Consider the following 72089-nt stretch of genomic DNA (forward strand, 5'->3'; position numbering starts at 1 on the left):
CTCTAAAACGCTAGTTTTACCAATGAATAAAGCTCGCGAGAACTCTAACCGCTAGTAAAACTAAAATAAAATTGTTTGCTATTAAGCTTTATCAAAGATTCTACTCTCAATCCTATTGAGATATAGTGGAGTAGATGATTCGTTCCACTCCTAGTTCTATAGCATGAGATATTTCATAACCTAATCAGTCTTATCTAAGTCTATAAGAGTGAGAGATTTACGACTTATACTACGATGCAAATACGCATAACAAGATACTAACTATAATTGATTCAAACTACGGAAATACTACGTTGATTCTATAATAAGGAATTAGGGGGGATTGATTCCACCTTAATTCAACTTAATTTACTAACGACGAATCGTCGTAATCCGAATTGAACTGCTTCGCAGAATAATTGGTTCATCCTAATCCCTAATTATACATGGCATTTCTACCAATTCATAACTAGCATGTGAACGATCAAACCCATTCTCATGGTGAACTAATCGTTTCTAGAGTGGAAAGGAATTTGCGACTACTCTACATTAATCGAGAATCAAGCTTTCATCAAGGCTTCTCAACCCCCTCTAATGGAGTTTTAGCCGAGAATCATTACGCTATCCTTTCCATATGAAATTGAATACGACATAATAGAAAGATTCTAACTTTATGAAATTTAACTAAACAATAATCCAACCCAAAATCAATAACTATGAAATGAATAACAAACAATAAATGAAATTAGATCTAACAAATTTAACTGACAAAATCGAATTTGATCAATAATAAACTATTTTATTTATATAATCAAGCAATAACAATATTCAATACTCTAATTAAAACAAGAAGAACAACTAAGAGTAAATTTAACTTCGATATTGATGCTAAGGGTAAAACTTCGAAATGGCTACTCTAATTAAAAATAGATCTAGAAGCTATTCTAATGGCTACTTTTTTTTCCTAAGCTACTCTATATATTCCGTGTTAAGTCTTCTTTGTTAATATGGAGGAAATCAGATCCAAAATCGTGCATGGGCTTGGATCCATGTTTTGGGCCAAAAAATCGGGCCCAAAACCCAATTTCTTCAGTCCAAAAAGGGCTCTTCAGCTGGATTCGGCTTCAAAAGACTTTTAGTCCACTTTTGATCTTCTGATTGGGCCAAATCTTGGACCATTGGAAAGCTCTTTCCGAGCCGGTCATTTTGACATAAGGTAGGCCCAATTCCATGGTCTGAGTCCAAAGATACGATCTTCGAAAGTTCTACTGACTTTGTGCACTGTTTCTGCCCGCGTGGACTTTGACTTTCAACTTTTGACCGGGCATTACAAAGGCTTTTTCTCCTTGAATCTCGGCCTTTAATTATAGAACTTCTTAGCAACCAACCCTTGCTCTTTTATCTCGCCAAAGTGGCACAGTTCTGCACAGAATTGACTTTACTGCCTGAAATACATAAAAACACGTAATCAACATTAACTCTTATTTATTACTCCCATAATTGGTCTAAAAGTATGATTGTTAAGGGGTTAAAACTACAGTTTTGGGCTCTTATCACTTAGTTAGGGGTGGTCATCGTGTCGAGCAAGCCGAGTATTGGCATGCTTAGATTTGGCTCGTGAGTTTTCGAGTCGAGTTCAAGCCGATCTCAAACTCAAGGTCGAGCTCCATTTTGTGCTCAAACTCGACTAGTTTTGAATTACAATTAGCTCGAGCTCGACTTGGCTCGACTCATTTTACAAAACGAGCTTGAGTGAAGCTTGAGATCGAGACTCGTAGCTCGTGAGCTTGCAATCTTTGCATCTGGAAACAGTGGCATATCCACATATATACTTAAAATTGTTTAATAAACCCCATTTTTGTATGATTTAAGTACAAAAGTTCCAAAAAAAACATTACATTTCAGTTTTCACAATGTAGGAAGTGCACCCTAATTCCCAAAAACACCCCTCCCTCCTTTAAATACCTTTCTTCTTCCCTTCTTGGAAGCAACTGAGAGCGAGAGAAAGAAAAGAGAGAGCAGCTAAGGCAGCTACTCGAAAACTCCGCAACCCCTTAACGGGTTCGGTTCGGAACTTTACTTCAAACCCATGTCTGAATCTCAACCTGCTCAACCACCTTTATACAAATAGCATTCTTTATCATCCGACATGTATCGAGATGAAGCATGGTTAAGAAGAAGACAAAACAACAAAAATAGAAGAAGCAAAAGTGTTACAGATGATTATCTAGATGAACTTAAAACATGTATGGAGTTGGGTTTCGGATTTGATTCACCAGATTTAGATCGGAAGTTATCTGATACTTTTCCAGCTTTGGAGTTTTACTTTGCTATTAACACACAGTATAATAACAGAGTGTCTAAAATCCCATCTCCATGCCGTTTTTACCTTGTGGGTTCATAAACATTACATTTCAATTTACCTTGTGGTTTAATATGTTTATGGGCCTGGGTATTTTTCTGGATAATATATGATATATAGAAAAAAAAAATAATAAAATAACAAGTAGCTCGCGAGCTACTCGACTCGAAACGAGCCTAAAACTAAGCTCATATTCGACTCATATTTTTTCATGAGCGCGAGCACGAGCGATCTCAAAAACGAGTCAAGCACCGAGTTGCTCACGAGCACTGAGTCTCATGACCAGCCCTACGCTTAGTACTTCTCCATGTAGGAAAACAAAGTTTTAGTTTCGCTGCGTATCTTTTTACGTTTGTTATTTCTGCTGGATAAGGGTAAACGTCGTCTAATGAACCCTTCTAGGAATCCTTAGGACAAGAAAACAAATTTTTTTGTTCCAGTCCAAGATAGACTCTACCTACAACCACCTACTCCTTAACAACCTTCTTCATTGGTTATGTAATTCGGTAACTCTTACTAACTTCCAACTCTTTCAGATAAAGCTTTTTTTTCTTTGTGTATATACTTTGTAAAGACAGATTACTCTTGGTTTTAAATGGGAGATATTACTGCCATTTGACATGGCATTTCTTTAACTATTAACCTACTAAGAGAACCTTAGCATTCACCTCCCTCACTTCTAAATATTTCCGGGTAACTATGTATGTAAGCTCATAGTCTTAGAATTAATTTTTTGCATTTAGTTTACATCGGTTTATACTCATGTTCCTAGACGGTATTTTTTTGAATATTCTCTTCCTAAATACATGGCCCTCCCACACCCATGTATGAAAATTAAACTCAAGTGCTTTGCTTGTGTGTCTTTTACTTTTGCAAGGAAGAAAAGATAGGGCCTAGAACACCCCAGTGGGTGCCTAGAGTGAGACTAGAATCCAGATTTATTTTCTCTCAATAGCCAGCCCTCGAGATTGTGGGGACCCTAGGCCAACTCTTATATCGGGGCCTTGTAAAACCCAAAAGTCCAAGAGGAAAAATCATTATGCAGATTTTGTTTTAGAACATTAATTAATTTTATATCTCTTCTACCATCGAACATGGTAACCTTATGTTTTCATAGCTCCGGTGAAAGTTCAACTCCCTCTGTATGCATTTTGCCATACAAATAACAAAGTGAAAACAAAACTGAGCCTAGTATGTAATGTAGGTAACCTTGAGTGGGGGCCTTTTCATTGGTCTATTATTATGGGGCCCTAGGCAGCTATATTATCTTACCCTCCTCGTGAGCCTCACGAGTGTTAAATTACATGCAACTCTCTGGAGTTTGCTTTTTATCCATACATTTAGGCCTTAACTTTAATTAGTTTTAGGAACGACTAGGTGTAATTGTAATCCAAAAATAGAAAATTGATAAAATAAACTAAGTTATTAACTAAACTATTAACCGAACTATTAATATGATTTCGATTTAAAAAATTGACAAAATAAACTAACAATTGTTTGCTTTTCATAAAAGATAAATTAAGAAGAAACCAAAAAATAAAATAAAGAAAAGAAAAGGCTTGTACACTTCAATTGTGTAAAGGGTGAATACTTGTAGTGCTCACCTGGCTTCGCCACTGCTCACCCTCACTTAAATTTCTAACTCCTCCACTGCACTCAAAATATAAAAATGAACATAAAAGAACACTGGGAATTACAGGGTCTTGAGGCCAAAGCCGTCTCCAACCAGAAAATGAACACAACAATCTGTAACAAATTAATTTGGGGTGTTTAAAATCCTATAAAAGTGAGAAACAAAAGAAATCAGTGAACAATGGGGTTGTAATACCTACTTGAACTGGTAGAGGGTCGCGCAAGAAATATTAGGAGACGGAAGTTTGAAGAGGCCTGAAACAAAGTTGTATGAGAAGGGGAGCCAAAAAGACGCAATGAGCAATTAAGTAAAGACGGTTGGTGTTTTCAAAGAATTGAATTCGGTTGAATTTATTTGAACCGACCCCAAATTTTAAATTAAATAAGGCGGTTGAAATACCGATGAAATATCAGTCGAAATAACTGATATCCGAGATACTTGTGATTTCCCAGTGTTTTAGGTGGCTTTAAGGACACGATTCAATTCAATTTTTTCATATGAGCGCCAACAATGAAAAAGACCGCCGAAAAACTTGCAGCAAATTTGGGTCATATATCAAACGGACTCCTACCATCAACCCACAAAATATTGGTCCTTATCAACGATTTATCCCATTCAGTTGGGATTAATATGTTATATATAGGGGTGGCAGTTCTGTACATGACCCGCTAACCCGACATGAAATTAGCGGGTTTGGGTTAGGAAAAAAGGTTTTTGGGTCATTTAAGGGTTGATCCGCCGAACCCGTCAAATAAATGGGTTGTGTTACGGTCACATATGTTAAGCCGTTGGTAGACCCGATTAGTTTTCGGGGCTAATGGGTCAGGACATCAACCCGTGACTAGGGCTGGAAATGGAGCGGGTTTCGGATATCCATATCCATTAAAAACACAAAAAATACACTATTTTAATGATTTTCATATATAAATGTACGATATAAATTAATTTTTAGGAATCAAATTATGAATCTTGTTAAAATGGTTCGAATCTCGGGTCGGATTCTAGTCACAAACGTAGAAACCATATCCGTTAAAATGGATTCAGATATGGTCGGATTCGGGTTGAATCCCGTACCATTTCCAGCCCTACCCGTGACATGTATAACTTGCTTTAAGATATGGCTAGGAAGGCATAGATCCAGTACCTTGCCATGCAATACACCCTCAACTTGTGTGTAAGAGTGGCCCAGATTCACTAGCTTTTTCTCTCTCCTGACGCACACTAGCTTTGTCATTTTTTAAAATCTCACTATCCCAACAACCTAAAATATACGACTAAAAGGAAAAGGATTAGTTGTCATATTGATTCATTTGATAAAGATATGTTTCATTATTCAGTTTTCATTAATATGTAATTAAATTATTGATGGTTTTTGAAAATTAATACATGTTTTATTATATATATATATATATATATATATATATATATATATATATATATATATATATATATTTTTTATAAATATCCGACCTCTATAAATATAATTGTGAAATACTAAATATTTTGCATACAGGTTGTGTGTGAACCCCCCGACTTCAGATTGGATCTAATCAAGTTCATTCGGAAAAATTAAGACATGTACTAGAATGAGTACTAGAATGACAATATTGATTTTTTGAAGTTGTGATTGATATCTATAAGAAGACTTTAAAGTTCGGTGGTATTGCTGGGTTTTACCATGCCTTCAACATTATTGTTTATACGGGTTTGTACTTTGGAATGTATGATTCTTTGATTGCTCTCTAACATGTGACACGAATATGACCGACCTGAAACCGACCAACCTGATCTATTGCCACCTAATAGGGGCCAGAACTTATTTTTTCTTTATTGTCCAAATTGATTTAGGCGACATTAAACAAAACAAATTTCAATGTGTCACTTAAAATCTAAATATCTAAGGCTAAAATTATTTAAATTACTTAATTAAATACGTGTATTTTATTCATGGACATCAATAATAAAATAAGGTGCCTAATGAAAATTTGAAATTATGTGTATTTTTCAACAAAGGAAATTTTGGGATGACTATAGCATAGTACAAAATATAGTACAAAATATGAGGATATGAGTATTTATCAATACCGATTTCTAGATATGTATGCGTGGATATATCCCCTCTTTGGGGATATTTGACATTGTTTCACCAATAGTACAAAATATCAGGATATATCGTGATATTTCACGATAAATATCCAAACAAAAGATATATAAATATCACGATATGTTTAGAGATATATAAGAGTGAAAATATCCATGATATTTCGGCGATATTTGCTATATTTGGCGATATTTTGTGTAGGTTATTTAATATTTAATATTATATTTCAAATAAATATAAATTATTAAATATCATGATATATCAAAGAATATCCATAAGATGGCATCTAAGGATGCATCAAGGTGTATGAGTCTTGCTTGAGAATGAGGGCCCGGGCGGTACTTCTTTGTTGCAATACACAAGTACTGCCATATGAAATGGCTGATTGCTATCTGGCGAGTACACACACTGCCTAACTTCGTTTTATTAACGAGATTGATTTTGAATTTGGATAGGTAGCATAAAATAAGCGTGAAAAACAACTTGAGGCTTGCTCCTTACGTGCCATATCTTGGATTCAAATATGAAATATCGGCTGATATTTAAATATATCTGATATTTTGAAATATTTGTAGAGATATTTATGCGATATTTATACTAGATTAACAATTATATTTATCTTTAGAGGTTAATATTTATTGATCATAACTTCCATGTATTTTCTCCATTGCTATGGTTCTTGCATGCCAAGCCTGCCAATACTTAATCCTTACCTGAAACTTATGCATCATTTCTTCTTTGATATTATTAGGAGTAAAACTCCTATGATGTAGCCTCATTTCTAACTCAATTCGACTTGCTATCCACTGGGCATTTGCCATTGGATTCAAATCTTCTCGGCCAGCACCAACACATGTATGTATATCATTCATGCTTCTACACTTCATTGTACGACCATTTGTCATCACCCTGACATAACACCTCCATTTACAATCCTGTGACTTGCATTTCCACTCCATCTTATCACTGTCATTTCTTGTCTGCTTCAATATGAACTTATTACTAATGGCATAAAGTCTAATGTAATCCCTTAATTCATACCTGTCTTTCCAAGTCTGACCAACCTCCAAAATCAATGGTTTTGCACCACTAGTAACACCTTCATCGGTTGGTATGTTGAATGTCTCATTTTACAACATCACTAACTCTACCAGCATTGCTTACATCTTCATCAAGCTCATGCTCATGCTCTCCAACAACATAGGCATCAAATTCAGTATCACTATCACCTTCAGAAGGGATGTATTCCTCATATGTTGATTCACAACTGCGGTATGCCTCTTCTGCATCAATCTGATTCACATCAACTTGTGGTCTTTCTGGCCTTATTGGTCTTTCTGGCCTTGTCAGTTTATCAAACAGATCTAGTAAGTATATATCATAACCTATTTCTTGTACAGTAATATGTTAAATAATATGTAGGGGCCCCTAATATGTAACATACCATTGTGTGTTGTCACATTATCAGCTCGAGCAACATTCTGTTCCACTCCAAAGTTCAAAAAGTCAAAGTTTAAAGTGTCATCAAACTCACCATGGCCTGTTTTATCTGCTAAAATCAATAAAACATTTTTCAAAAATATGAAGAGATCTCAAGAAAAAAGATAATAAAGAACAAAACGTACCTGCAACTTGAGAACAAGATCTTTGGGAGTGAGAACTTCTCCTACTATTCATCTTCCTTTGGGTAGCGCTTTGAGACTTTTCTGCATCACCTACACCAAGCCCATCAGCAACACCAAGCACATCACCAACACCAAGCCCATCACCAACAGTATTAGACCCAAGATCTTTGGAAGTATTGGACCCAAACCCAAGCCCATCACCAACAGTATTATATTCCAACAATTTTTTACCCTTAAAAGAGCCACTTGTCAAGTCCATCATCCTATCAACTTCTTCAACTGTTGGCCATTCATCAAGATCAAAATCTTGTCATTTCTTGCATGGTATGCCATCAACATATATGACATCATCATCACTTTCTTCTGCTTCATAGTCTGTGGGTGGATACTCACTTGAATTATCCTCATCATCAGTACTGCTCAGTAATTCCACTTCAATAACTTTGACATACAAATGGCTATACCCTCTCTTATCTCTACTTGCATGACCCCCACATATAAAACAAATCAGCATCAGACACAATTTGTCTTCTGTTTTCTCCATCAGCCCAACTAATCTCAAGTATAGGGTTTGGGGGACAATCAATTTTACATGTGATCCAAGCAACCAATTCGACCATATTTGCTACATCACCATCAATCATGTCTATATCAACTGTGTTCCCACCCACATACACATTATGCCTAACACCATCCCTAGTTGCTTATCTCCATTCTCCATTAAAATGTATCCTTAAAACCCTATACCCTCTAATAGACATTCTTCTAAAATGGGAAACACAGTATCACAAATCAAACACAGTATTACAAATCAAACATTTTTCTGATCATACAATCATCATTACAAAGGGAACATGAATATAAACTTCCAAATATTACAAAATAAACACCCCAAACTACAAAACAACCCGACGAACATAAATGTGCAGTTTTTTTTAAATTTCATACGAAAAAGTAAATAGTGAGAGTGAACTTACTAGTGAAATAAGTGAAGTGAGAACAAAAGAGAAAGACGGAGAAGTGACCACAATCAAACGAGAAGAAGATCAACAGTGTTAGAGAGAGAGAATGATCGGATAAAATTAGGGCACATTTAGGGGGTTTTACACAAATTGTGTTTATGCTTTATGTTTTCTAATGTGGGGGGCTCTCTTTCAAATATTCCCGCTATATAATAGGGGTAAAGTGGGCAATATGGAAAATATCAACTGACGGTACTCACAAAACAAACGGAGTGGGGGGCAATCAGTAATGATTTTTTTTAAATGGGGGGTTATCGCCAAATGGGGGTACATCCGTGGGGGTTAAGTCAAAAAACCCCTTATTTAAATTACTTAATTAAATACGTGTATTTTATTTATGGACATCAATAATAAAATGAGGTGCCTAATGAAATTTTGAAATTATGTGTATTTTTCAACAAGGAAATTTTGGGATGACTATAGCATAGTACAAAATATAGTACAAAATATGAGGATATGAGTATTTATCGATACCCAATTTCTCGATATGTATCGTGGATATATCCCCCTCTTTGGGGATATTTGACATTGTTTCACCAATAGTACAATATATCGTGATATTTCACGATAAATATCCATATGTCAACAAAAAGATATATAAATATCACGATATGCTTAGAGATATATATAAGACTGCAAATATCCATGATATTTTGGCGATATTTATTGATGTTTTGGGATATTTGGCGATATTTTGTGTAGATTTTCGCATTTAGAGGACGTCAAGGGTGCATCACAATGTACGTGTGCGCAGGACATCTAGCCGTTCACAGTACTTTTGCCTTGCAATACACACAAACCCCCTGCATATATGAGTGACCCAGAGGCCTGCATATGGTTACACCCTACGCACACTAGATTTTCGCATTTAATATTTACTATTATATTTCAAATAAATATAAATTATTAAATATCATGATATATCAAAGAATATCCATAAGAGGGCATCTAGGGTGCATCAGGGTGTATGAGTGCGCAGGAATGAGGCCATTACTTCTTTGTTGCAATACACCAGTACTTTTGCCTATATGAGTGGCCCAGATGCTATACGCTGAGTACACCCGGCGCACACTAGCTTTTCGGTTTTATTAACCAGATTGATTTCGAATTCGGATAGGTAGCATAAAATAAGCGTGAAAAACAGCAGGGGCATCGTGCGTGCCAGAATGCTAGTTCAAGTGTAAATATCAATGATATTTACAATATATGCGATATTTTATGTAGTTAACAATTGTATTTAATATTTGAGGTTAATATTTATGAGAAATATTTATCATTATATTTCAAATAAATATAAATTATATATCAAGATATATCAAGAAATATCCACAATATCCATGATATTTGTCTATATTTTGGATATATCCACGATATTTGCATGTGAAACCATAGTACAAAATATCAAGATATGGCAAAGTATCGATCCCTAATTTATGGATATGTATCGTAGATATATCTTTCTCTTTGGGGATATTTGACATTGTCTCATATGCAAATATCGTGGATACATCTAAAATATCGATAAATATCATAGATATTAAGGATACCGAACAGCTTGTGTGGACAGGGTGTACTCAGCGTATAGCATCTAGGCCACTCATATAGGCAAAAGTACTGGTGTATTGCAACAAAGGAAGTACTGTCCAAGGGCCCTCATTCCTGTGCACTCATACACCCTGATGCACCCTAGATGCCCTCTTAATAAAAAACCCCGATTCCAAAAATTGAAATTTGAATCGATCATTAAAAATTAAATTAAATTTCCGACCCGAATTGTTGTTCTAGATGTAAGGAGGTCCCACTAACCATAGTTAGCAATTCGGCGAATTATTCATTTAATTCGGAAAACATTTAAAAATGGCGTATTTATCAATGATACGGAATAATTCGTTAATTAGGCAAGAAATCATTAATTCGCGAATTATTCATATTTTCACTATAAGTTTAGTATGTTGTCAAATTTTATCGTATTTTTTAAATTTTAGCTTCGTATTATACTCAAATTACTTACGAACGGGAACTTTTGTCGTTTCCGTTTTTTTTAATCTGAATTGAAAAAACAAATTCTTGTTGAAACTCAAATTTTATTTTAATATTTTTCGTATCGAATTTTTGCCGTATTATGAATTGCTAACTATGCCACAAACCCACTAATTTATACTAAATATGTTAAAATTTGTCAGGTTACAAAAATTAAAATAAGAGGCCTCTTAAAATAAAACCGAAATAAAATAGGAATAAATAATTTTTGAAAATTTGTCTGGAATTTCTAAAAAAATCGTCAAAATTTCGGGTGGAATTGTCAAAATTTTGGATGGCATGGGTTGTAATAATAGTATTTGGCGAGGGGAAAATCGGAAAAAAAAAAGAAAAAAACGGCGTATGAGAAAAAACTATAGGTGGGGGCGCATTCTTTAAAGGAGAGAGATATATCCTGGAGCATATCGTGATTTTTATGTAATATGTATCCTTTTATGATATCTCGATACATATCGCGATATATCGCAATAGTTTGTACTATGGACTATAGTATGTCACAAGAAATGATATACCCGAACAATAGTGTAATAGGATATGCCTTTCGTACCATTTCTCCTGATCTTTTTTGGATGAGTATAGAAGTGGATAGAAATGAGAACCCAAACAACGTCGATAGGCAGGTGCCATCATCATGGTTCAATTCTTGAGTTTTACTCTGTTACCCACTTAGTATAAGAGGGTCAAATTAATTATGGCTAAAGCTAGTTAGCTAGGTAGGATGCGGTGGCTCTATTGCCCAAAACCAAGGGTTAGAGACGTGAGCTAAGAGTGCCACATGTAAGAAGCATTTAAGTTGAGTCAAGTCAGTGAACAACTCCATGCGTACCTGCAAGTTTGCAACCAGATTGAATGGCTTTCTCTCATGTTTTATGAAACTTAATGTGACATAACCCATAGTCAAAGTCAATTCCAATCAAACTAATACTTGTTGAACAATCAAACCACACAATAATGAGTTGATCTGAATTACAAACACTAGTTTTGAGCATTGGCATATGTGGCTATCTATCACATTAGTTTGTACTAATCAATTTTATCATAAAAAGAAATAAAAAATGCTTAATACTGTTTTACCCCTAAAATATAACAATTATTATAATGATGTAAACACAATTACTTCGTAATTTAATAAGCAAAATAGGGACAGAATCATCCAAATAATTTCTATTGATGGAGACAACTCAAGCAAAAAGTTGGCCCACGCCAACAGGAAATGAAGCTTTCTCTTTATGGTATATTACATTTTAGCCCCTAAAATATAATAGTTATTTCAGTTGCATTTAGTTGACTCTATTGAAATTTAGGATAAAAACCGAGGACAAAACCGTCTGAACTGGTGCGAACGGATTTGCCACGCTCAAATGGCTCATTTCCCTACACCTCATTACAACGTAGAATAGAATTACAAGCCAAATCCTGGGCAGTTTAAGCGCCTATTAATCGCCGCTTAATAGGCGCCTAAGCGCTATGCCCCCCTCGACTGATCCGATCAACAAAAAATTTAGAGGTCTGAGCGGCTGGGAAGTTTAAGCGCCTATTAATCGCCGCTTAATCGGGGCATAAGCGCTATGCGCCCCTCGACCTATCCGATCAAGAAAACATTTAGAGGTCTGAGCGGCTGGGCAGTTTAAGCGCCTCTTAATCGCCGTATAAGTCCTATGCGCCCCTCAACCAATCCGATCAAGAAAAAATTTAGAGGTCTGAGCGGGTACAATAAAACTGGCGATTTCTTTGCTGAATCGGCGATTAATCGGAAAATCGGTATAAAAAAAGCACTGATTAATAGGTTTATAGGTTTTTTTTTTGTTAAATTTAAGCCAACAAAAAACTAAATTCCCAAAAAGGAAAAGCTCACGAATCTATATATTGAATAGGTCGGTATATTGAAAACGTTTCACTTCACCGAGGAAATAATCAAAACCGTAAAAAGTGAAAAACAACCAAAGAAAACTCGTCATGATCCAGCTATCACTCCACCACTCAAGCTTGTAGTTTTTTTACTTTATTTTGTTTTAGGTTGTTATATGACTTATATGTGACATATGTATTATAGGTTAGCTAAGTCGATTAATTGCAATTAATCCCCGATTAATTCCGATTAATCGTTATAAGCTTTTGGAGCTACTAGCTCCCGATTAGTGTTTAAACTGCATAGTGAAGCCATAAACATTTCCGACATTTAGTGAAATTACATCAATTCCGACATTTCGAATTCATCGACAAATATCATGGATATTTCTTGATATATAATTTAGAGTAATTTATATCCGATTTATATTTATTTGAAATATAATGATAAGAGGATAAATATTCCTCATAAATATTAACCTCAAATATTAAATACAATTGTTAACTACACAAAATATCTCCAAATATCGCATATATTGTAAATATCATTTAAATATCGTCGATATTTACAGTTGAATATATTCTGGAGCATATCGTCTATATCGTGATATTTATTATGTAATATGTATTCTTTTCTAATATCTCGATATATACCACAATATATCGCTATTGTTTGTACTATGGACTATAGTATGTCAAAAGAAATGACATACCCGAACAATATTGTAACGAGGTATTGTAATCGGTAGACTAAAATAGGGTATGCCTTAACAGCTTAACTTACCATTTTTCCTGATCTTTTTTGGATGACTATAGAAATGGATACAAATGAGGACCCAACCAGCTCAAACAATGTCGATAGGTAGGCCACGGTCATGGTTCATTTCTTGATTTTAACACTCTTACACAAATAAGACTTTTACCCACTTATTAGTACGTCAGCCAAATAAGACTTTTTGGTGAAATTAATCATGAGGATTAATCATGGATAAAGCTAGAGTTAGCTAGGTAGGATGCGGTGGCTCTATTGCCCAAAATCAAGGGTTAGAGACGTGAGGTAAGAGTGCCACATGTAAGAAGCAAGTTAGTTGAGTCAACTCAGTGAACAACTCCATGCGTACCTACAAGTCTGCAACCGGATTGAATTTTCTCATGTTTTATGAACCGATCTTTTATGAAACTTAATGTAACATAAGAGAGTAGTCAAAGTCAATTCCAATGAAACTAATACCTGTTGAACTAGTGAACCACACAATAATGAGTTGATCTGATTTACCAACATTACAAGCCAAATCCTGGGAAGTTTAAACGCCTATTAATCTGCGCATAATCACTGCATAATCGCTATGCGCCCCTCGACTATTAATACAACAAAAAATTTAGAGGCCTGAGCGGCTGGGCGGTTTAAGCGCCTATTAATCAGCCCATAAGCGCTATGCGCCCCTCGACCGATCCGATCAAGAAAAAATTTAGAGGTCTGAGCGGGTGCCATAAAACGGGCAATTTCTTCTGCTTAATCGGCGATTCGGTATAAAAAAAGCGCCGATTACTAGGTTTATAGGTTTTTTATGAAAAAATTTAAGCCAACAAAAATCCCCAGAAAAGAAAAGCCCACGAATCTATATACTGAAAACATTTCATTTCACCGAGGAAATAATCAAAACCGTAAAAAGTGAAAAACAACCAAAGAAAACTCTTAGGCCAGCTATCCCTCCACCAGACCACCACTCAGGCATGTATGTTTTTTTTTGTTTATTTTGTTTTAGGTTGTTATATCACTTATATGTGACATATGTATTATAGGTTAGCTAAGGCGATTAATCACAATTAACCCCCGATTAATTCCGATTAATCGTTATAAGCTTTTGGAGCGACTTGCTCCCGATTAGTACTTAAACTGCATAGTGAAGCCATAAATATTTCCGACATTTAGTGAAATTACATCAATTCCGATATTTCGAATTCAAATGACATATTTCGTGAAATTCTGATGTTGATATCCTTGTGGAAAATACACATATTTTATACCGACCTCTATTTTATAAGAGTCGGATTTTATAAATGTACAATTAAGTAATTTAAAGAGTTAAAAACCGACATTGGGTCTTAAAACATGGCAACCCTTAAAAGCTTAAAACATTTATGAGGAACATTTATAAGTGACAAGTTTGAATTTGTATAACACCGCCTAAATATGAGGAAATATTATGGACATAAATCACTGAATTGAAAAGAAAATAAAATATCCGAATAAATGGTGTGGGGCCAAATAATTAACACCAATCAATATAACAAAGAAGGGTGGTGTTAGACTTCCAACACCACCCCCTAACCTTTGGATCTAGCTTATGAGGTGGCGAATCTTAGGGCTTATGAGGTGTGGGTTGTTTAATAGTGTGGAACAAGAATGTTGCATCATTCTTGAAGTCAACAAATGTGGCTGGACTTTTAGTGGACTTCGGTTGGGTTTTTTTGTCGGGCTTCTTATGGACTTTGATTGGAGTTTTTTTAGGCGGGCTTCGGTTTGGAGTTCTTTTAGTATGAGGAGGGGGTGGGGGTGGATGCGCGTCGGGGGGCGCCAAAGGTGCGCGTATTTGTGATCTAACCAGTGTTCGTGATTCCGAACGAAACCTCAGAATTCTGCCCAATATTTCAGTTTTTCAAAAAACCAGAATTTGGAATATAGAGTCGAAATTTTGATTATTCCGAAAGAGGGCATCTAGGGTGCATCAGTATGTATGTGTGCGCAGGAATGAGAGTCGTTGATAGTACTTCTTTGTTGCAATACACCAGTACTTGTGTGCCTATATAAGTGGCCCAGATGCCTGCGTGTGGGTACACCCTACGCACACTAGCTTTTCGGATTTCGAAATTAGTCGAAATTCCGAATATAAAGGGGTCGAAATTTGATGAATTTCAGTTTTTGGATTTGTCGAAATTCTGAGAATTCCGAACTATGTATCTAACCAAACATAATTGTGTGTAGCCCAAAGGGCCCCATCCGACGGCTACAAATCTTCCTCACAAAATATGACATGGCTAATCCAAGTGATTTAGGGATTTGTGCAATTTTGTATATTCCAAATTAGTATCCATGTGATCTATCTAAAAACACTCAAAAGTCAACAATTGTGGGTGGGCTTAAAAACTAATTGGGCTAGCCTATAAACTATTGGGCCTCCAAATTTAACATGGTACTGTATATAGGGCTGGCTTAATTGATGCTATTGGGTTTATGGATAATGACCAATTGGACTGGTAGAGGAGATAGCACCGAAGGCGCGTCGAGTTCATGCTAGATAGGGTCGTAAACGCGTCGAGTTCATTAATGCCATACGACACGGGTATACCCTAGTAATGAACAAAAGATAAAAATAAGAAGAGGGCCAAATAAGAAATAAATTTGTTTAGTACTAATTCATAATTAACACCAATAATTAATACTTTAATTCGTAATAACACCATAGTAATTGAATCATAGTAATAGTAATTAACCACTATGCGATGGTCATAATAGATGGTCATCGAGGCCTACATCATGATCCTCATCAAAGCCTACTTCACAGCAAGGCCCAAAATATCGAATTAAGTAAATATTTCGATGTACCCAAAAACAGAAAAATATCGGATATATCAGAAATATCGGAGATATGTATTTTTTTGTTGACCAATCAAAATTTTGTTTATGTCGATATAAAGGAAATATCATCGATTATATCGGAAATATCATCAATATATCGGTCAAAGTCAACAATATTTGGTCAAAGTCAACAATATCGGTCAAAGTCAAAAATTTATAGCGGATATATCGGTTGATATATATCGTTATATCGGAAATTGCAATATATATCGGAAAAAAAGAGGGATTCAATATTCGGTTGAGATATATCGAATATATCCATTTCGGTGTACCAAAAAAATAATATATATCAGATACATCGGCGATATTTTGGGCCATGCTTCCCTCACTTCACTAACCCAATTAGTCAATATGCTACACCTGGTTCCACACGATTTTAGTGGCACCTTGCTCATAAAAGCACCACATGGGAATATCTCCCTCTATCTCTTATTCTAATAGGGTGTATTTGAGATCAAACAACATAAACCCTATTTTGTAAGTACCTCTTATTACCATTCTATCAAAACCCCACACCCATCAACTTTCTCCTTCACGCCCTTGCCACTAACAATTAATGCACATCGTATCAGCCGCATACTTGTGTCTCTGATATGCCTTGTTTTGTAAATGAGTACTCTCACAGTAGACTTGGGGACTCAAAACAAACAAGGACGCCATCAACAATACGTCACTATCTGCTCTTATTCAGCCCACGTATATAATGCCTCCCCATAACCACTTCTCTCCAGCACTCTAATCTATTTCTCAAAATTACCACTCTCAAGCTCTCTTTACAAACTAAGAGAGACAAAGTCTGGTTTTTAAGAGAGAAACTCTAACACTTTCAAGGTCTTCATAGTTCTGAAGTTTTGAAGCAAACATGGTTCTTCTAAGGAAAAGTAAGGACACTAAACTTGCGCTGACTAAACTTGGTTTGGCGGTATATATTTTCAAATGCCAACACTAAGTGAAAATGATTAGTGTTGTGAGGACCATAATGTTAATGTGAATCAACGCCCCTAAACTTAGTGCTCACTTTACATGGTTCGTGTTCTTGGTTCTTCAGATCTATTAATATAGCATATGTTATAGCATACTAATATAAGAAAAGGAAAAAATCTGCCTGAGTTGCATATTCTTAACTTGGTTCAGATATGGATATGCCATATTTTGTTGTATATGAGGAATCCGAGACCTCAAATGATATACTTGTTACTTAGTTCAAATTAAATCACTAATAGTTACGTAGTCTGTGGATTTTCTTTGATTATTGCCATGTTTTCCACATATTAAATTGTGAAAGATTGGTTCTTGGACAAATGAAACATGTTTTCAAACTAGAAGACTTGTTGGTGTGTTTGTGTTTAGCTTACTTCTTTGATACTTGTGTTGAGCACATATATTTTGATATTCATATATTATGATTTTACCTCTCTTAGCTTGGTAGCTGTTTTATATGGACTTATTTTCTATTGTAGGTGCACAACACCAGCGACCACCCAGAGTACCTAGAAATAACTATAATATTTATGAACGGGTCAATTTGGTGCAATCAGAGTTGGAGATTCTTAAACTTGATGTGTAAGATCTGAAAAGGGCTTTCGAATTGGCACTAGCGAAACTCAAGGACAGTGTTACAACACTTCGTAGCCTATTTTATGAATGGAAGGAACCCATACTGAAAGATATACATGAAGGCATTAAGATAATTGATGCGGAGAGCTACGGAGAAGATGTCTTTAAGACACCTCCCCTTGTGAGAAGATGCAATATTTTCCCTTCACCGGACACTCCTTTTGCAAAAAGGAGGATAATAACATAGGTAATTGTGTGAGTTTGCTACTATTTCTCTACTTACATTAAGGTCTTTACTTTCATATTCATGACTTTTGAACGATTTTATAGTCTGATCTATTGATGGTTTGTTGGTTGGGATGTTAACAGAGTGTCAAATTGAAATGTATACCACATAACGTGTCACATTCAAAACTGATTTCATAGTACTGAACACACCTCAATATGTTACATAGAGTATCATATTTCAAAATATATCACATAATATAACACCCCGGTTTTTATTTGCTTTTTCCTATAATAATATTAATAGAAATAATAATAATAATGTAAATAGAAAACAGAAATAGGATATCCAGTTGTTAGAAAAAAAAAAAGCCCGTAAGTAAGTAGATAGGTTTAAAACCCTGGTTTTTCGGAGAGGGTTGAAAAACGAGAAAATAGGGGTTTCTCACGTAGAGTTTTTTTGGAGAAAAACAAAAAAACTAGAGTTTTAGAAAAAAGGTGAGAGTTTTACTGAGAGAAAAAAAAAGGGGGGTTTTGAACGAGAAAGATAATCGGTTCGCGTGGGATGTAGGACGACGGGTTTCGATTTCGAGCCGCTATTCGGTACATTCGATTTTAACGGTGAGTAGTCATACTATATTATATTTTTATTGGTTTCGATTTAAACACACCAGTAATGCCGTTCTTTCTCAAATTCTATTTTTGTCAACTCTGTTAATGGTTAAACACCATTTTGAACCCCTGATCAATTAGGACGACTTTTGGCCTTTAAACCGGTTCGGACACCGGTGGCTAATGGCGCCGCCATCGCCAAAGACCAAACCGTTCCTTGTTCTTTTTTGTATGGTTTTTGTTTGTTTTGTGGAAATTGATAACTTTGAATGTCATGAATAATGTTTGGACTGGGCGTGGTGAAGTGGAGGTGGTTGTTTCGGATGAGGGGAATGTCTTTGTGAAGCTTGAGCGGCCATTAATGGCGTTCAAGCGAGAACATAACCGTTTTGTGTATGTTGTTGCTTAACTGTTGTCGGGTTTGATTGTTTTGTTGTGAGGTTATGTTGTTGGGTTGAAGGGGATTGTTGATGGTGGATTGGGTGTTGGAAATTTGACAATTGAAGCTTGAAATCAACCTTTAATGGCGTCGGTCGATTTTTCTCAGTATAACAGAATCAAGTATTGTTGATATGGGTAGAGAGGGTTTTTCTCCCTGAACCAAACCGCTGGGTTTGTTTTACTGATGGGTGGCCGGTGGTGGCTACATCGGTGGTGGAGGGGCTGTAGAAGTTGAATGAGGGAAGGAAGATGAACAGTGTTTCACGATTTGGGCTTGGGCCAAATCGTGATGGGCTTATGTTTTAACTGTTGGATTTTTAGTTTTTGGGCTTAAGTTAGACTATGGGCCTTAGGATTTGGGCTTTTGGGTTTTTGGAGTTTAGGCCGGGTTGACCAGAGTTGACTGTTGACTTTGACCAGGGTTGACTTTGACCAGTTGACCCAAAAATTTGATTTTTTCCTAACATTATGATTCGGTCTAATAGGATAAGTCTAGGATTATTAATGTGTTTGATTTTTTGCTAAGACCTTTATAAATATACTTGTGTACGTGTACTTACTGCTTTGTGATTTTTTCAGTCTTTTGAGATACACAACGTTATGACATTTATATTCATGAAATTAATAACGCGTAAACCAAAATTTATTGAATCAAGATATTCCTACGTTCTCTACGAAATAATCTATTCAATAAAATACAATAATCGTAAACAAAACTTACCGCACCCTTTTAGAACTCTCCACGCCTCAAGTTTTAGAATTGAGTTTATGAGTGATGAAGTCATATGTAGGTGGGCATTTATTGAATGTGCCATAAATGGCCCATTAGTGTTATATAAGGGTATTCATTGAATGTGCCATGAATGAGGGTATATTCATTGAATGTGCCATGAATGACCAGATTGTAGTTGGATCGCCCTAAAGAGGAACTAAGGTATTCGCGCCAAGGGTTAGTTGTATTCCTTGAATGTACGGGAATGTAGGATTGGGTATTCCTTGAGTGTGGCAGGGAATGACCCGGGGCATTCATTGAATGTGCCATGAATGGCCGTTAGTGATATGATAGGTATTCATTGAATGTGTCATGAATGACACGAGTTTTGTGCCCAAAGAGGTTGTGAAATATGTGTATGAAAGCCCGAGAGATGGCTATGATATTGTGATATTCGATTGGGAGAGAGGCACACAGAATGTGTGATTTGGCAAATGTGTGGAGTGCAAATCGTGGAGTAGGTACTAAAGGGTGGGTGTATAAGAAAAGTAATCGAGTAATTGACAAGAGAAATTGATTTGTTTATACGAGCGTGCTTGGGTTTACCTTTGAATACATATAGAATATCTACATCCATTATATATACAAGTTCTAACTTTCTTTTGCTAGGGAGGGTAGGACTTAATAATATTTTGTCTTGGGGGCCGGTCCTACCCTTATCTGTGGCGGATATCGGTAAGTGTAATTTAATTATTTAGATATTAAAAGGAGTTATTAGAATGAGTTAATAAAATGGAGGTTAATAAAATGGAAGTTTTGCTTGGGAAGAAACTATGCCGTTTGAGATGACGGAACTACCTGTCTTCCAAGCTGAGAATGGTTAGGTTATGATAGATTTAAAGTGTTAGTGGGATAAGTAAGAATTTGAAATGTTTATATGTGTTTAGTCTACTCATACCAGCAAATTTAATTTGCTGACCCATGTTTGCTTTGTTTTTGGCAACGTGGGTATGTTCTTGGGAACATAGGTGGAAGGCAGTGGAACCGCGGCGTGTGATTGGGATTCGTGCCTGGAGCGGTCCGTTAGTTTTCTTTTAGGTTTGATTTCTTTGTTGGAAGAATGTAATAACGTAGTTTACTTTTTTCATGGCATGAGGACATGGTAGTGATGAACTTTATTTGGAGAGTTGTTTGATGTTTTGTTTGGAAGGATGTTATCTTAATAAAGAGATTTCGGATAATTATTGGGATTATTTTATTTTAAGTTGTTTCTTTTATGACATGGCTATTAGGGTTTGTATGTGTAGTATTCTCCGTCATAGTCTGGGTTTTTAAACAAGTGAACCTAGTGATGTTTGAGATAATTATATTTCAAATATTCACTTTGTTATTGTTTAGAAATTGAGTACGTGACATTTTAATATCGAGCCCTAGGTTAGCTTAGTGTTGGAAAGTCTAAGTGATCCTCGGATGTGGAATATGGGTTATAGTGTTGAGAGTTTGGATATATGTGAATATTAATGGGAGTTTTGTTTTGAACTGTAGATCATGGTTGAGACACGAAATGGTAATACCATGGACTGCGGTGAACACTCCAATCTGAGATGTCGAGTACAGTTGAATCGGTTGTTGTTTGAAGGCTATGAGAATAACCATCCGATTCAGGGAGATCCTTTTGCTAAAGCTAATAAGGAGTTTGGTACTCTTGGTGGGCGCGATTTCTTGGTGTTGGGAACGCGATTTCAGCCGGAGTCTTGGATTCAAAGTTGTGAAAATGTCTTTGGTATATCAGCTTATCGAGGTTGTAGCGAGGAGTTGGCAGCTCACCAACTTGATGACGTTGCTAGGTTTTGGTGGCGAGCTCTCACCCCTAGTCCTTTGGAACTTTGAACTTGGGAAGACTTCAAGGTTAGATTTGAGAGTAAGTTCATTCCCCGAGGCAAAGAAAAAGCGGTTGGCTCAACAGTTCTCGAGTTGACTCAAGGCGGGAAGTCTGTGGATGGGTATGTGACCAAGTTTAATGAGTTATCGAGGTTTGCTCCCCTATCTTGTGGATCTTGACAAGAAGAAAAACCAAAAGTTCATACGTGGGTTAGAGAGTCACTTGTCCGGCAAGTTGATTCCCTTTGATGGGGACACTTTTGATCGCGTGTGTGTTGGACTTGGCCTTGAGATATGAGGAGCGAATGCAGTCCCTAAGAGAGTCGAGGGGAAGAGGAAGTTTGGTGAGATACCGGTTGTTGGTCCTAGGTCTTTTTGAGAAGCGACGGCCGAATCGGTTTAGGCCTTATGATGTACCTCGAGAGGGTTCCGTTTGAGACCACCATCCTAGGGGTTTGGGGAGGATTTCATCGGCCAGGGTGTATTCCGACCCGGGGAGGATTTCATCGCCAGGGGTGGTTATAGGCCACGGGGCGATGGAGGCTATAGACCTCGAGGGGAATCGATGGCAGAGGCGGGGTCCCCCCGGTGGTCGAGCTCCGCTCTTCCGTATCGACGCCGGCATTACTTTTACCGCGGCAAAGACTCTTAGAGCCATAGTTCTGTTGAAAAGGCTTTTCTTTGGGAGTGTAGCGGTGGGGCATTTATCTCGTTATTATGCCCTACCAAGCGAGGAAATCAGCAGAACAGAGCACCGGCCGATCACTACGTGCTAGAGCCTATATGCAGCTATGCGGGACACAGGAATGTTGAAGGTACCTTTAGTTCATCTCGGTTTACATTCAGAGTTTTGTTTGATTCGGGTGCTTCACATTCCTTTATATCTCGTCAGTATGTTGAGAAAGAAAGTTTTAAAACTACCCTTTTACCTAAGCCTTTGTGTGTTGAGACACCGTTAGGAGGTTCTGTTACCTTGTATGACGAGTGCAAAGGTTTTAAGTTATGTTTCTTAGAACGTGTCTTTATGGTAGACCTGATCGTTTTGGGGATTGAGGGTTTCCATTTCATACTTGGTATGGACTGGTTGACACGTTATCATGTTACCTTGGATTGTGCGAGGAGGGAGGTTATAGTGAATACACCTGGCATGCCGAGGTTGATTCACACCTGTGCTAGTAAGGAGGACTCAGTGATGTCTAGCTTCCTGTGCTCTATAGAGATACCCACGAGGGATATCAGCGATGTGGAAGTAGTGAGAGACTTCGAGGATGTTTTTCAGGAGATTCCAGGGTTGCCACCCAAGAGGGAGGTGGAGTTTCGTATAGACTTGTTACCGGGGACTGCACCAGTTTCAAAGTCGGCTTACAGGTTGGCACCTAAGCTATTGGACGAAATGAAAGTGGAAGTCGAGGAATTACTCAAGAAGGGGTAAGAGTTTAATGTTTAGTGATTTTGTTTTTGGCTTAACCATATCTTTTGAGTATATGGGTTTGAATCTTTTAAGGTGTGTATGACCAGGTTCATACGACCGAGCAACTCACCATGGGGTACCGCTATTTTGTTTTCAAGAAGGATGGTACTTTGAGGATGTGTATTGACTTCAGGGATTTAAATCAGGTGACTATAAAAAATAAGTATCCGCTTCCTAGGATTGATGACTTATTGGATCAGTTGAAAGGGGCTAAGATATTTTCGAAGTTTGATTTAAGGACTAGTTATTATCAGATGGGAGTTGAAGAGAAGAGTATTCCTTTGACTGCATTTAGGACTCGGTATGGGTTGTATGAGTTTTTACGTGATGCCTTTTGGGTTGTGAATGCACTGCATTCTTTATAGACTGATGAATCGTATATTCAGGCCCTATTTGGATAAATTTGTGATTGTTTTCATTGATGACATTTTAGTGTATTCACAAAACACAGAAGAACATAAGATGCATTTGAAGACAGTGATGCAGACGTTCCGGGAACATAAGTTGTATGCTAAGTTTAGCAAGTGCCATTTTGGGAAGAAGAAATTTGTTTCTTGGAACATGTGGTATCTAGTGAAGGGATCTTTGTAGACCACGAAAAGGTTGTTTGCAGAGTGAAAGAATGGAAACAACCAACCACTGTCACAGAGATTAGAAGTTTCTTGGGGTTAGCTGGATATTATCGAAGATTTATTGAGAAGTTCTCACTTATTGCAGCTCCGCTCACCAAGTTAACTAGGAAAGATGTGAAGTTTATGTGGACTAATGATTGAGAAAGCTTTCCTAGAATTGAAAGCAGAGGTTGACTCTGACTCAATTTTAGTAATTCCGACTAGAGGCGGAAAGTTAGTGGTTTTTACAGATGCTAGTGGAACTGGTTTGGGTTGTGTGTTAATGCAAGACCAGAAGGTGGTGTCGTATGCTTCACGACAGTTGAAGATACACGAGAGACGTTATCCTACTCATGATCTGGAGTTAGCGGCAGTGGTTTTTGCTTTGAAGGTGTCGAGACATTATTTATATGGTGAGAAGTTCGAGCTTTACACAGATCACAAGAGTTTGAAGTATCTATATTCACAGAAGGAGTTGAATATGAGACAGTAGAGATGGATGGAGTTCATAAGTAGTTATGACTTGAGATTTGATATCACCCGAGGGCAAAGGGCAATGTAGTGGCGGATGCACTTAGTCGATTGCCTGGTGTTTTGACCACTCTTATGGTGCAAGAGTGGAAGAGTTTAGAGACCATAGCAGCTTATGATGTTCGGACTACACCAGATACAGATGAGGGGTATATATGCAGTTTGGAGGTTAGGCCGGTGATATTCAGTAGAGTGATTGCCATGCAGCATAGAGACCGATTTCTTTTGAGTCGGTTGGATGATCTGGTTATGGATATTTTAGATGATTGTCCGTCTGATTGGGCAGTAGATTCTGATGGAGGGTTGAGATTCCATGAGAGATTATGTGTACCAGATGATGCAGAGTTAAAGAAGGAAATATTATATGAAGCTCATCGTTCTCGGTTTACAATTCATCTTGGAGGAACGAAGATGTACCAAGACTTGAAGAGGACCTTTTGGTGGGAAGGAATGAAAAGAGATGTCGGAGAATATATTTCTCAGTGTTTAACTTGTCGGTGAGTTAAAGGCAGAGCATCGAGGCCTTACGGATTATTGCGACCATTAGAGATACCCGATGTGGAAATGGGAGCACATTTCTATGGATTTCATTGATGGTTTGCCTAAGTCTCGGAGAGGTAATGAATCTATTTGGGTTATTGTTGATCGTCTAACGAAATCTGCTCATTTCATTCCTATTGATGTACGTAGAAATACAGATAAGTTAGTTTCCTTGTACATTCGGGAAGTGGTCAGGTTACATGGGATTCCAGTGAGTATTGTTTCAGATCGAGATCCTTTGTTCACTTCGAAGTTTTGGAAGAGTTTTTCGCGTGCTATGGGCACTAGTTTGGCGATGAGTACCGCTTTTATCATCCTCGACGGATGGGAATGCAGAGAGGGTGAATCAGATATTAGAAGATATGTTACGCTCTTGTGTAATGGATTTTGGTGGAGGATGGGAGGAGCATTTACCTTTGGTGGAGTTTGCATATAATAACAGTTTCCAGTCGAGCATCGGTATGGCACCCTTTGAGGCTTTGTATGGCGTCCATGTCGATCCACACCGCTTGTTGGGCAGATGTGACCGAAAGTATTGCTTGGGCCCGAGATAGTGAGAGAGACATCTGAGCAGATTAAAGTCATTAAAGAAAGGATTAAGGCAAAGACGCAGTAAGGAGAAAAGTTATGCAGATTTGAAGAGGAAGCGGGTAGAGTTTTTCAGAGGCGATTTTGTGTTTTGAAGGTTTCCCCTATGAGAGGAGTTATGAGGTTTGGCATGAAAGGGAAGTTGAGTCCGCGATATATTGGACCATACGAGATAGTAGCCTCCATTGGTAGTTTGGCGTATCGTCTTGCCTTGCCGCCTAACTTAGCAATGATTCATGATGTCTTCCACGTGTCTATGCTACGGAAATGTGTGAAAGATCCTACTGAGGTTGTCCAGCCAGCAGAGCTAGAGTTGAACGATGATGTAACTTTTACAGTGAGACCTATCATGATAGTAGATAGGGATGTGAAACACCTTAGGAGGAGGATTGTAAATTTGGTGAAAGTGCAGTGGAGTGAAAGGGAAAATGACGTGACCTGGGAACTTGAGGATAAGATAAGGCAGATGCACCCTGAGCTCTTCTCTGACACTCTACCTTGAATCTCGGGACGAGATCCTTTTAAGGTGTGTATATTATAACACCCCGATTTTTATTTGCTTTTTCCTATAATAATATTAATAGAAATAATAATAATAATGTAAATAGAAAACAGAAATAGGATATCCAGTTGTTAGAAGAAAAAAAGCCCGTAAGTAAGTAGATAGGTTTAAAACCCTGGTTTTTCGGAGAGGGTTGAAAAACGAGAAAATAGGGGTTTCTCACGTAGAGTTTTTTTGGAGAAAAACAAAAAAACTAGAGTTTTAGAAAAAAGGTGAGAGTTTTACTGAGAAAAAAAAAAAGGGGGGTTTTGAACGAGAAAGATAATCGGTTCGCGTGACAGTAGACGACGGGGTTTCGATTTCGGGGAGATGTTCGGGCTGTTCGATTTTAACAGTGAGTAGTCATACTATATTATATTTTTATTGGTTTCGATTTAAACACACCAGTAATGCCGTTCTTTCTCAAATTCTATTTTTGTCAACTCTGTTAATGGTTAAACACCATTTTGAACCCCTGATCAATTAGGACGACTTTTGGCCTTTAAAACCGAAGTCACGGACACGGTGGCTAATAATGGCGCCGCCATCGCCAGCACCAAACCGTTCCTTGTTCTTTTGTATGGTTTTGTTTGTTTTGTGGAAATTGATAACTTTGAATGTCATGAATAATGTTTGGGGGCGTGGTGAAGTGGAGGTGGTTGTTTTGGATGAGGGAATGTCTTTGTGAAGCTTGAACGACCATTAATGGCGCGTGCCGCGAGAACATAACCGTTTTGTGTATGTTCTTTGCTTTTAACTGTTGTCGGGTTTGATTGTTTTGTTGTGAGGTTATGTTGTTGGGTTGAAGGGATTGTTGATGGTGGATTGGGTGTTGGAAATTTGACAATTGAAGCTTGAAATCAACCTTTAATGGCGTCGGTCGATTTTTCTCAGTATAACAGAATCAAGTATTGTTGATATGGGTAGAGAGGGTTTTTCTCCCTGAACCAAACGGCTGGGTTTGTTTTTTTCACGGATGGGTGGCGGTGGTGGGGTCAGTAGAAGTTGAATGAGGGAAGGAAGATGAAGCGGTGTTTCCACGATTTGGGCTTGGGCCAAATCGTGATGGGCTTATGTTTTAACCTGTTGGATTTTTAGTTTTGGGCTTAAGTTAGACTATGGGCCTTAGGATTTGGGCTTTTGGGTTTTTGGAGTTTAGGCCGGGTTGACCAGAGTTGACTGTTGACTTTGACCAGGGTTGACTTTGACCAGTTGACCCGAAAATTTGATTTTTTCCTAACATTATGATTCGGTCTAATAGGATAAGTCTAGGACTATTAATGTGTTTGATTTTTTGCTAAGACCTTTATAAATATACTTGTGTACGTGTATTTACTGCTTTGTGATTTTTTCAGTCTTTTGAGATACACAACGTTATGACATTTATATTCATGAAATTAATAACGCGTAAACCAAAATTTATTGAATCAAGATATTCCTACGTTCTCTGAAATAATCTATTCAATAAAATACAATAATGCGTAAACAAAACTTACCGCACCCTTTTAGAACTCTCCACGCCTCAAGTTTTAGAATTGAGTTTATGACTGATGAAGTCATATGTAGGTGGGCATTTATTGAATGTGCCATAAATGGCCCGTTAGTGTTATATAAGGGTATTCATTGAATGTGCCATGAATGACCCGGGTATTCATTGAATGTGCCATGAATGACCAGATTGTAGTTGACTGCCCTAAAGAGGAACTAAGGTATTCGCCTTGCGGGTTAGTTGTATTCCTTGAATGTACGGGAATGTAGGATTGGGTATTCCTTGAGTGTGGCAGGAATGACCCAGGGCATTCATTGAATGTGCCATGAATGGCCCGTTAGTGATATGATAGGTATTCATTGAATGTGTCATGAATGACCTGAGTTTTGTGCCCAAAGAGGTTGTGAAATATGTGTATGAAAGCCCAGAGATGGCTATGATATTGTGATATTCGGTGGGAGAGAGGCACACAGGAATGTGTGATTTGGCAAATGTGTGGAGTGCAAATCGTGGAGTAGGTACTAAAGGGTGGGTGTATAAGAAAAGTAATCGAGTAATTGACAAGAGAAATTGATTTGTTTATACGAGCGTGCTTGGGTTTACCTTTGAATACATATAGAATATCTACATCTGTTATATATACAAGTTCTAACTTTCTTTTGCAGGAGGGTAGGACTTAATAATATTTTGTGCAGGGACGCGGTCCTACCCTTATACAGCGGCGGATATCGGTAAGTGTAATTTAATTATTTAGATATTAAAAGGGAGTTATTAGAATGAGTTAATAAAATGGAGGTTAATAAAATGGAAGTTTTTCATGGGAAGAAACTATGCCGTTTGAGATGACGGAACTACCTGTCTTCCAAGCTGAGAATGGTTAGGTTGTGATAGATTTAAAGTGTTAGTGGGATAAGTAAGAATTTGAAATGTTTATATGTGTTTAGTCTACTCATACCAGCAAATTCAATTTGCTGACCCATGTTTGCTTTGTTTTTGGCAACGTGGGTGTGTTCTTGGGAACATAGGTGGAAGGCAGTGGAACCGCGGCGTGTGATTGGGATTCGTGCCTGGAGCGGTCCGTTAGTTTTCTTTTAGGTTTGATTTCTTTGTTGGAAGAATGTAATAACGTAGTTTACTTTTTCATGGCATGAGGACATGGTAGTGATGAACTTTATTTGGAGAGTTGTTTGATGTTTTGTTTGGAAGGATGTTATCTTAATAAAGAGATTTCGGATAATTATTGGGATTATTTTATTTTAAGTTGTTTCTTTTATGACATGGCTATTAGGGTTTGTATGTGTAGTATTCTCCGTCATAGTCTGGGTTTTTAAACAAGTGAACCTAGTGATGTTTGAGATAATTATATTTCAAATATTCACTTTGTTATTGTTTAGAAATTCGGGCTGTGACACATAAAGTGGATATGCAAGACTGATTTCATAGTAGTGAACACACCTCAATATGTAACATAGATTGTCATATTAAAAATTAGACCACATATAGTGTCCTATTCAGAACTGATTTCACACTCGTGAACACAACTCAATATGTCACATAGAGTATCATATTTCCAATTAGAGCACGTAAAGTTTCATATTCCGAACTGCTTTCATATTTATGAACACACCTCAATATGTCACATAGAGTATCATATTTACAATTAGAGCACGTAAAGTGTCATATTTAGAACTGCTTTCATATTTATGAACACACCTCAATATGTCACATAGTAATTTATTTGCTTTCTAGATTGAATCGGACAACAAGGTTGAAGATTATCCATTTAAAGATGTGAAGGCAGACTAGGTACAACCTCACGTACTGCTAACAGTGGAGGAAGCAATTGTATTCCGCTCAATATACTCACTGATAAGAGCCCAAAACTGTAGTTTTAACCCCTTAGCAGTAATACTTTTAGACCAATTATGTGAGTAATAAGTAAGAGTTAAGACTGATTACGTGTTTTTATGTATTTCAGGCTTCAAAGTCAATTATGTGCAGGAATGTGCCACTTTGATGAGATAAAGGAGCAATGGTTGGTTACTAAGGAGTTCGGTGATTAAAGGCCAAGATTCAAGAAGACAAAGCCTTTGTACAGCCTGGTCAAAAGATGAAAAGTCAAAGTCCACGCAGGCAGAAATAGTGCACAAAGTGAACAGAACTTCCGAAGACCATAACTTTAGACTCAGACCTCGGAATTGGGCCTACCTTATGTCAAAACGACCGGCTCGGAAAGAGCTTTCCAATGGTCCAAGCCTTGACCCAATCAGAGGAGCAGAAGTGGACGAAAAGTCTGTTGAAGCGAACTGCAGCTGAAGAGGCCTTTTTGGACTGAAAGAATTGGGTTTTGGGCCTGATTCTCTGGCCCAAAACATGGCTCCAAGCCCATGCACGATTTTTGGATCTGGATGTATAAAAACAAAAGCTTCACTCTTTGTTAATGGTAGCTAGTTAGACCTAAAGTAATATATAGAATTCTAGATCTAGTTTTATTAATTAATTAAGTGTTAGTTCCATTTCAATTCCTGTTTTAGATTAAATTCTTGAATCATTGTTCTTGATTGATTAGATAAATAAAATAGTTAGGTTGTTAATTTCGATTTTGTCATTTCCATTCTAGATCTAATTTCAATTCTTATTCTTATTTCATTCCAGCCATTAAATTAGATTCATTATTGTTTAATTAAGTAAATCTCCATTTCTTACATTATGTTTAGTTATAATAATATGGGAAATGATGTTTTGATGACTCAAGGCTAAAACCTCCATTAGAGGGGTTGATGAAGCCTTGATGAAAACTTAGTGGTTAGTATAGAATTGGTTGTAGAATCTATTCCACTCTAGAAGGTCGTGTTTCGCCATGAGAATGGGTGGACGACCTCACATGCTAGTTAGTATCCGGTAGGAATGCCATGAACACTAGGGATTAGAACTCGAAGTTCTTGCCGTGAAAACGTAAGAATCAAGATACGACAATCTATACTAGGTTATTAAGTTGGAATCGAGGTGGATTTAATTCCCCTCTATTTCTCTATCTAGATTCAAACATTAAGTAATTCCGTAGCTTTCGTAGATTGACTTTAGTTTATATTTTATCTTGTTATTTATTATATCTTGTTATTTAAATTAACGCGTCTTGTTAGCATAACATTTCGTAAAGCTCTCATTGACTTAAGACTGATTTCTTAGACTTAGAAAACAATCCATGCTAGAGAACTAGGAGTGGAACGAACTTCCTACTCCACTTAGTGCAATTCGCATCGAGAGTAGAAGCTTTGATAAATAAAGGCTCAAAAGTCCAGTTTTAGTTTACTTACGGAAGGAATTCATCGTTCATTTCGTAGGTAGACTATACATTTTACTTTTATCAAATGGCGCCGCTGCCATCTTAGTTGCACTTTAGCATTGTTTTCATAGTAGAAGTAGTCATTTTTAAGTCCCATTAAACCCACCCACCCTTGTTTGTTTCATTTGTGGTTGCCCATTTCAGCTTTGACAAATTCGAGAAAAAATACGAGGCGCCCGGCTCCCAAGGAAAGCGCGACCCCACTAAGTTCTTGGAATTTGACTTTACTTGGCGACCCAGACGGCGACCAGCTAAGTTCTTGGAATTTGACTTTAAGCCATCGGAATTTGACTTTATTAATCGAAGCGACCACGCTTCTAACTTGGAATTTGACTTTACTGAATTTGACTTTACACCGCCCCATTTGGAGCGAGCCGCGGCGCTTAAAAACTGTAATTTGACAATTTTCGAGATGACCAGCGCTATCTATAAGCGACCGCGCCACGCGTGTTAAATTTTTCGATTTCGGCGGTTTTGATTCAAACTTTGATCTTTCATATTTTTCAGTGTTCTAATCTCTTATATACATACGAACACGCGCATACAAGACGCTATTCATAAGCGAAGCAAGGGCTTATCAGGTATTCCTTTCTTCCATACCTCGCATTTCCAGTTAGAGGTTTTCTACTAGTATATCAGAATTGTTTGGAGTGTTGCATGTTTAGTTAAGCTCAACTTAGTCTTGCATGAGATTAAGGTCTGGTCGAACAAAAACAACAAATGTAATTACACGGCAACAAACAAGTCTATCTAGTATACCACACACTACACCTCTAGCTACTATTTCACACACACCACCTGACATAATGGGGGAAGAAAGAGAGACTCCTCTCTCCGACTTCTACAAAGCCTTGAGCGATAGCCCTAAATCGTGCATCATTCTATAGACCGATTGGGGATTTTTTGAATCCCCCCAAACATATTTAATTTGTTACCCGCTTTTCATGGGTTAGACCATGAAAAACCTTATCAATTACGCGTAGGATTGAACAAGTCCTTACAACATTCCATCATCCTACGGTAGGTGCGGAACAAATTAAACCGAGGGTATTCCCTTTCACATTAGCCCGATAAAGGCGTCTTGGTTAACTGCCCAAGCCCCTATTCGTGAACTCGTGGGCTAAACTTGTTCAATGTTTATGGAACATTTTACCCACCCCTAAAGACGGATGAGATGCTTTCCAAGATTCATTTTTTCCGACAGAATCCTCATGAATCATTTTCTGAAGCATGGAATCGTTTCACCGATCTCCTTATAGAGTGTCCACACCATAACTTAGCTAAAGACACGTTAGTTCGTGCCTTTTCAAAGGTCTTCTACACCACCATAAAGAAGTCCTTGACATAATGAATGGGGGTAGTTTCCTAAGTAAAGGAGCCTGGGAGGCTTACAAATTTTTAGAAGACCAAACTAAACGAAATAATAATTGGGGGGGTAGTGATGATATCCCCATTTCGCCTAGTTCTTCTTCAACAGTCAAGGCCGGTATGTTTGAGAAGAAAACCGATCCAGAACTTAAAAATCTAATCGAATCTCTAACTAAAAAAGTAGAGGCTATTTCTGCTCAACAAAAGCCTATCCCCGTCATGAATGTAAACTCCAACCCATGTAATTTCTGTTTGAGTCCGAGCACCCCGACGATTATTGTCCTCTAGCTTATGAACAACAACCACCAGAACAAGATAATGTTTACTCTATTAATAACTATCCTATTCCTAACGCCCCTTGTAGACAACATCCCAACTTCAGTTGGAGAAATAATCAACAAGTAACACCTCCGTGGTACAATAATCAAAGCGTTAGGCAAGCAAACAATTATAACCAAGCTCCACCTAGGCAAGGACAAGGACAAGGACAAGGTCAAGGGAATTATAATAATTATAACAACCAAAGCTTAAACCACGACAAAGGTCAAGCACAAGGTCAGAATAATTATAATAATTATAATACCAATAGAGGTATCGTTAGGTTAATAATAATAACTATGACAACCCACCCATAAATAATCAACGAGAGATAGTTCGGTCGCACCACCCGTGACCACTACACCTACACAACCGGATCGATCGACGCCTTTATACAAGTTACCCAACAACTTTTCGGACAATGACTCAATCAAACCAACAGATTTTTACAATCCATAAATCGGGGCATACAACAGTTAGCCCAAGCGAAAGCCCAACCAAAAGGCGTGTTTCGGGACAAAGCGATACCAAACCCTAAAACAGCAAACCACGGCCTTTGAGGTAAATGGTAATTCTAATACGGAAACTACAATCGTAGGTGACCTAAATGCCATCACCACTCTCCGTTCGGAAGAGTGGTTGATAACAAAGTAACTACGCCTATAGTTACCCCATCGATTACTCCCTACACCGGATATCGAACTAGATACTTAATAGAAAGCGAGGAGCCTACCACGGTAGAGGTACCGGTTAAATCACAACCAAAGAAACCGAAAGCCAAGGTTACCACGCAAGTAGAGCCATATGCGAAAATATAGAGCGAAACCACAGTTCCTCAAAAATTAGCCATGCTAACCGGGGATACAAACTTTGAGGAAATTAGGAACGTTTTCAAGAATCTAACGATAAACCTTCCTTTTCTCGAAGCTATTAAAAAGCAACCTAACCACGCTTAAGTTTCTTAAAGAGTTGTGCACTACTAGGCGAAGACAAACATACCTAAAGGCTTTTTTTTAACTGAGCAGTTCCCAACTTTATCCGAAAATAATGGAATTGTTAAGTACAAGGACCCGGTCGCCCCATCTTGTAAAATGCACCTTAGGAGATTCCCACCACGATGACCGCCTTTATTAGACACGGGGCGAAGTGTTAACTTACTCCCGTATTACTTGTATAAACAAATAGGTCTACAGAAATGCAACCTACAAAAATAACGTTGCAATTAGCGGGACAGTCAATTAAGTATCCTAAAGGTGTAGTGGAAAATGTGCTTGTTAAGGTTGGATTTCTACTATCCTGCTGATTTTGTTATCCTCGATACGAAGTCGCTAATGACTCTGTACCGATCATCTTAGGGCGCCCTTTCTTGGCAACCGCCAACGCGCTTTATAAATTGTCGCGATGGAAAGATGTCCTTATCTTTTGGCCATCTTTACGCCGAGGTAAATGTTTTAAAATGATGAAACAGCAGATTACGGATTAGATGCGTAGATGGGGAGGTTAGCATGATCGAGAGTTTAGCTCAAGATTATTTTAACAACACGCGTTCCTCGAAAACAATATGTACAAATTCCTTTCTTTTGGAACTTCAGATTTTGTAAATGACTCCTACTTATAGGAAGTCAACACCATCCCTGGAGTCCACACCAATTGTAGACCGTCGGTTGCTCCATATATCGATTCACGAAGACTTGCTACATAAGCAAGTCTTCATTACGCAAGATAAGGACACTTATGAAACATCAACGAACATTAAGTCCACACGATTGCTTAAACCTCTTCCCGGAGTTAAAATATATTCAACTTGATCCGGATGGTAGTCACCCGATAATTATATCTTCTCTGTTAACTAAGGATGAAGAGACATGTTTAATAAGGGTGATTAGGGGAACATCGGTCCGCGATTGGTTGGTCCCTAGCCGACATTAAGGGAATTGACCCTAATGTTTGCACTCATCGTATCCATTTGGAGGATAACGAAGACTTCTCGCGAACCTCGGTCGCTTGAACCCGCCATGAAAGAGGTGGTTAGGGAAGAAGTCTTCTTGCGTTTACTCGATCGCGGGTATTATATACCCAATCTCTAATAGCGAATGGGTAAGTCCCATTCATGTAGTTCCTAAGAAATCGGGAGTTACCATGGCGCGGGAAGGGTGACTATGTTGTCACTCAAGGTCCTACGAAATGGAGAATCAGTATTGATTCTGGGGCGTTTAAATGCTATGACACGAAAGGATCACTTTTCCTTACCATTTATAGATCGGATGCTAGAACGCGTCTAGCTGGTCATGCCTTTTATTGTTTTCGGATGGCTACTCGGCTATTTTCAGATTATTATTGATATTGATGACCAAGAAAAGACAACCTTCACATGTCCGCCGGAACATATGCCTATAATCGAATGCCTTTTGGCCTTTGTAATGCCCCGGTACCTTCCAAATGATGTATGCTTCATATATTTAGTGACATGGTAGAGCTTTTATGGAAGTGTTCATGGATGATTTTTCTATCTATGGAGACTCCTTTCTGAATGCTTGTCTAACCTGTCTAAGGTCTTGACACGGTGTGAAGAAAAGAGCCTCGTTTTAAATTGGGAAAAGTGTCATTTCATGGTCAAAAGGGCATAGTACTAGGTCATATTGTATCTAGTGATGGCATCAAGTAGATAAAGCCAAACTAGATAAGATAGTGACCCTACCTAAACCACAATTTGTCCGGTGAGATTAGAGCCTTTCTAGGCCATGCGAGGGGTTTTATAGGCGTTTCATTAAAGATTTTTCGAAAATAGCTAGGCCTTTAACTAACCTGCTTTTGAAGGATGCAATCTTTGATTTTAATTTTAATTGGAAACAGGCTTTTGAAACCTTAAAAGCCGCCCTAACCATCGCACCTATTATCTGACCTCACGATTGGTCTAAACCTTCGAACTCATGTGTGATGCTAGTGACTATGCGGTTGGTCTTTGTCTTTGGGACAGAAACTAGATAATAAGTCCTTTGTTATTTATTATGCTAGTAAAACATTAAACGACGCTCAACGGAATTATACAACTACGGAAAAAGAATTTTAGCTGTCATTTATGCTTTAGATAAGTTTAGTCCTTATTTGGTTGGTTCTAAAACTTTAGTTTACACGGACCATGCAGTTTCTTTAGGTACCTTCTTGCAAAGAAGGATGCTAAGCGAGATTAATCCGATGGATTCTTCTCCCGCAAGAGTTCACATTAGAAATAAAGGACAAAAAGAGGGTCGAAAACGTAGTTGCCGACCACTTATCTAGACTTACAAATGACGATAGTAGTGATTCTGAGTCCATACCGGATTCTTTTCCTGATGAGCATCTGTATGCTATTTTTTCATCACCATGGTATGCGGACATCATAAATTATTTAGCGGCTGATGTTATGCCTTATAATTGGTCAAGAAATGAACGTAAGAAGTTCTTGGCCAGAGTCAAGTTATACTACTGGGATGAGCCCTACCTTTTAAGTATTGTGAGGATCAGATTATTCGTCGTTGCATTCCCCCGGTGGGAATATAATGAAGTTCTATCGTTACGCCATGACAAAGAGTGTGTGGTGGCCACTTTAGTGGAATGAAAACAGCCGCTAAAGTTCTTCAATGTGGATTTTATTGGCCTACCCTTTTAAGGATGCCCAAGTGCATTGCAAGGCGTGTATTCGTTGCCAACAACTTGGGCGAATCACGGCGTAATATGATGCCATTAAATCCAATCTTGATAGTAGAAATTTTTATGTTTGGGGTATTGATTTCATGGGCCCTTTCCCCTGTTTCCCACGGTTATATTTATATTCTAGTTGCCGTGGACTACGTGTCTAAATGGATAGAGGCCCTAGCTTGCCGAGAAAGCAATGACCATAAGACCGTTGTATTTTTTATTAAAGAATATATTTTTCGTCGGTTTGGCATTCCTAAAGCCATCATTAGTGATGGTGGAACACATTTTGCAACTTGAGTTGTTGCATCCCTAGTGAAAAAGTATGGAGTTACACACAAAGTAGCAACTCCTTATCATCCACAAACTAGCGGACAAGTAGAAGTTTCTAATAGGAAATCAAAGATTTTAGAAACAACAGTAAACCCTGATAGGAAAGACTGGTCGAAGCGTCTATCGGATGCCTTATGGGCATATAGAACTGCTTTCAAAACTCCTATAGGTATGTCTCCCTTTAGACTTGTATTTGGGAAACCATGTCATTTGCCCGTTGAATTAGAGCACCGTGCTCGTGGGCTATAAAAGCCTTAACTACAATATTGATGAGGCGGGTGTCAAACGAAGTTACAATTAAATGAGCTTGAAGAAATCCGTAGCGATTCTTACGATCTCGCGAAGGATTATAAAGCTAACATGAAACGTGTTCATGATAAACATATCTTGCGCAAAGAGTTTGTGGTCGGACAAAAGGTTTTGCTTTACAACTCCCGTCTACATATTTTCCGAGGGAAACTAAAAACCCGTTGGTCTGGTCCTTTTCTGGTTACTGAAATCACCCCTTACGGGGCAATTACCTTGGTAAATCCCAAGGACAACAGTACCTTTCAAGTTAACGGTCAACGATTAAAACATTTTCACGAACTTCGTCCCCACGATATAGAGGAAGTCCTTTTACAGGACCCTATATATGAGGAATGACCCTTGTCATTGGTGTACTTCCTTTCACTTCCATTTAATGGTAAGTGCACCATTAAGGTAACCGGGCCCTCCCTATGGAGTGTGTGGCTGTAAGTACCGGATCCTAAGTCCACGGTTCACATATTTCACGTTTTCCACTCTTGCATGTTTTCTCGGATTTTTGAGTCATGTTTCTCTATGGTGTGAATTATGTCTTTATTTGCTTAATGTTTTTCCTATTAAAAAAAATAAATAAATAAATAATAAATAATAATAATAATAAATAAATAAATAATAATAATAATAATAATAATAATTGTTTTCATTTTTAGATATAGATATATATCTAAACCCAGAGAACTAGCAATCCAACAAGTCTTGGGAATCTGACTTTAAACGACCCATGTTAAAACAAATTTTGTGTTTAAAAATTTGTTTGGGGGTGGGAAATCAGTCTTTCCAGCCGGATGGCTCGAACTTTCTATTTGTGTTGCTTAGGTCCATTAGAATAGTTTATTGGGGTTGATGTCATCTAATTTAGTGTTCATTCGTTCGCATAACTTACGTCATGCACGCACTTCGAGGTGTTTTCCACTATCTTATATGTCACCCAAGGTCGGAATAGAGTAGTTTATGGATCATTGGATTGGAAATTCTCTCCTGATCATTTCCATATCTCATTCGCAAAAATTGGACAGATAACGAAGCGGGAAATTTAGTTTGAAGTTCTTTAAAAATCGATTTAAAGTCGAAAAATCGAATGGGCTTTGAAGCGACTCGCCTCTATCTGTGCGCCCGCCATCCTCCAAAACAGAATCGCGACTTCATCTTCTCAAACCGCCTTTCACCAATTCAAATTAAACCCTAGCAACCAAAAATAAAAATAAAATAAATAAAGAAATAAAAATAAAAATAGAATACATCAAAATAGAAAGACCACCCACGCCCTTTGTGAAACGCCAACACAATCTCCAACCGTTTCCACCAAGAAAACACCCACCAATTCAAGTTTTCAAACCTGCCACCGTAACCACCACCGCCACCACCATTGTTTCTCGATGTTTTTTATCAAACTCGCCTCCCCCACAGGCTACAAAAACCATTAGTTATCTAAGAAACTTCAATGGCGCTACGACGAAGAATGTTGCCAGAGAACGCGTTTGAGGCCGACCATTTCGCACCATTTTACGACGCCAATATGATTAAGAGGGATTGGAACAGACTGTGGTATTCGACAGATGAGTTCTATCAGTATGATTTGGTAGAACAGTTTTATAAGAAACGAGAATTGAGGGAAATAGGATTTTCATTAGGATAGCAGGAATGAGGAGGAAATGCCGAGGCGGTTGTTGGTCGAGCTATTAGGAATCACGCCTGTAACCAACCTAGATACGACCATTCGGGAATCCCAAGATATCTGCAGTTCCTGTTTTGATGAAAGATACGGTCATAGAGGGTGAATACAATACGATATCTCATTGCGTTAAGCGGGGCGACCACGAGAACCAATCAACCGGTCAGAAGCTTTGGATTGGTAGGAACGCCCGGGGAAAGACAAAGTCGGCGACATCGGACTTGATTAATGCGACGTTCTCTGGATTTTGCAAACGAACGAGTGTAATTTCTGCATCCTCGATTTAATTTTGAATGTGATTAGAGGAGTGGGGAAAGAGCATGGCTCTTTCCCGTATTGATCACTAAGATTATGCTCTCATTTAGAGCCGCCGCTAAATCTGCTCCTATTAAGATCAAATTGCATTCTAATGCAAGTATTTATAAGGAATGCATCCAAGAGACTTGGCCGTTGTCTGCGCAGAGAATGAAGTTGAGTCGATAATGAAGGGAAGATATGACATGGTTGGTTGAGGATAATTTCGATAGTCATACTTCTAATTTAGAGCGAATGATAATCCGCAAACTGGTTTTGCGATCGCGGTTATCGTATCGTGAAGATATCCGACATAGACAAATTGTACTTGAAATAAGCAAACGAACTTTCGGCGAGAGTTGAAATGCTTTCGAAAGCGGGTCGAGGGAAGATATCTTGTCTAACTTGGAGATTATCCACCGTAATCACCAAGCCCGATTATCGCGATACTCAAGATCGAGATGGAAGCCACGGCTTGTTCGGGATAGAGATGCTACGACGCGATGCCACTTTCGTGGATGAGTCCGTCTCTCACCGAAGTCCGAGAGGCATGAGCGTCGTCGCCTTGAGGCGGATGGCTCAAGCCATTCTTCACCACGAACCGATCTCCATCCGGGGACCATCTTCTTCACGCCTAGGTGTTCACCATCGGTTGTGTCTGTTATTTCATTTTTTTTTTATTGTTTTGTTAGTGGAATTTTATTTCAGTAGTTAGATTTGAATATTAAGTTGTTTGTTTTCGATTGCTTGGATTTCATATTATTTTAACATAATTTATTTTGATCATCTTTCGTAAAGTTGTCTTGGAGTCAAAGTTGAAAATTAGGCCGATATCGGCATATCTATGATTTTTTTGTAGTGGTAGCATGATATGTAGTAGAGTTTAGAAGTTACTTTTCTAAACCAAGTTTAAAAGATACCAAGGTTGTTAGGAAATCAAAACTATGGTTAGTTTCCGTTTTCGGGTTTGGCAGTTTTCTATTTCCGGAAATTGCCTTAAAACAATTTGGCAACTTGCCGATTCGTTTTGGAAACCCAGAACCTATTTAAACTTCCATCAATCTACACTCACAACCCATACTATACCCCACAATCATTTCTCACCTTTCACTCCAAGTTTTTCTGCTTGTTTTTCTTGTAAAACTGTTTGTTTAAGATTCTACGAAGCGCTGCGCTGCGCTATACACTTCCATAAATTTTTTGTCGAGGCCCGAGGCAAGAAGAGCGACTCACCCTATAACACTGTAAATCGAAAAATCTCAATGAAGGCGCAGCTACAGAAGCGAGAGCGACCAGCAAACACTGTAATTCCAAAACCTACTAGCATTTCGCCCTATCTGGCAGCGCCAGGCGCCCTCCTCCCGTAAGGTGAAATTCCGATTTTTCGAGGTTTCTTCCAGGCTGTCGCAGCTGTTCTCTGAGTAGTTTTGAGATGACACCTCCTATAGTGATTCCTGAGCAGTCATTTGAAGACTTGATGGGAACCGATACCTATGGAGCATCGTTCATGGCCGGATCATGCGATTAGGATGGCGGCATCTTACGGTGAGTGATGGCGATTCTTTTTCACCTAAGCTAACTGAATTCTTCTATAATAATATTACTTTTTTTGTACCCAAGAAGGAGAACAAAAATTTTCCCTTGCTATTCTGGCACACGACTATGGAATTCAAGATAAGCAATTGATAGCTTTGGTTTGGGGTTGCCATTACGACCTATGCACACGTGGGGATATATGACGGATAACTCATACCTATATGAATATGCCTATTTCCATGAGTATTATGGGGAGGGTGTTTAAATATCATGGACCAAGACCAATATAACATGCATACGAAGTAGCCTATCGCTGAATGTAGGCACAACCATGTTGTTCATCATGATGAACATTCTAGGAACGGCGGTTTACTTACGCCAATAATACCGGTGGTGGCGTTTTCCTTGCTTTTAGGCGAGGGACGTCGTCGGTATGACATTCCCCGAAGTTTTAGTTGATACTCTAAAGCGAGGCCATACCTTGAGGCATAAGTACCTTCTTATGCCTGTCTTGGTTTGCCGCATTATGCGGCTTGCCTACCCATATTCGTACCGCGATTACCACAGTTGGGAAAGGGTCGAAACCATGAGACCCACCAATCGATAATGGTAAGATCATTCGAGCCATGACTTGGCGGGATGGCGGTGCAACCACATTTGGTAGCCCCTTACACCCCATCAGACCAAGTAACACTAGAGGTTAGCAGTTGTTGATGATACACGGAAGGCGTGGCAAGTTGTTATGGCATGGCGGGATCGCGAAAGAACCTCATATAGAAGAGGAGGATGTAAATCTTTGGGGTCGCGAGGGTAAGTTTTTAGTTAAGTTAGTGTGCGCTTATGTCCCAAGCAATTTCATTCATTAACCCCATAATGGGTGGAACTCTTATAGAGTTGCGTCGGCTTTTTATATTACTATATTTTTATGTTTTAACCTTGTTTTGCGGATGTTCCCGAATTTCCGCGGCGCTTCAATGGTATTTTTCCTACCATCTTTATTTAAATGCTTTGAGGACAAAGCATGCTTCTTGTTTGGGGGCATAGAAACCGCGTGTAATTAAGACATCTGTTAGGATATAGATATGTATAATATGCACTTGTTTTCTAGTTAAAATTTCAAAAATTCAAAAATATAAATAAAAGTATGCTATACACTTAGGAATATTGGTATTGTTTTCTTTCTCTATGCTCTTAACAATTTAGAAGTCTCACATAGCTTTTGCATCAGAATAAATGTTAGAAACTTAGGTTAATATGTAGGTAATAATCTTTGCATCTATCTATAAATTTATTACATGAGTATCTATGATTGTTAGCAGTAAGTTTCTGAAATCTAGGCTAGAGTACCTATTCTACAAATCCTGTGAGAATATAGCCTAAAGCCTTATATGAGCGAAACATTTGAGAAATGACACAAGGGAGAAGTAAAATCCGGATAGAGAAATCACACGTCCACTTGCTTGATCACTAAGCCATATCCTAAGCGAGAATTTAGGCCCTCTTTGGATCGATATAGCCAGAAATTCAAACCTATGAATTATTTTCCGCTAAGTAAGCCCCTCGAGCCTTTCTTTAGCCTTCCATAAACCACAATTCCTTTACCAAAACAAAAAAAAAAAAAAAAAAAAAAAAAAAAAAAAAAAAAAAAAAGAGAGAATAAATCAACCTACCCAATTTAGAATAAGTCTGAGAATAGAATGAGTGAAGAAAGAAGAAGAGAAAAACCTGTGTAAACAAAAATTAGTTAGTTGCTTCAGAAAAAGAAAAGAAGTTTCCATCCAAGGAAAAGAAAAAAAATATATATATAGAAATAAATAAAAACTCCAAAAAATAGAATAAAGGGAGTCAAAAGCCAAAGAAAAGAAAAAGAAAAATATGGCTAAGGATGGAAACAAAGTATAGAAGCAAAAGGAAATAACAAGGTTTTCACTAAGTTACATAATATGAAGACTCTATTATCTCAGACTTGTCCTTTTTGAATATCCATTTCCTTCCTTCTTAAACCATCTCCTAATCCCCGCAACACCTAATAAAGACCTCTAGCTCAATTAGGAATAGGTTAGTGTGATAGTAAGTGGCAGATGTGTTTGATCGACTCCAACTTCCTTGTTGTCATTGAGATTGTAAGGTAAAGTGTGCTTGACACCTTTGGAGCAAATGAAAACTTGAGTGGAAAAATCAGTGGTTTTGTCTTGACATTTATGTGAGGACCTACTTAAGGGCGCTATTCGAAGTTTTCAGAAAACGGACCTGCTATTACATTTTATAGTATTACTCATTGTTATATGTTTATTTTAGATGATTGATTATTATGCATATATTAGCTTAGGGTCCGATTTGGGCTATTCTTATGTATTTGCTAGTGAGATGTATAGATAGTTGAGACATGAATGAGAAAACAATAGTTTTATTTCTTAGTCGTTGTAGTATAGATGAAGTTTGTGAGTACCTTCAACTTTGGAAAACTCTCACGAGGGCTATAACTTCGTCCACTAGGGAATTCCTAGTGGTTTAAAGCGCCTTTGTTGCATATGGTCAATGCAATCGCGACTCAGTGAGACGCAGTAGATAGAACTACATTTTTGGCCACTTATGCTAATTTCTCATATTTGCTTGAGGACAAGCAAAATGCTGTTTGGGGGTGGTTGATAAGAGCCCAAAACTGTAGTTTTAACCCCTTAGCAGTCATACTTTTAGACCAATTATGTGAGTAATAAGTAAGAGTTAAAGACCGATTCACGTGTTTTATGTATTTCGGGCTTCAAAGTCAATTATGTGCAGGAATGTGCCACTTTGATGAGATAAAGGAGCAATGGTTGGTTACTAAGGAGTTCGGTGATTAAAGGCCAAGATTCAAGAAGACAAAACCTTTGTAAAGCCTGGTCAAAAGATGAAAAGTCAAAGTCCACGCGTGCGTAAACTTGATTGCACAAAGTGAACAGAACTTCCGAAGACCATATCTTTAGACTCAGACCTCGGAATTGGGCCTACCTTATGTCAAAACGACCGGCTCGGAAAGAGCTTTCCAATGGTCTAAGCCTTGACCCAATCAGAGGAGCAGAAGTGGACGAAAAGTCTGTTGAAGCGAACTGCAGCTGAAGAGGCCTTTTTGGACTGAAAGAATTGGGTTTTGGGCCTGATTCTCTAGCCCAAAACATGGCTCCAAGCCCATGCACGATTTTTGGATCTGGATGTATAAAAACAAAAGCTTCACTCTTTGTTAATGGTAGCTAGTTAGACCTAAAGTAATATATAGAATTCTAGATCTACTTTTATTAATTAATTAAGTGTTAGTTCCATTTCAATTCCTGTTTTAGATTAAATTCTTGAATCATTGTTCTTGATTGATTAGATAAATAAAATAGTTAGGTTGTTAATTTCGATTTTGTCATTTCCATTCTAGATCTAATTTCAATTCTTGTTCTTATTTCATTCCAGCCATTAAATTAGATTCATTATTGTTTAATTATGTAAATCTCCATTTCTTACATTATGTTTAGTTATAATAATATGGGAAATGATGTTTTGATGACTCAATGCTAAAACCTCCATTAGAGGGGTTGATGAAGCCTTGATGAAAACTTAGTGGTTAGTATAGAATTGGTTGTAGAATCTATTCCACTCTAGAAGGTCGTGTTTCGCCATGAGAATGAGTGGACGACCTCACATGCTAGTTAGTATCCGGTAGGAATGCCATGAACACTAGGGATTAGAACTCGAAGTTCTTGTCGTGAAAACATAAGAATCGAGATACGACAATCTATACTAGGTTATTAAGTTGGAATCGAGGTGGATTTAATTCCCCTCTATTTCTCTATCTAGATTCAAACAATCGTAATTCCGTAGCTTTCGTAGATTGACTTTAGTTTATATTTTATCTTGTTATTTATTATATCTTGTTATTTAAATTAACGCGTCTTGTTAGCATAACATTTCGTAAAGCTCTCATTGACTTAAGACTGATTTCTTAGACTTAGAAAACAATCCATGCTAGGGAACTAGGAGTGGAACGAACTTCCTACTCCACTTAGTGCAATTCGCATCGAGAGTAGAAGCTTTGATAAATAAAGGCTCAAAAGTCCAGTTTTAGTTTACTTACGGAAGGAATTCATCGTTCATTTCGTAGGTAGACTATACATTTTACTTTTATCACTCACCTTATGGAAAAGCAGGGTAAACGGTGTTGGCTTATGTACATGGTTAATTTTAGTAGAACTTCATCCAAACCATATTGAGTTCCTTTTCTTTGGTGTAGGGACTTCATCGTGGACTTCAATAGATGGTCGGAGAACAGATCCACATTTAAGTGTTTACTTGGGAATGGCAGAGTAACTAGCTTCGTATGTTACGATTGCATTTTGTTGCACTGTTTTTTAATTAGAAACTACTAATGATTTTGGGATTACAAAATAATTTAATTACCTTGCTACTTGTTATATTTGGTGTAGTTGGTCTTTGCTTGGTGTGCATACCTGAACGCGGAGGAAAATAGCAAGCCTACGAACTACAATAGGCACTATTACTACCCAATGCTAATGGGTGCGAGTAAGGCATGAAGTGAAAATGGTTTTGTTCTATAATAAAAGGCTAACATGATGATGTACCTTTTGAGTACCCAATGTTGTTTTTTGTAGGTTAAAACCAAAAATGAGATGCAGCTAACTTCTGCGGCTCGTGCAATTAAATTGGACAATGATATTAGCGAATATCGAAGGGTAAGATAATTCTACTATGACTCATGGTTTGATAAGACAGTTCCCAACTTTGGTAGAGAGTTCCACCTTGAACTACTATTGATTGTGGTTTGTGCCCGTCGTCGACAGTAATCACTGGTGGCTATATGTCTTTGATCCTAGTGCTCGCAAAGTTGTGATATTGGACTCTCTTGCGGGTAGTGCATCCTACATTTGTGGAGGGACGGATTCGATGAAGTCTATGGTGAGTTTTGTAACTTAAAAGTATTTTTGTGATCATTTGAGAATATCTCACAGTCCACGTTTCATGTTTTCGAACTAAATTTGACTTTTGTGTTTTCTTAGGTTACGAAAATGCACTACACTTTGTCTCTGATTGGGGATTTCCATGCCAAAAGTTGTGATGTGAAAGACTGGGTTATTGAGAAATGCAAAGATGTGCCATAACAATGCAATGGGTATATATCTTATCTTATGACCCTAATTAACTTATACTTTCAAATTTGAGTTTAGTGCAATCTTTGAAAGTATAGTAATTATGTATCTTTATATGTATAGCTTCGACTGTGGGGTGTTCATGATGAAATTCATGGAGCTTTGGAATGGGGAAAAGTTGGTGCATTGGTTTGATCAGGTAACAATTTGACACAATCTAGTATGTTTCTCAATATGTCCAATTAATTATCTATAGTTTGGTTACCTTAAATCTTCATTTTGACTAACCACGCGGATTTGTATAGGAACTTGAAGGAGGATATGGCTTATTTCCGACAACACATTGCTGTCTCAATGGTAATGTCGAAACTAAACAAAATGCACCCATAGATGATATGGAGAACGTATTCTTCGAGAAGTTTGCACATCTTTTTTGTTGCCTCGATAGTTTGGAGACGTTGAAACTCAAAGACCTAAGTTTTTTGTCCATCTTTTAATTAGCATTTGCTCTAATCTCTATCGTAGTGTTGTTCTATTTGGCATTGCCTCAACCAAATTGATGTTGGAATTTGAAGACCTTCATTTTTTGTGAATCTTGTAATAGTGTTGTTCTTTTGGAAACTTGCATATTTTAACAGATTCGAAATGTAAGTTGACTTGTGGTGGTCTGTTTTGGTTATGATGGGATACAATGCTATTATTTCTCTACTTATATTAACTTTCATATTCATGACTTGTGTATGATTTTATAGTCTGATCTATTCATGGTTTATTGGTTGGGATGTTCACAAACTGTCAAATTGACAATTATACCACATAAAGGGTCATATGCATAAATGATTTCATAGTATTGAACAAGCCTTAATAAGTTACATAGAGTATCATATTGAAAACTATACTACATAAAATATCATATTCAAAACTAATTTTATAGTACTGAACACGATTGAATATGTCACATAGAGTATCATATTACAAATTATACCATATAAAGTGTCATATTCAGAACTGATTTCCACACCTGAATATGTTACATAGAGTATCATATTGAAAATTATATCACAATAAGTGTGATATTCCGAACTGATTTCATAGTACTTAACACACCTTAATATGTCACATGGAGTATCATATTAAAAATTATATCACAATAAGTATGATATTAAAAACTGATTTCATAGTACTGAACATGCCTGAATATGTCACATAGAGTATCATATTCAAAATTATATTACAATTAGTGTTATATTCAAAACTGATTTCATAGTAGTAAACACATGTAAGTATGTCATATAAAGTGTCATATTAAAAAGTAAAGCGCATAAAAGGTGATATTGTCTGAACTGCTTTCAACCATCATATCTTCATTCCAAAACTAAAATGAAGTCAGTTTAACAGAACAGACACCATTTAAAAAGGAAAAGGAAACAAGCCAAGTTTTTGATTTCATAAAAAATTTCATAAGCTAATACAATTAGTCCATTCTTCAAACAAGTAGCTCATGCAAATACAACTACGATACTTAGCTAACATAAGTAAAACAAAACCAACTCGAGCCCTAAGTGCTAACGAAATCCGGATACTTCATTCCAACATCATCACAGTCAAATCCATAGCATCCACAATCAAATCCATAGCATCCACAGTCAAATCCAATGCATCCTCAGTTGTAAGCCCCCAGTTAATGTCATCAACATTCGTTTGCTTTTCGGGGGTGTTGCTTCTATTATGCATTCCAGCAATATGGTTCATTGGTTAGTAATTTGTACACTAACTCCCCCCTAAAATCAGTCATCGAGTTTTGGTGTAATTTTGGAAAGTGATCAATGGAACATGCCTTCCACTCCATGAATTTGCACACAAATAGTCCGCAATCCACCCTAAAGCTCAAACAAAAGAAGTATTAAAAATCTCCAGTGTTCCACAAACTTTATCACAAAAGAACTAGGCTAGAAATACTTACGAATCTGGTCATTGTTGAGGGTACTTTCCAATTTCTAACAACATAGCCTTTAAAAGGGGTTTCTTGCTCTTCTTCTGCGCAATGTGTTCATTTAAAATTGTATAGACACGTTCCATCTGTGTTGCCATTTCAATTTGATAGAAGATATGACAAATATCATCAGCCAGAAATACTCTAACAAAACCTACAACTTAAGATCGACAACAAAACAGTTTCACATGCAAGTACACAAACTCAAGTTTAGTAACTCACTACTTTCGTGGCATTCCTGTAGGGAACGGATGTGAGGGGATATCTTGTGTTCATTGAATCAAAGTGTGTCCATACGTTATCCATCATGTTATAATGTAGGAGCGTCCAATGGTTTCCCCCATTTTCTTTGACTGTTTTTCCACTATTCAGAGGAAAGAATAGATTCTTAACATTTTCGTGAAGTTGATGCAGTGGATCAATCAAAAAAACCTTCTCAAGGTGTTTTGCCCAAATCACAGCAGTCTGTCAAAAAATATTAATAATAACCTAATAAGAATACCTCATAAGAATATCGTTAAGAATATACCAATACCAATAGTATGCAACACTGTGTATTATATAACCCTAGGTTTCGAACATACGCAAGTCATAGTGTCAAAGTAATGGCTAAGTGGTCTGTTCTGAGGCTTACGACCAGGATAAATTTTCTTCTCTATCTCTCGAGGATACCAATTTAATACCTGCATAGTGCATCCCAGAAGTAAGTCAATTTTTATCAATGATATATGAGAAGTTGAGAACAAAATGTGTGTTTGGCTTACCTGGCCATTAACAAATCTGTCAAGCATCAATTATTCCAACTGTTTACCGTGTACTTGAATTATGTCTCCATCCTAAGCAACGGTGCTGCAATGAAACACATATAATACGTACACCAGTTAATATAATAACATATACATATCGGTGATGGCCTATTCAATTGTCATTGCAAATACATACAACTACGCATTCTTTACAGTCAAATGAACAGTAGGCATCATAAAAGGTTTTTAGATAGACTTAGAGTTTACATACTTGACATGTGCAGACTTGAAAAACCTCCCAACCACTAGCTGCTTTCGAGAATTAAGACATTGAAACGTTGTTGAAGATTCTACTGAAAGTAGATTTTCACCAAGATTTGTTATAGGCGGACAATCGTCAACACATATTACCGTATTCAATTTTTGTTTTCCCTCTCTCTCATTCTTCTTCTTCACTTTTTATGTAGGCGTTCTCATCCTTTTCTTTTGATTTACAACCATTGATCGCAACTCCGGTTGTAGCTCCTCTTTATTGGCTTCATTTGTTAGCATCGCATCCACTGGAACAGACGGTGTCAATGGCAATGCTTGGATATCATTATCTCTAAAAGGTGACATCTCCTTTTCAGCCTCAACCCCAGACTCCTTCTTAGACTTCTCTTTAGCATCCTCTTCTCTTTCTTTTAATTTGGCCTTCAAGGCTTCATTCTCTGCCCGCAGGCTTTGATTTTCTTCTTCTAACTTAATACACCTTCCCCTTAAGTCCTCTTCTGTTGGAATCGAATCACTTGTCAACGTAACAAGCTCCACTTCCTTAAATTTGATTTCGGCGGTCACCTGAAAACACCGATAATAACTTCACACAATAAGAATGCAATGTAAAGCTTTCATTTAACATTGAAAATAGGGGATTTGTCTGGGCAAAAATTACATTGGAAAAAACTACTGTCGAATGCATTTGACATGTATCATGATCAGTGTCAAGTTCATTTGACATGGGAAAGAAGCTGAACTTCACAAGTGATAAAAAATCAAATCAATATGAAATGAACTTGACATTGCAACAGATTTCCGGACAGTGAAAACTACTTCCATAATTGGAATGAAATTCTGACGACATCAAAATTTCAAAGAACACTGATATGGGGAAGGAAAATGACTTCAAATTCTAATACATTCACTCACCTTGTCCACGGTCAAATTTGACAAGGCGTGGGTACGAAGCATTTTGCTGAGTGTTACAATATCCTATCTTGCGAATGAAGGTACATAATCAGCACCTCAATTTGGCATTGCATCAACCAAATTGACGTGATCGCACAACCAGTACTGATATCAAGAGCCACAAAAAAAAAAGTTAGTAAACATGTAAAAAATGAAATTAATAATAAAATGACAAAAAAACAAGGCTAAACTAGAGTGAATTCAGATTGTAAGTTACCAAAAGAAGAACTGCGCAAGATTTTACTTTTGTAGGCTCACGGTAGTAGATCTTCATTCGGCACATAAGGTTTTGATGTATCACTTTTGGCCAGGATACTTCATTCATTTTTTTACACTCTCTAAGTACTTCAAAACCACCATTGTGTTCTTGATGGTGTTGGAAAGAGAAGAGTGGTGATAATGTATAATGAAATAAGTTTGATGAAGTCATCTTCATCCTGCTTACCATTCCATGAATTCACCACTTTATAAATAGCATTTACAATCAATTCCTTGGACAAGTTCTTTTCTCCGCCAAAGTGACGAGTCACAAACCCCGTTTTACTAAACTCGTCCGCATCTATATTTGTAGTCACATGACTCCCATTAATTGGCATACCAAACACTCTAGAAACATCTTCAGCTGTTAATTTGACAAACACCTCTCCTAACTTGAATGTTTCTTCTCTTTCATCGTAAGTTTTAATAATATCCACTATGATGCTTGTTTTTTTTACCAACATTTATTTGTCCAACAAATCATCAAAGAACACTCTTAAAATGTGACCAAATGGTGTTCTACCCATTAGATCATTAAAATCAACACTAACTTTTGACTCACGAAGTTTATTGGCAAGATAAAAAATTGGTAACAAGCTTGAGCGAAAAGGATAAGATTTCATTTCTTTCTTATCTTCATCCACTACCTTCTCTTCCTTCTTGTTCTTGTTATCTTCATCCACTCTCTGAACTACCACTTCCTTCCCTTCCCTCTTCTTAGCTGCTAACTGTATTTCCTGTAGATTATGCATGGAAATAAGTAATATAATAGAATTTATTCAAATTCAATCATTTAATAGCATTACATTCCTCTAAATAATCACACCTCAAAAAACTCAAATGCTTATGCTTAAAAATCCATAAATTAACAACAAGCTTAAAAATTGTTTTGACCTTCTCTCCTGGGCATCGTTTTTTGCTCCCCCTCCCCATTGACTCTAAATGCACATTTTCCTCATTTTTTCTCTTCTTTGATGTATCAACTGCTTTCATAGGTGTTGCTTTCGTCCTTGATGGTTTTTTACTGTTAGTTGTTGTCTTCTTCATTTTCTGTAATGGATTTGCAAGCTCTGTATTTTTAGGTTGTTTGAAGTTTGGAGTTTGGTTCTACCATTTAACTGTTGTCGGAAGTTTGGAGTTTGTTGTTTTTACTGTTGATAGAGAAGAAAGAAAGAGAAAAGAACAAGGCTTAATGGGGTTTGACATTCGAATTGTGGGCTTTAGGCCCAAACTCAACTTTAACACACTGATATATGCCACATAAAGTATCATACTGAAAACTGCTTTCATAATAGTTAACACTGAAATATGTCATATAGAGTATCATATTCCAAATTATACCACATAAAGTATGATATGAAGACATTTTATCATTTCAAAAGACTCATGGACTGACAAGTTCCAACATTAGTGAACTTCTTCCTGAAATGCAAAATCACAATATCTATCCGATTCCTGAAGCCAAAATAAATACCGTTGTAACAATTGCTCTAACTAATACAACAATCGCTAAATCTTCTGAGAAGCTTAGGAACAACTGCTTCTAACAACAAAATTACTCTACATTGTTCAATTACACATCTCTTTCCCTTACATCAAATATCTGTCATGCGGAAAAATACCCGCCCATCCTCACTACAAAAATTCTCAACATTGAATTTTTCTGGAGTGTTGTACCCAATATCATAACCTGGAACATCGCCACTAGGAACATGACCAATAACTTCACCATTAGGCATATCACCACCACTTCTTCCTGTAAGTTCAATAGAAAATCAAAATAAAAGAGTTGTGCGAACCATACAATCTAAGTTTACACTATAACGTCATCCCCATCTAAGTTAAACAAGTGTGAAATAACCAAAACATGTGTCGTACCTTGCTCACCATTGTGTTTATGTGGATGTGGACACCTAGGCTTTGTGTGCTCCGTAGATTGGCAGTTGCTACACTTGTACCTTCGAGATCCTGGTGTTCCTTTATCAAATATCACTAAGGCCACGAAACAAACAACATTTACTTACTTAGAACCCAAAGAAATAAAATGTCATGTGCTCCAAAAGGAAATTTCTAAAACTAAAAGTGAGATGTACATGCATGCATGTTATTATGACTTCCCACACCTTGTAGCAATATATTTTGATGTAGGTAAAAGATAAACGGACACTCTTATCAATGCCAACTGTTATCCACAGGTCTATATGGAAATTAATTTTATAACATCAAACTTTCAACTTATACCCTGTATCTCTGTTCAACTCGTCATCTTCCTCACGTAGGTCGGCAACTCGAGCAGTGCGTTCAACATAGTTGCGGTTAATACTTGGACCTGTAAAATAGTGAAACACAACAAAAATGTTGCCGAAATAAAGTAGAATCAACAACTAATCAAAAGATACAATTAGAAATATAGACATTACAAAGTTGGGACCATACCAAAGAAAAAATCGCAAAGGTAAATAAAACTTATGTCCGTCCTTCAGATGCAAGAGTGGGCATGTGGGTTTTGTGTGACCTGTCACACCACAATGGCCACACTTATTCTTATTTGTCTCATTATGACCTTGAAGTCTGCTAGGATTTTGCGGTCGGCATTTGGATTTTACATGTGGGGGATCATTAACCGATTGCCGATATCTGGTTTTAGGCGGAGTGAAAGGCATCTCAAAAGGAACACGTGGGCTACCTTCATAAGCTAGTGAAGTCTCATCGGTTATTGGATTTTCCGTTGGACTGTTAGGCATCTCAAAAGGAGCATGTCGACTGCCTTCAGAAGCAGATGGAGTTAGGTTCTTTGTAGAAAAAGAAGCTAAAAAAACTTTGAAAGCTTCAGTGTTTTCCGCTTTTGGGAGGCCCACGAACATATCTGCCTACACTTGGTTGTAAGATCACTGAAACGTATAACAGAGGCCGCTCGGTCAGAAAATTTGGGTTCTCCTAATCGAACAACCGATTTAGCATCCCGTGTCTATCTCCTTAAAAAGCAGCCCTGAGGTATCACACCAACGTCCTCATGTTTGTAAACTAAAATGATATGTCTACATGGAAATCCAGACGACTCAAATAGCCCACATGAACAGCTAGCATCCTACAATACAACATTGTATCTCACAGTCGACCTTTTTTGCCTATTCAAATGATGACTCATGGTGTACACACGAATATTGGCATCCATATCTTTCTTATCGTCTGCAATGTACATCACTTCATCCTTTAATTGCTTCTTAAAACAATCAAAAGCAACTCGCGTATATATAGATGTAGCTTGATTTGCATAATAATTCAAGTGGGTATGAAGGACTGGTTTGGTTACATTCGTCATCACCTCTTCCTCGTGCTCTCTGTGCTGGATATTTGCAACTACCACTTCCATTTTTCTAAACAGCTCAAACAACTGCATTCCAACTTTCACATGAAGCCAGATTATGGAGTTTCTACTCTCACAACGTTGGGTGCTTCTACAACCGGCAAAGAACTCACCATGGAAATATGATTCTGCCCACATCTCTTTTTTCTTGTATATTATGTTCACCCATTTGTTATTATTGACTTGGAATTTCTTCACGAGTGTTTCCCACCTTTCTTCGAACTCATTGGACGAGCACTTCATAAACATAATAGAGCATAAATCTTTTGAAAATCCAAGGATGTGGATATTTTTTAGGCAATTTTTCATAATGTGCCAACAGCACAAGCGGTGTTTCAAATTTGGGATAGTAGATCTCACAGCCTCGCGCATTGCTGGGTCACCATCAGTGATCACTGACTTAGGGTGTTTGCCATACATCGCGCCAACTAAAGATTTCAATACCCACTCGTAAGACTCCACACACTCACCCGTCAACAATGCAAAACCAAACACTACTGTTTGTCGATGGTTGTTCACTACAGCAAACACAACAATCGGCATCATGTACTGGTTGCTCTTGTATGTTGAATCAAACAACAATACAACTCCAAAGCAACTGTAGTCCGCACGTGAGGTGGAATCTGCCCAAACAGTCTAACCAGCTGCCCACCCACCCTCATTTAAGTTATAATTGTAATGAAATAAGGGATCTCCCTTCACCTTGTTATCCATGAAAAAGCAGTGTGTCAAGGTCACCATCAATACATCGATTTCTCCTATCAAGCCCCATATGATTATACAAGTCTTTCTTCAAAAAACCAACACTTGAGAAACCTCCAGCCCTATGTACAAAAACATCCATCACCTTGCATTTACGAATACCAACATCAACTAGGCTCGTAGCAAATTTCAAATCTTCTTCACTTACATTTCTATGTGATCTTAAAAACATCGAGCTCGGATCTGGCATAAGTGGATGTGTGTGTTCCCTAATAAAATCCTTCACAACCTACAAATTTGATTCAAAATCATAACCAACTTCAAAGCGGTCTTTACATTTAAACCTATTGATAGCCTTCGACTCTCTGGATTCGATGTCGCGTTTTCTAGGTGTCACCCTGTTTACATTTTGTTCACCAGCAGCTGAGCATAGAAATCTCTGCTTAACACGAACACCATCTGTACACATTCTATAAGTATCTTTACAAACACTAAAACCGACTAGCTTTGCATATTGATTGTAAATTGTGAAAGCCTTCTTAGTCGTCTTGAACTGCATAGAATAGAATGTTGCTTTGTCTGCTTTAAAAATTCTACTAGCCTCACACCCGTCACTGTCTCTATCACTGTTCTCATAAATTTCAACATTTTCACCCTCCCCCATAGATGTGACATCCACAAAATCACTATCCTCATACGTAAAACTATCAAAACATGAATTTCGAAGCCAATCTTCTTCGTCATCAGAGAAGTGATTCATCATCGGATTGCTACATGAAACAAGTGCACTTTTAGCGCATATTCACTCGTTTTCTTACTCTACGAAGTAATAACAGTGGTAATAGTAAAAAAAAACACATAAATGCTTGAACAGTATAATGGTCAGAACCAAATAACTATGGTGCTCAAACCATATACCACTTTGGAAAATTTCAATGTCAACTTCATTTGATTTAATGTCAACTTCATTTGACATTAAATCATACACCATTCAATTGTGAAATTTTACCTAGACATGAAAAAGAGAAGGCGCCAAAAAAGAAATCAACTAACCTCATACTTATAATTGTTGAAGATCAAAGTACACTACGAGAAATGGAGGCAAGAGTTCTCAAGTTGAAAGGATTTTAGTGAGAGGGAAAAGTTTAGTTCGCGTCATTCTAAATGTTAGAGGGAGAGAAGAAGTGTTGTTACTTTCTTACTCTTAACTATTCATTTTGCTTGTAGCATACTCCTATTAAACTATTACATGTAGCATACTCATATTAAATTACTAAATGTAGCATAACACTATTAAACTACTAGATATAACATACTACGATTAAATTACTATATGTAGCATACTACTATTAAACTACTAGATATAGCATATAATTAAGTATCCAACAACAAATGACATTATAGTTTACTTGCCATTAGATATCAGTTAGATATATCATCCGACCTCATATATCATACTATTTTTCTTTTTCTTTTTATAAGTGAATTCAGTTTATTGAAATGAGGTATGATCCGACCTCAAACTTATTAATCCGACCTCAAACGATTCAAGCACAACTCTTTTTTGTCTCTTTTCCGACTTTTTGGTTTCTACCATTAAAGCACAACTCTTTTTGGTTTAGAGAAGAAGGAGCATTTACGTTTTTACCCTCACTTGTCGCATTGATGTTTTTACCTTTAGTTGTTGTTCACTATTCCTTTTCCTCAAAACTTAAACACCTGGTCAAAAAATTTAAAATGTGTGGTGGACAGCCCTGCGCACCCTAGCTTTTCGGTAAAAATATATTCTGATTCTAAAATTTGCCGCTAAGTCACCATAAATCTACGAAAACTATTATACAAACTAGATTGAGTTTAAGATAATTCTATTTGAAAATTACAGATTAATATCCTAAACCACAAAGTGAAGAGACTATCTTAATTTGATCACTTAGTTTTCAAGTACTTATGCACCATAATCGCTGCTCATTAACGTATTTCGGTTTATTTTCAATAAAAATATATTCTGATTCAAAAATTTGTGTGAGACATTTTGTAAAGCCTTTTCAGCACACAAAATATTTAATAGATCCAAGGCGTATGCCCAAGTCCGAAATCTAGTTTTTATACTAAAGTAGAGACCTCTAAAAGAGAGATTTTTCTCTCTCCTAGGTGGCACTCTAATATGCGAAATAGCCTTTTCTCTCTCCTACATGACTTTCTACAATACTTGTTACCCATAAGTGCAAGTGCAATTTTTAGAAGTCCAGAATCTGCTAAAAAATAGGTGAGAACCCTCTACAATATTTTCCTCCCGTAAGTGCAAGTGCAATTCTGCTAAAAAATAGGTGAGAACCTAGAAAATCTTTGAATGCTAAAAAAGATTAATTAGTAACTTTTAATTTCGACCTCTAAGAGAGATTTTTCTCTCTCCTAGGTGGCACTCTAATATGCTAGATAGCATTTTCTCTCTCTTACATGGCTTTCTACAATGCTTTCTACCCGTAAGTGCAAGTGCAATTTTTACAAGTCCAGAATATGCTAAAAAATAGGTCTAAAAAATAGATGAGAACCTTCTACAATTAATGTTTTCCTCCCATAAGTACAAGTACAATTCTGCTAAAAAATAGGTCTAAAAAATAGGTGGGAACCTAGAAAATCTTTGAAGGCTAAAAAAGATAGCTTAGTAGCTTTTAATTTCATATGTGCACCTTAGTGTTACAGACGACAGGAGTTTATATATCTAAGTCTTACCAACCTACCGCAACTTCCACCATGGTCAACCAGCCGACTATATATGTAGTATGGAACATCTTTTTTCAAAAAGTATTGAATTAGTAGGTAATATCTGAAGTGACACACCTAATGAATTGTTTCGTCAAAGTAAGCACTTAGTAGCTTTTAATTTCTAATTGTGCACCTTAGTGTTACATACCACAAGAGTTTATATATCCCTCCATTAATAGTATTCGCAACAATTTTAAGCAATTTGAAGATGGAAGAGGTTGCAAAAACCAGCTAAACTCATCCTTGAGCCTACACTAAAAAAAGTTATGTTAGGTAATTAGCTTGCAACTTCCATCAACTGCACTTTATAAATATATTGGACTTTACTTCTATTGTTATCTATGTATGTTCAATGGCAATGAGGTATGCACATATGAGTAAGATCACAGTCAATTTTTATATTTTTTTTGTTCGATATGATCTTCAACGAGAATGTGGATTAGAGAGTGTTCAATATCTATTCTAGGAATTGGCTTGGTCTACATCATGTATTATACAAGTATGTTGAAATTCAAGGTATTGTTGCTGATAAGGAAACGTATTAATATTGTACTCATTGTGATTGAAGTATCCAACAGTACGTGTTGATCTCGTGTCCTTTATTATGGTAACGCAACAAGGAAGAATGAAACCAATGATTTCATAATTCTTCATGAGGATCAGGAGTTTTAGAGAATCCACATAGACCACGGTACACTGTGATCCGCGAGATATGCATTCCGCAAATTTTATATAGGATATGGCAAGCAGGTATATATTGCACCTTTTAAATAATTAATATTAATTGTCACAAAACTTTAAGCTAATTCTGTGTGCAGTTGCAAATTTGTTTGTTTGTAGCTTCATATAAGATTTGAGCTGGAAGCATATTGATCGAAGAATTGGTTGATAATGTCCCTTCCTATATGGTTTGCTAAACTCCCAAATTAATGTTCAATTTTCTTTTTTCGTTCTATATGGTTTGGTAGCTTAGGTTGTAGAAAAATTGCATTTGTCTCTATGATAAGGTGGTCACATTGGCTGAGGTGAGTAAATATAAGCAAGGGACTAATGAAGAGTTCAATATTTTATATGTTTTCTGAATTGAATTCATGGATACAAGAAATAAGGTGTTTAAATCCATGATCTATGTTTCTTCAACCTACACCTCCATATACCAAATTATTATGAACTTAGAAATCAAATTTTTGATCATCGAAAGTTATGGTATGTTTGCAATAGGAAGGCTGATAGTTTTGGAGCTAGATTTGCATTAATAGGCACCATTCACATGCACTAATTGGATTAACTCTGTCAGTCTTGATGGGACTTAAACTATGATGGCTTCAATCTGGCCACCAATTGCCAAGGACGACATACTAATTGGATTTATCAGGCTCATGAGGTTCATACTTCATAGTACCATTAGGTATGTATTAATACAAAGATAGAAACCATTCTCGCCAATATTTATAATGGACAAAACAACAATTTTATATGTTGTCTTAGCTGATTCTTTAACAAAAAATTTCCTGGAGTTTATGGTAAGCAATCAAGTGAGAGTTTCTTTTATTCAATTTTCTTTTTGCGAATACTTTTTTTATTCAATATAATTAACTACCTGAAGTGAAGGAAGAGAGACAAATGCTATAGCTTTTAGAGGAGTAGTTGATTAATTGTCAAAGATCAACATGAGGGCGGTGTTTGCATCTTTAGGAAGACTCGAGAAATCACAACTACAAAAGAGCATTATCTGTATAATCCTTTCTAAAATCAAATTGAATTCTCATACAAAAGTTACAAAACTCTCTATACGGAAAGTTTCAATCTTATTAGCCTTCAAGAACTTACACTATCGAAATTGAGATGAATTTGTATTAATATCAAGATATGTATAATGGGGAGTGATAGAGCCACTCCATCGACTTACAAATTGAATTAAGAACCGATTTTTTGTGGATATGATTGATCTTCTCATAATGGATATCATGCCCACAAAATTTCATCCTATTTGGATAATATATCTTTTATGTATTATAATATTTAAAGATATTATACCACATTGCTCATTGTGGTCTAGACATTTCATAACAAAGAAGTATTCTCTTAGACAATACAAATCTCAAGATAATGGTGGATAAGGAATGTTACTTGCATCTTAGCAGAGTCAAGAGAGGAAAAATAAACTCATATTTACACAAGTATTTGTGATTTATATACTATTGAGAATTAGATGACTCTCTTAGAGCATTGAGTATCATAAATGCTATTAAGCACATATATGAGTTCATTTCATAGCATATTATGTTTGGGGTTTGGCATACAAAGAGGGATGAGATATTAGGCTGCAAACCAATTAATACAATTCACAAGAATAAGCATAATGTTTTTAGTTTTTATTTTTTTTGGCACACAACTACCTGATGATGGAAACAATATTGAAGTTTTTTAAGCACTTGCACCGATAAGATTATAAAGAATATGAAATAATATAGGCTTTTCCTAATATGGTTTTTTTTTAAACAAAAACATTGATCGAACGTTCCAATTTTAAAAGTCAATATATTTAAAAGATCTCGGGTGTATGCCTAGGTTCAAAATCTAGTCTATATACTAAAGTAGAGACCTCCAATATAGGATTTTCTCTCTCCTAGGTGGCATTCTAATATGAGCGATAACCTTTTCTAATAGCCTGCAATGCCACGTGGAACCTCTTTAGAGAGTTTGAGTGTATTTCTACTTCCTATATATTTTACCAAATAAAAAAAAAAACTTGCTAAAAAATAGGTGATTTATAAAAGTTGCTAAAAATTTGATCTCGATTTAGAGAAATTTTAGAATTTAAAAAACTTCTATATGTGTAATCATGCAATTGGAGATAGACCTACTTGAAATTTCAACTTTGTTGGGTTTGGTTGTTAATTAAGATGAATTATTGAGGCATTGGCATTATATACTGTGTACCTAGTTGTTAAGGACTTTTTGTTTTTTCGATTTTGATAATTTTAGGTTTCGATGGATATGGGGTGACACCAGCGTTCACTAAGGTGAGGAATTGAGACCAGGACAGACTGTGAAGGTCCACAAAGATATGAAAATGAATGCAAGGAATCGCCAAGGTATAGGTTTCTCTGTTTTATTTCATTCATTCTCAAATCATGCATATTACTATTTTCTTTTTTGCATTTATGACCTCGTGTGGGTTGATTGAATCATAATCTTCTAGTGTGAGGTCATATAAGTATTCTTCAAGGTTGGCATTTTGACAGATTGGTTCATGTTTAATTAGGTGTATGTATCGGTGCAATAGTCACAATTTTAGGAACTTGACAACACTGGATTAGATCAATTTTAGTAGTCCAATTTCAGGTTCATTAATTTATGATGGGGGATCCTGTTTAAGTTATAGCCAAGTATAGTTTTCATGCAATATATCTTACATTTAACCAATATGGATTGCATTGTTAAAAGGCCGGGTCAGGGCTAGCTCTAGGGCAAGGCCAACTAAGTAACAGCCTAGGCCCCCCACTTGTTGACCAAAAAAAATGGCCCCCCATTCACCACGCACTATATATGTAATTCCAATAAAGGCCATATCCAAAATACATATTAAAGCAATAAAGCCCAAACATTACATTGACCCAACTAATTTAAGCCCATACCAACAAAAAACAAAAACAAACAATAAGGTCAGTTATTGTTTCTATTCGGTCTTTTGGAATTCTAGTCTTCTCTTTCCTATTTCAAAAAACTGGAGGGGTTTAACTTTGTAAGGCCCATCTTTGAGAGCTTGCCTAGGGCCTCTCAAATCTCAGGGCCAGCCCTGGAAAAGGTGAGCTGTATAAGATTTATATTTTGGTTCCAAAGCATGTGAAGGGAAGAGCATGCTGAAGGAATGAAAAACACAATGGTTCAACATATATGTAGTTAAATACAACATACGACAGATTCACATGTGTGCTGGATCTCAGAGGGACGCTGTCAAGTACACATGAATTTGACTCATGTCTGAGTTTTTGTTTTATTTGAAAACATCATAGATTGAATCTCTCAGATTAACTTATAAACTGTTTCTTTACCTATGATAGGTTGTCAATGTTGAGATATAATTGATTCCCAGAGTTAGTAATGATCAGAACTTTAAATTTAGTGCCAAATAATGAGGTTACTTGACATTATATGGTTTTATTACAGATGTTGGGTGTTGGAGAGGAAGTTAGCTTCTTCAGATGTCCCTGAGGAAGAACATCAATCTCATCAAGGATTTGGAGTAGAAGGAGATAGAGATTATGTTTTTTTTTATATTGATGACTTTGAGCTTTTAACCATTATTAGACAAGGAGCTTCCGGAGACGTAAATCTACCTGTTTAACTTTCAATGTTTTATTTTCTTTACCAAAAAAAAAAAATCCTAATTTGTAAATATATAATTTTTAAGAACTTTAATTTGTTCCTTGGGTAGGTAAGAAAGAAGAACATATAAAACTTAGAGATTACATCATCATATTTCTAATGATAGAGATATGAGACGGCAGGAACTTGATTATGTGTGAGCACAAAGAGGCCGAAATTCAGAGAATTATGCATAAGGTGCAATATAAGCAGCTTCTTTAGTATTGAGGCTTACCACGTACATGAATGGAGCAAACGATGAAGGGGGATGGAGCAAATGGAAATGAAAAATTGATTATCAGACGATAGGTCAGACAATAGTGATAAATTTGGAGCAACTCATAGGAGTTTTTTTTGCTATGCATGCCAAGTAATCAAGATTAAGACAATGTTCTGACATTTTATCATAATTAATTGGTTTAATATTTACCTAAAAATTTCCAAAATAGTATGAAAAATTTGTCCACAAAAAATGAAGCTTTTTATTTAAAAACAAAATATCTCAAAAGATCCGGGGCGTATGCCCGGATCCAAAATCTAGTATAATCTAAAATATGAGGTTTTACAATCCTCCTTTTTGGATTGTAACCCAATTTATTTTGAAAATTAATATATAGATGATGAGATTATCGGAAAAAAAAATTAGAGTACAGGATTCAGTATATACAAAGAAAAAACCAACGGACAATCAAGAAAAATGGTCCGTTCAACTCCAGTTCTTAAGATAGAAATTAACTTCAGTTTTTCATGTTTCAAAAGAAAATAGATGATCAATACAAAATAAAACAATTGCTTACAAAGAGGTGGGTACATTTATTTACAATTTATCTTTAACACATACAAATTTTAATAAAATTAAAAAAACACAAATCTTTACATTTTATACTAGCGTGCACTTTTTGAGCAACATCTTTGTACTCACTAAGCCTAGACTTTCATAATTAATTGAATATAATGTGGATTCCCACCAATTAATTGACAATCTTGAGGCCATCTATCTTTCCATGTCGATGGATGGTGAGCCTTTCCCCATATGAATGAAGCTTCTCGATTCACCATGACTCTTATTTTGGGACTCAATGTCGTCCGAGTTCTCCTCTCTATATTCCGCCTTCCCTAAAGACCAATATTCCACCTTCTCCACGTTCACTTTAATCATAATCAAGTAAAATAAAAATCCAAAGATGGCAACCAAGGTCAGGATCCAGCTGAATTCGATGTTTACTAATGATTTTGCACGATGAAGCGCATGTTCGGTTTCACATCTAACAATGTTATGACCTTCTTCATAGTTCTGAAAGCAACCATTTGGTATCAATTCTGGTGTCCAAAGCATGAACCCCATAACTATGAACCAAACACCTTGAAAAAATATACTAAGTGACCTCACAAAACTAACTGTAAAACTCTTAGGGAAACAGATTCCTACAACGGTGGTAAGAAAAGATACAATAACTACAATTTGCAGGAGCAAATGGTATTGACCTTCAACACCCATGTGATCAGCGGAATGAAGGTGGAACAAAAGGAACTGTTGTCCGAAAGCTAGGGCTGCAAGTAATTGGGACAACCCATGGCCTTCCTTCACTTCCGGTTTAATTTTATCGAGGACGATTGCAAAAGTTGCATATGTGAAGAAGGACAATGAAATGGATGAGTGCTCAAAGTTATGAAGGTGATTTGAGGGGATGGTTCCATCAGAATCAAAAGGTTGGTGTCGCTCAGGGCAGATGAATAGTTCCATAGCTATGGAAACAGTGCAAGCACCCATGATCAAGTAGAGCTCAAGGTACTTCACAATTTGTGTTTTGAACCAAGGGGAAGATACGTAGGACTTTGGATGAAGGGCATGAAGCTTGACATGGTTGAAAAGGTGCCATAAACCAATGAGAAGGAAACCAAAACCTGGTGCAACATGTCCTATCAAAGAACCCATATTGTGGATGTGGTAATGCTTCTTTTTTGTGCTTAGACAACTATGTTTTTTTTTGGTGTCTTTGAATTACGGACAAAGGGAGCAAAATGACGAGAGCGAGAGAGACTGGGGAATGAAATTAGGGAGTAGTATTTCTTTGGAACTTGGAATATGAGTTGACAAATGGCGCGTTGGAGAAAGGGTGTTTTAATAGTGAATATACCTTGGTGTCTAGAGCCTTCTATTGGCGTTGAACCGTTGAAGTGTGTTTAAAGTTCATCCTTTGGTAGCTTGGAGAATAAGATTACTGATATTAATTTTAATTGACTTTAGAACAATGATAAATAAATGTTGATGAGGTGGCAATAAAGTTCTTCTAGAGAACAATATAGCTCTAATCTTACTTTGCTGCCAGTTTTCCAAAGCGCTAACGTTGAAATTATACGGACGATTTCAGTATTAGAGAGTTTTGGTATGAGAGTACTTCAGTATGTTTCCAACCATACAAAACTTTGATCATATTTCAGTCCAAATTTGGAATTTTAAACCTTTGAACTTTGACCCGTTGGAGATTTTGAACTGTGGATAAAGGACAGTGAAGGTTCACATCACCAGTGACGATAATCAAAATCTTGGTGTTCATCTGTGACAATTATGAACTTAGAACACGCATTTCACAAAAGAAAAGGAAAGAGTGTGGATTTGGTTATTTAAATGGTAATAAATAAACAAGTACATGTCACACTAAAGGTAGATTTAACATAATACAAAGCAATAATTAATTAAGCTAAAAATATTCTTCTGGTTCGTCATTGAGGCTAAAGACCTGTGAATCTGGCCCTTTTTTGTTCACTACTAAAAAAAATGACTTGTGATGACGGCTTTTAGCCGTCATGAAATAGATTTAATGACATTTTTTCGTTTAAAAACCAACCGTCATTATAGAGCCCGTCATAAAAGTTAACAAAAAACGTCATAAAGTACCAACATTTAATGACAAAAATTATATTAGAAGCGTCGTAAAGTAGCAATTTTTTATGACGGTTTTACTAAATCTGTCTAGATTTGAAGACAAAAAGCGTCAAGATTTAACATGATTAAGGTCATTTTGAGCAAAAACGTCATGAAAACTTTCTTATAATTTCAAAAAAAAAATTGTAATTACCATAATTACGGTAATTACTATATATATGGTAGTGTATCATCAATTACATTTCTAGACAATAATATGACAAATATTACAGCTTTGGAAAAAATATTTCCATTCCGTTCAAGAAAAAAAAAGGAAACTTTTGAATAACATAATATTTTTCATTAATAATTATCTCAAAAACCTAATCACAAAACAACTTCATCAAATAATATGACCTTTCCATGGCCTTCGTCTTCCATTCACCAATCAAGCCATCAACCTTAGTTAAGTTAGAAACACTTCAAGTGTAATTCTTCCTACAAGAGAAACAAATAATGCAAAATTTAATTGGGCTCGCCATATATATGCGCTTCCAAAACCTTAATATGTCCAAATAGTGCAGTCCTTACTTTTGAAAGGTGAGTGCACCTTAAATTATAATAGCATTAGACCATAAGCACTATTAGAAGTCATTTTAGAAAGATTGATTAAAAGGTATCTATAAATATAAAGCAAAACATATAATAAGGTTGCCCAATTCTTCCATAGAATTTGACCCATTAACCTGCAAAAGCAAAGGACTGTCATGCTACATAGTGACGGCAGTGCTTGAACTTGATAGGTCCAAATCATAATTTTTGTGGAAAACCATGACTCACTCCTTCTCTCTTTTGCAATCATTGCATGGGTGATGACATGAACTTTACAATTATGATGTTCTAGATTCAGTTACAAATAAAGTTTTGTATCCACTTGAGCGCCATCAAACTTTGGCTCATAAAATCAAAGGAAATACATGTTATTATAATATACAATCTACAAGAATTTCAGCACACTATCTAACCAAATTCATGGTCCACAAAACGTGTAACCAAACGACCAAAAAAATATCAAGGCAACGTTAAGGTGCCTTGCAAAGTTTTTAAATGTGTCGTACCTTAGCAACTTCTACAAGCTTGAGCAGTGCGGACACAACCAACCCTCAGTTCACATGAATGAATGCACATATTGCACGCAAAGGTGAACATAGTTCAACTGCAACAAAAGATGGGTGGACAGATCACTAAGTAGCTAAACATATATGTGGACATGAGTTTCGACATATACAAATTTGCATATAGGAGATAAAAAAAAAATGAAAGGCTTAAATAATGGACACTAGTCATTTGCTTGTGAATGCCACTGTAAATGGCCATTTAGGTTGAGAGAAACTACTTGAGATTTAAGCAGAAGCAACACAGCTCCTTGGTTATTCATGAAGACAATCAAGATAACTTAATTGCAGTCATTGTTTAAGAAGGTCAAAGAAAGTACCATCTCAAGAGCAACACTAGAAAGGCTTGGAATTCAAGCTACCTATCAGCAAGTTATCCCTATCCCTTGCACATGGTTTAGAGGACGACCTCGAGATGATGTTGCACCCAATACTGATGTCTCCGTTATAGCAGACTCAACTAGATTTGGTGGCCATATTAGAGATCACAATGGAGCAGTTTTATAGAGCACTTTATAGAGGTCATATAGATTCTAAGTCAGTGCTCCCTCAGGAGCTCAAAGCTATAGAGGTGGGCATTCAAGGATGTATGGAGCAGAACTTAAATTATGCGAGGGTAGCATCTGGTAATAGGCATCATACCAGAAAGTGTATTTTTGGTTCTTTCACGTTCAATTTCTTTAATCAATCTTAGATTCAGCTCTTTATTGTGTCAAACTAAAAGAAACTTAGATTTTCATAATGAAAAGATTTTTTTTTATAAAAAAAATACACTTATATAAGTTATACATGTACACAAGATGATTTTAGCAATGAGGCAACACGTACTACTTCGACTATGATTTCAGTTATGATAAACTACCGAATAAATAAATTGAGGAATTACATACTTCCAACTAAATGTTCATAAGTATGGACTATGATATAACCAAAGAATGGCGTTAAAATAACTTGCATTTGTCAAACTCTAGCTTGTTGACTAGTGTACATGAACCCGGCCAAATAAAAATGATCAAATTCAATACTTCTCTAAGTAGCACTAATTGAACCAAAGCAGCAAAAACTTCAACAGGTTTGTGTCGGTTAGGTGTTCTAGAGCCTAGAATGATAACTATTACCAAGTAAACACAGGATGCAAACGCATAAAGTATAGCAACATAAAACGAGCGCGTACTCTACATTGGAGCTCCAAATCAACAAAGACCAAGTAGACCTTCTTGAAATACCTTGACATGAGAAAGTTCCCTTTAATTAGTGTTCCCTTGAGCTAGCTCATCGTCCACTATTCAAAATAACAATAATGCAAAACACACGATTCTTTTACGCCTCAACTTCGGTTGGATAATTCAGGATACAAATTCAACAACAAAAGAAATAACATCACGAAAAAAAAAAATCTTACTTGTCGACAAAATGAGCGTTCTCCTAGAGATGGTTGAGTGGGAACATTGAACGTGATAAGTTTGCATCTTGATTATGAGATTACAGCATAGTTATATTCACTTTTGCTTATGAGAATTGAGAAGCATCATGTACCTTTAAAATATACTTTCGGTTTTGAAGATCGTTTTTTATTCCTTCCATTGCGATTGCGCTGAAATATGACAAATTGAAGACAAAGATGGAGTTGGAATCTAAAGGTTTAAACATTTTGCATTGAAGCAGGAGGTGAGATAACACAATAAGAGAAAGTGTACCTTCATGAGCAGATCAACCGTGTCGGGAAAATTCCTAAAGCATTCTCTCGCCTTGCAAGCTCGGTTAGCAAATCTGTTATAGTAACATCTTTACAAGTGTACCGAATTGAGAAAAGGGGATATGTGGAAACTATCGTTTAGATTACCGTATCTCGCTCCAACCCCTTGGCATCTCGTGGAGAAATCAAGAGTTTCTTTAACAGTCATTTCTGGTGTGTGAACATCATTCTGACTAATGTACACAGATGTCTTCTGGGGTACGAATTCATTCCTTTAGACAAACTAGATTCAAAAGAAAAACTACTTTAGACCAATACATTGAACAAAAAGATTAAAATTGAAAAAAAAAACACTCACTTGTTTGCAATAAGTCCATTAAAAAATTGAATCCCTCTTCTCGAAATCAGTAGGAAAAATAGTATATCATTGTCAAATTTTTAGTAAGTGGTTAGAGAGAAAGGGATATTATTACTTAGGGTTTGGAGAATGGTGGATGGGGGGTTGCTAGCACTGATAAGATGAAGAATAATATATGAAGATGGATGGGATGAGATGAAACTGTTAGAGGCTTACCAAGAACAAAGGTGAATTCGGTTTGAACTTTGACGAGGATAAGGGAGAGGTTGGGTGTTCGAATTTCGAAATTTCATTGGTTTCCTTACGATATATTCGTCATTTTGCATAAATGAACGAGTTGCCTCAAACTCTTTTTTCAATTTTTGACGCTTGATTAGCGGGTACCGGTATTGATTACTCTTGGCGTTTCACTTATTCTTGTTGGTGTGTATGTTTTTTTTTTTTTTTGTTAAAGTCTTGGCCGGTTCAATTGAGGTTAACAATTTGTGCTAAAAATTGTGAAAGTTTTTCACCTTAAAAATTATCATATTTTCTTGGCGTTTGTGATATATACGACATAATGTTATAACAACGGTGTCATAAAACCATAATATTTTCTTGGCGTTTGTGATATATACGACATAATATTACAAATTTGTCATAAAACCATAATATTTTCTTGACGCTTGTGTTATACACGACATAATGTTACAACAGCCGTCATAAAACCATCATATTTTCTTGACACTTTTGTTATACACGACATAATGTTATAACAGCTGTCATAAAACCATAATATTTTCTTGACGCTTGTCTTATACACGACACAATGCTACAACAGTCATCATAAAACCATCATATTTTCTTGACGTTTGTGTTATACACGACATAATGTTGTAACAACCGTCATAAAAAATTTACCAAAATACCAATCTTGACGGTTTTCAATAAAGCCGTCAATATAGATGAAAAACATGCGTCATAATATGTCTCTTTTTTAGTAGTGGTTGTTGGGTGATGACTAATGTGGCTTATCTTAAAAGTCAGACCCGTACTCAAACTCAAAGATGAAGCTGGTTGAAAATTTAGACACGAAAACATACAAAATTGACTGAAAGGATGTGGAATTGTAGATCAACTGAATGAACTGATCACCACTTCGACTTCATAAATTTTATTTGCTCAATGTTTATAACTGTAAAGGAACGTTTTAGTTCACCTTTACATACAAGGTTGGAGGGAGAATGAGGGTTGAATATGGTTAAGACCGAGTTCGTTGAGGAGCGAACTGCCTACGTATCTTCTCTTGATTCTGGGTGGAGAGAAGAATCAGGTCTCACGTAGTTCATGTAGGTGGTATTTATAGACATAGGGAGGTGTAGATCCACGAGACACGTGTTCTGACATATACATATGTAGGGTGGAGATTGAGAATGAGTATTAGGTTGGTTTTAGTAGGAATTATGTGATGATTGGGAGTGGGTGCAGTAGTTCATAATTACAGTGATTGGAAGTGCATGTATGGCTCTGGTGATGATTACATCTGGATAAGGGATGGTGTCATCACTCGAAGCGTTCTGCTTGAGGTCGTTTATTCTACTTGAGGTATTCTGGAGCGAGCTAAAGTGTACCACCTACATGAAGCGAGCTGCTTACGAATCGATCTTGGAGGTCAATGATATGAGTTCGTTACGATCTCTACTTATGCTCAATGCATGCTTAATATTCCTTAATGAGAATATTACTCCCTAACACTGCCCCCTCACAGTAAATTGTGTTGTACATTAAAGCGATCTGCTGAGAGAAAATAATAGTGCGTGTTGAGCATGAGTAGAGGAGCGGGCTGGTGTGAACGGAACTAACTGTCTTACTGTAAGGGTCGATTCGTGTTGTATGACGATTTGGTGTGAGGCGAAAGTTGGCACGTGGTTGGCACGTGACAGAATCATAGCAGTTGGTGAGGAAACGTACTGCCGCATTTTCCAGAATCTTAAAAAGACAGGTCCTTGAGACACGTGTGCGGGCTAAGGCGTAGGTTGTAATCATAACGCCTTGGGAACTGAATGGGCGGTTGCACAAAATCAAATTTGGGAGAACTGAAAAGCTATTTTTTTTTCTTCTTCAACAAAACCGCGGGCTAGGGTTTCTTAGGTGAGTGCTTTTGCTACCGCTGCTTCTCCATTTTCAGTTTTCTTTCTGCTTGTGCAAGTGTTGTGTGTCTAATAGGTAGGTCGGTGTCAAGTTTTATTACTTAGGTTTGGGTATTTGATAAGAAGAAAACGCAAAAATGTCTGACTCTGACGATACGCGATCGGAAGAGGTTCATAAAGTATCTTTAAGTTGTGGTGAATATGAGGAAGATAACGAAGAGTCGGTGGGTTTTAGAAGTCTTTCTGAGTATGGTGAGGGAGAAGTTAAGGAAGATGAAGGTAGGACCCTATCTAGCTCTGTGGGTGTTGTAGCTAGCACTTCGGGTCATGATGAGGGATCATCCTCGAGTGGGTTGCCCCTAGGATGGTGGATCAACTTGCAGCGAGTGTGTTCCCTGAACTAAGGGAAGCTTATGGGATAGAGGTACACGACCTGGAGATATACGAACCAGGGCCGAACGAAAATGTGCGGAGTGAGGAATACAACCCTCCGAACGGTGGGATAATAATCTGTGAGGGTCAGCTGAGAGCACATATGTGAATACCGTTCTCAAAGCTGGTTTGTGACTTTTTAGCTCACTGTTAGAAATCCCCTTGTCAGTTTGTTGGAAACACTTGGCGGCTGCTCAAGGTGTTCGATCTACTGAATGCTAGTGGTGAATACCACATAGGGGTATCTGACATTACTGAGCACTTCATTGTAAAGCGATCTCATAATTTCAATTTTAGCTTTCAAACTTTGACGAAGCGTTCCAGTGTGATGGATGGTGTAAGCAACAAGCAGGCTTGGAAAAAGAGGTCGTTGCTGTTAGTTGGAAACTACTGTGCTAGCGGATGTAAGTTGCAAACTAGGGTTTGCAATATCTTCGGTGGGTGGGAGTGTATTACTCATGTTGTTTTGATGGTTAGGTTACTGTTATTTTAACTCACTCGTGTTTCTTGTTCTGCTTGCAGAGTTCGCTATAAAGACACGAACTAACCGGAAGGAAATAGAGAGGTTCGCAAGGTTAACTCGGGCCCAGAAACAAGCGAAACTGCCTGAAGTTGCTCATTTCTTTGTGGAGAAAGGAGTTCCAGTGATCAGAGAGAAAAGGAGAGATCAAAAGAAAAGGGCTCGGGGTCAAGCTAGTGAAAAAGTGATGGAGAAACGAAAAAGTCATTTGGTGACGAGGGAGGATAGGAATCAAGGTCGCACTGGTCCGAAGCGATCTGCTAGAGGTGCTGCTGCGTCTGGGGTAGGTGAGTCTAGTGGTTCGCCTGTGGAGTTGGTGGAGGTAGTCTTCAAACCACGCGATCGTAGCAGCTCGCTGAAGAGGAAGGCTGATGTGCCTGAGCAGGACGCTGCCAAGGCTATCAAGGTTGTGAGGCATGTGCTTGGGGATAGCTCCGGTGCTGGGAGCGTGTCTGGTGGAGAACGAGCTAGTAGTGCGCAGTTCTAGGTCAAGGCCTGCAGCACTTATAGACCTGGCAAACTTTGGGGTCGCTCAGAGTCCGTCGGCAGCGTTCCAAGTGCCCAACCCGCCAGCGAAGTTAAAGGGCCCTAGCAAGGTGAGTGGGAAATCTGTTGTGGCTAGTGAAGATTTGGAGTCCCAAGTGGTGTATTTGGATGATCAAAAGTGTGGGATTTGTTTAACCCGACCAGTAGCTTCAGTCGAGTAAAGGTTTGATGAGTCTGCTTGAGCACATAGCTTTGGATGGAAACCACAAGGAACTGGATGCCAAGGGGCTTGCTGATAACCTGAGGCGAATGGACATTGCGCAGTGTTTGGTAAGTGGGATTCGATAAATTTGGTTTGGTTGTTCTGTTATGATAATGTTGCGAACTGATTGCTGTTGTATGTGTGTTAATGTAACTTGTGAGCGGGTACCAAAAGCTGAAGGAGATCGCCCAGTTCACTGAATTGGATAGAGAAACTATGATGAAGTTGAAGGATGAGCTGAAGAATGTTCAGGACGCATCTGGCATGGAACACAAGGAGCTTGAGGACTTGAAGAAAGCGCATCAGGCTCTTAATTTGGCAAAGATGCTGAAGGATACTGAGGCGGAGGAGGTCAAGATAAAATTGCATCTTCTTGAGGAGAAACTTTCGCGATCGGATGCGAAATTATGAGGTCGACTTCCGGCAGGCCGAAAGCAATGTCGGGACGTTGCTCAGGATGCTACCAAGCAATATGACGTTCTGGACCGTGACTTCCTCAAGCTAGAAGCATATTATAAAACTTACAGAGAGGAGCATGAACGCGGGGCCCCCAGTACAACAACAGTAATTGTACTGAGAGATGCATGTGATGCTCCTCCTTCTTCGGTGGTACCTGCTCAAGAGGTCGTTAAATCCCAAACTGAAGATGCTGCATCAGACGTGTTTGTGAATGTGGGTGCAGATGGTCTCTCAATTGTGGTAAAGGGTGGTGATGCAGAGGTTGAAGTAGATCCCTTAGCTGCTTAAAATGTTTCTGGTCTTCCTGGACTTGGAGAGTTGTGAGGGTATTATTTGGTTCTGATGTTTTTAAGTTATGATACAATAGAAGCTGGTTTCCCGGGGTAACCTAGGCAGTTCGCTTTTTGTTTATGTTTGTCAACACACTGAATGACCTGGTGCTCCGTATTGGTATGGGGTGCCAATGTGATGATGAATGGTGGTTAGCCGAGCTGGATTTCCTGAGTAGACTCAGCAGCTCGGCTAAGATGCGAGCCGTGGTCTGTGTTTGTCCGACCAGTTCGTCTTTTTGCTTATATGCCATGTTTGTTATTTGCTTCTCCGTTCTGTTCATCTCCTGCATGATTGAATGTATGAGTCTTGATATTGCTGTATTTGCTTAGTAAGTAGGCAACTCTTTATAAGAGTGGGAAGGTTAAGTAACTTGTTGTCCTGAGTGAGCGTCCTGTCCTTTATTTGTCCTTAGCGTTGTAGGTCGCGTTTAACGAAAATTAGTGACTCTGTACAAACTGCGTATATAGTAGGACGTATGTCGTGCTCTTCATTTTGGAGGGCTAAAGTATTTCTGCACGTG

The 72089-nt window shown here is 37.2% G+C and overlaps 6 protein-coding genes and 1 non-coding gene across 7 annotated transcripts; 3 read left to right on the forward strand and 4 right to left on the reverse strand.

Moving 5' to 3' along the window:
* Window positions 1–22702: 22702 nt before the first annotated feature.
* LOC147515821 (uncharacterized) lies at window positions 22703–23110 on the forward strand. Its single transcript, XM_086593058.1, has one exon. It carries the CDS (start codon window positions 22703–22705, stop codon window positions 23108–23110), a length of 408 nt encoding a protein of 135 aa, XP_086449184.1.
* A 1256-nt stretch (window positions 23111–24366) lies between these two features.
* LOC147515822 (uncharacterized) lies at window positions 24367–24792 on the forward strand. Its single transcript, XM_086593059.1, has one exon. The coding sequence runs from the start codon at window positions 24367–24369 to the stop codon at window positions 24790–24792; it is 426 nt and encodes a 141-aa protein (XP_086449185.1).
* Window positions 24793–25537: 745 nt separating this feature from the next.
* On the forward strand, window positions 25538–25921 carry LOC147515823 (uncharacterized). The gene has a single exon (XM_086593060.1). It carries the CDS (start codon window positions 25538–25540, stop codon window positions 25919–25921), a length of 384 nt encoding a protein of 127 aa, XP_086449186.1.
* Window positions 25922–31969: 6048 nt separating this feature from the next.
* On the reverse strand, window positions 31970–32073 carry LOC147515824 (small nucleolar RNA R71). Its single transcript, XR_015214562.1, has one exon. It is a non-coding gene; the product is annotated as a small nucleolar RNA R71 (small nucleolar RNA).
* A 20662-nt stretch (window positions 32074–52735) lies between these two features.
* Window positions 52736–53557, reverse strand: LOC147515825 (protein FAR1-RELATED SEQUENCE 5-like). Its single transcript, XM_086593061.1, has one exon. The coding sequence runs from the start codon at window positions 53555–53557 to the stop codon at window positions 52736–52738; it is 822 nt and encodes a 273-aa protein (XP_086449187.1).
* A 163-nt stretch (window positions 53558–53720) lies between these two features.
* Window positions 53721–54476, reverse strand: LOC147515826 (protein FAR1-RELATED SEQUENCE 5-like). Its single transcript, XM_086593062.1, has 2 exons — window positions 54123–54476; window positions 53721–54005 (listed from the first exon to the last, which is right to left on the reverse strand). The coding sequence occupies exons 1-2, from the start codon at window positions 54474–54476 to the stop codon at window positions 53721–53723; spliced, it is 639 nt and encodes a 212-aa protein (XP_086449188.1).
* Window positions 54477–61661: 7185 nt separating this feature from the next.
* On the reverse strand, window positions 61662–62933 carry LOC147515827 (uncharacterized). Its single transcript, XM_086594510.1, has one exon. The coding sequence runs from the start codon at window positions 62787–62789 to the stop codon at window positions 61848–61850; it is 942 nt and encodes a 313-aa protein (XP_086450636.1). The 5' UTR covers window positions 62790–62933; the 3' UTR covers window positions 61662–61847.
* Window positions 62934–72089: the final 9156 nt, after the last annotated feature.

Source organism: Coptis chinensis, chromosome 2 (genome assembly GCF_015680905.1).
Source record: "Coptis chinensis isolate HL-2020 chromosome 2, ASM1568090v1, whole genome shotgun sequence".
Classification (NCBI taxonomy): domain Eukaryota; kingdom Viridiplantae; phylum Streptophyta; class Magnoliopsida; order Ranunculales; family Ranunculaceae; genus Coptis; species Coptis chinensis.

Coding starts and splice junctions, on each gene's coding strand:
- LOC147515822 (XM_086593059.1), top strand. CDS start 24,367: ATGGTGCAAGAGTGGAAGAGTTTAGAGACCATAGCAGCTTATGATGTT.
- LOC147515826 (XM_086593062.1), bottom strand. CDS start 54,476: ATGAATCACTTCTCTGATGACGAAGAAGATTGGCTTCGAAATTCATGT. Junction 54,006..54,122: donor CAGCTGCTGGTGAACAAAAT/GTAAACAGGGTG, acceptor TCAAATTTGTAG/GTTGTGAAGGATTTTATTAG.
- LOC147515821 (XM_086593058.1), top strand. CDS start 22,703: ATGGTAGACCTGATCGTTTTGGGGATTGAGGGTTTCCATTTCATACTT.
- LOC147515827 (XM_086594510.1), bottom strand. CDS start 62,789: ATGGGTTCTTTGATAGGACATGTTGCACCAGGTTTTGGTTTCCTTCTC.
- LOC147515823 (XM_086593060.1), top strand. CDS start 25,538: ATGAGGTTTGGCATGAAAGGGAAGTTGAGTCCGCGATATATTGGACCA.
- LOC147515825 (XM_086593061.1), bottom strand. CDS start 53,557: ATGCCGATTGTTGTGTTTGCTGTAGTGAACAACCATCGACAAACAGTA.